The sequence below is a fragment of the Astatotilapia calliptera genome, chromosome 4 (assembly GCF_964374335.1).
Source record: "Astatotilapia calliptera chromosome 4, fAstCal68.1, whole genome shotgun sequence".
Taxonomy (NCBI): Eukaryota; Metazoa; Chordata; class Actinopteri; order Cichliformes; family Cichlidae; genus Astatotilapia; species Astatotilapia calliptera.
The window spans coordinates 17445762-17517850 of NC_137425.1; the positions used below are offsets into that span (position 1 = coordinate 17445762).

At 39.6% G+C, this 72089-nt stretch overlaps 1 protein-coding gene and 1 long non-coding RNA gene across 2 annotated transcripts; one reads left to right on the top strand and one right to left on the bottom strand.

Moving 5' to 3' along the window:
• The first annotated feature begins 11957 nt into the window (after nt 1-11957).
• LOC145428559 (uncharacterized) lies at nt 11958-13198 on the top strand. Its single transcript, XR_013908852.1, has 2 exons — nt 11958-12097; nt 12934-13198. It is a non-coding gene; the product is annotated as an uncharacterized LOC145428559 (long non-coding RNA).
• A 43-nt stretch (nt 13199-13241) lies between these two features.
• On the bottom strand, nt 13242-15000 carry LOC145428558 (uncharacterized). Its single transcript, XM_080300910.1, has 2 exons — nt 14695-15000; nt 13242-13808 (listed from the first exon to the last, which is right to left on the bottom strand). The coding sequence occupies exons 1-2, from the start codon at nt 14952-14954 to the stop codon at nt 13538-13540; spliced, it is 531 nt and encodes a 176-aa protein (XP_080157036.1). The 5' UTR covers nt 14955-15000; the 3' UTR covers nt 13242-13537.
• Between the last annotated feature and the right edge of the window lie 57089 nt (nt 15001-72089).

Consider the following 72089-nt stretch of genomic DNA (forward strand, 5'->3'; position numbering starts at 1 on the left):
TGCCAAAGTTCTACAAGTTGTGCTTTCATCGCTTGTGTCCAGATCACACGCTGCACTGCCGTGCTGCTCCGTTTTTCACTTTCATTTCTGTGTTTGCGCATGCGCAGTGTGAGAGGCTGCAGTGACACCCTCACGACGGCCGACAGGATTTCAAACAGGTTTGATTTTCTTTCGACCAAATGATTGATAATCGGGAGCTGGTTGTGAGGTGTTAATCGCGTCTCGTTACCCCACGTATACTACAAAAATCACGGCACACGATGAAGGCGAAACTCGGGCCGATCCCCAAAACGGTCACACAACTGAAAAATCGGCTCAAAATGGGCCAAAAATCGCACAGTGTATGCCCAGCATTAGGGTAAAATGGCTACAGGGGTTAGCATTATGTTTCAAATGCTTAAGCTAAAATAATTTAGCTAACTTTGTGCCTTACAGCAACCATCCTGACATTTCAATCTGTAACCTGCCATGATCTGCATGTTAGTGACTTAACCTCCGAAGACCCTAACTCTTTCATGGAATGCTTTTTTAATTTCTCTCTGCTATTTGGGCTGATTGGAACCTGATGAATGTAAAAACAAAGAATTACGTAATTTTTGTTTCTTTTGTTTTACCTGATTTTTGTTTCTGAGAAAAATGAGATCCATATATGAAGTCATTCGCTTGAAATTTCAATAGGACAGCGACAGTATAATGTCCTCGTAAGTGGATATCAGGTCCTTGTAGAGCAAAAATTTTGTATTTTTGTCTAGACAACCGAAAATGTGATGTGCACATATGTGGATGCCAGGTCCTAGGAGGTTAAATCAACTTTTTTAATAAAGGAGTTCTTTAAGTATGTAGGATAATCACCTTGCTTTGATATTGTGACTCATGTAATTTTGTTGTACTGGTATCAATGACTAAAAGTGTTTTACAACTCGCCAAATTATGTTGTCTAGTGAAGAATTATATAACAGTTTAAAAGAAAGTGAGGATGTGAAAACTTCTCTGTTAATCTTCAAGAAGCAGGTTTGCAGAGTTTAATTTAGAAATCTTGGATTAAGGATTTATAAAGCTAAAAAAGTATCATAAGACCTCAAAGGCCTCAAAGGCAAGGGGCGAATTAAATTAGCTGGAAACTAAAACAAAAGAATGCATAGTTTGCAAATGTAAAATCTGTTTTCATGAATCTATAAATGATCCATGTTTGTGCATATTTATGAATCTTCACTCCTGTAAGTCTGGTGATTCTTCCTAAAGCTGAAATAGAGTTCACCAATCACAAGATAACTGTGAGTCTAAGATGACTTTTAGGTCAGAACAAAGTGTCAGAACGACTAAGTAACTCTCCATCTTCATGCATCCTGGGAGCAATGCTTGGCCTTAAACAAGAATTCCACTGGCTTGATGCCACTGTGTGTTTTAGTCTGCCATTGTAAATACATTACAGTGAAGAGAAGTTGGCAGCTGCCTTCATCAGTACTTTATTTTTTTTCCAAATGCTAAATAGGTGCAGCAGCAGCAGCTCAGCATGCATATTGAAGACCTTCCTGCAGTTCCACCAGTACATATACACATACATCTGCACAAAATGACTGAGAATGAATGCTAACGGAGAAAGTAATATTTAAATTGTTAACTTGCTGTGAGCATACTATATGAAAGTGCTAATCCCCAGAGGTTACTTTTTATCTCACGTTTCTTCTTCTCTATTCGCTTCCCTTAATCTTCACTCCTCCCTATCTTTCTATTACCTAAATGAAGTACAGACACAAATGGATTTCTTATACAACTCTTTGATGGCAAATGCACTTTGACTTTGAATACAAATGCTACCTTTCATGAATGCCTCTGCCAGGGATTATAATAAGGCATTCTTCACATTCAACCAGCTAAAGGTCTTATGAATTTATTGAGCTGAATGGGATAGCAGATTATAACAAATGAGAAGAATACATATATGTTTCATAAAATGGAGAATCTTTAATACAAAAGTGACAGGTCTTCCAATATTTTCTGCCGCTTATTTCTGGATTAACATGTTAAATATGTATCCTCTCTCCCAAACGACTGACAATGGATTCTCTCTTTGAGGATTTTTTTTCCATCTTCTTTGACATGTACATAAATGTCAGTATCTAGCTTTTTCACATTAATGGGTACACACAGGAACACAATAAGTTCCTCATATTAAAAAGGAAATAACATCTTCCTGCTTCCAGAAATGGATTACACATCAAACACATGCTGCTCTGCTGTGGTTGTATGTCAAAACCTGACAATCCCAGAGAGCAGGGGTCGTGTCTCTCTTAAACTGAGCATGGCTTGGGGACCAAGGTAGATGGCCAGATACGTCCCATTACAAGCAAGCTCAAACTATGATTCATATAATGCTGAGATTATTTTGTTAGAACACATTACACTGAAAAAGTACTCTGGTGTTCTGACCTATGCCGAGGTTTCAATTTCTTTTTTTTCCCATATGAATACTAGTGGAAGTTTGAAGCCTTGGAAATGAGATCTCTGTTGGAGTCCAAAAATCCACTCTGTTTTAGCAAGAAAAATGACTGTGGGAATCTGCCAGTGGGAACCTATGTGTGTGTCTGTGTGTGTTCCTGTCTAGCTATCTTTGTGAGGACCGAAATCTGCATTCTACTATACTTGTGAGAACCAACAGTCACTTGTGAGGACACACACACCGGTCCTCACAAGTTTGAAGGCCCTTTTGAGGCTCAACGTGTGGTTTTAATGTCAGGGTTACAATTAGGTTATGGTTAGGTATTAGGGTAAGGGTTAGGGTTAGGCATTCATTTTTAATGGTTAGGGTTAGGGAAGGTGTAGGGAAGTGGTTCCCAAACTTTTTTCACTAGGCCCCCCTTTGTTTTACAAGAAAAATGTTCATGCGGTTTATTTCACACCTCAAACATTTAGTAAACAATTAATCAAATACAAGTAATCTGCAATAAATTACAGGTAGTAATAAAATACACTATTAACTCTTTTACGCTACGTCCACACCTACACGGGTATTTTTGAAAACGCAGCTGTTTCTATGCGTTTGGGCCTTTCGTCGTTGCGTTTAGAATCACCGAAAATTGAGATTTTTTAAACATCCTTTTTTGCGTTTACCTGTGGACGAGGAATACAGAGTTCGTCACGCAACGTCAAAGGTATGTGCCTTTTTTCACGTCACGCTGTGTGCCGCGTTATTGCTTACATGAGATGAATTGCAGAATGGCAGATAGAGACGAAATACTGTTACTGTTAATACTGTTAATCTGACTATCTGCAGTTTTTACATGCTTACATATACATATGCAGTTACTGTCCCTCCATTAGAAAGGCAGAGGCGTCATCACGGTGTAATTAGGTTAGGTGTGGTTGTTTTTTTTCCTGTGTAATAATATTCACCATTGCTATCAAATCAAAAAAAATGCCTCTCTGTGCAAAATGGGTTCAAAAACATAAACAGCTGTAGGATACTGTTTGTCCGTGATTTAGACAGGGGGAACAAATCGTGGCAGGATCAGCCTGATATTATTTGTATCCCACTGTAACTTTACTGTATAAAGAGCTAACATCTCCAAAATGTCAGGAGTAGTTAGTCATTACAAGAAGTGTTTGTGAAGTATAAATCAAGAATGTAGGATACTGTTTGTCCATAACTTGGAGAGCCCAGCACTGCTCCCGATGAAGGGAAAACCAATTCTGCAGGTGAGACCTACTTTGGCACTTGTGCACGTGAAGCCAAAGGTAAGATATGCTTCACAATATTTTCTAGTCTTTGGTGGAAGGAAGTTGGTTTGGAAACATATTCAGAGATGCTTCATCTCCTGCTTTGCGTTTGTGTGGGAGCCCCGTCAAAAACCTGTCCATTGTGCTATCAATGTCCAAGCATTCTTCTTCTTTTTTTTTCCTTTTCATATCACGCCCTCCTGCAATGGCTCTGCCCCCCCCCCTAGGGGGCGGGCCCCACACTTTGGGAAGCTCTGGGATAGGGTAAGGGTCTAGGGAAAGCATTATGTCAATGAAACTCTTCATTAAGATAGCTGAACGGGTTTGTGTGTGTGTGTGTGTGTGTGTGTGTGTGTGTGTGTGTGTGTGTGTGTGTGTCTTCTTGTCATGATCCTGGGTCTTTTGACCCAGCATTTTAAGTTTGAGTTTATTTTGTTCATTAGGTTATCTAAGTTATTTGTTTATTAGATTCCCCTTATGTATCCAACCCCTGTTAAGTCTCCCTCATGTGCTTCATGTCTGTGTTTCATATCTTATCCCCTGTGGCGTTGTTATGTTCATGTTGTGTCTACTGTGCCTTTCTGTTCATGTTTCAGGTCCCTATGTTCTGTCTCCCCAGTCTGTTAAGTTTACATGTCTTGAGTTCCGTCAGTGTGTTTCCTGTTTTACTTTCACAGTCTGTCCTATGTTAATGTTTCTAGTTTTGCTTCCCTTGTCTCGTCCTGCCTAATTACTCCCAGCTGTGCTCTCCTCCTGTGGCTCATTCCCCCTCGTTATCGCTCAGTGTATTTAAGCCCCATGTTTCTCTTTGTCAGTGTTGCGTCCTCCCTCTTAGCTGTGTGATTTTTTCCTGTGGCTCCTTGTGCTTTAGTTTTCCCAGTTTAGTTTTGTATTGTTTTTTGTGTCCCACTCCACGCCAGCAATAAATCAGTGTTTTTTGAGTTTACTTTTTGTCTCTGCGAGTTTGCATTTGGGTCCTATTCTTGCCTGCACACAGCCGTATTGTGACACTTCTGAAGAATCACCTGAAATAAGACTGCCACAACTGACATCTACATTTTAGTGTGACTGAAGTAACTTTACATTGGTTTAAGAATTGTCTCGCCCTTTCAGCCTGCAGTAACGCTAAATTGTGTGATCAAAGTTAAAAGAAAAACTTTGAGTAAGTAAAATGCAAAGCCTATAAACAAGACCATGAAATGTTAATACAGTTCAAAAGTGCATCAGCCCAATATGTCGACCAAAAGTGAAGAGGGGGATTACCAGGTAAGGTTACGAGATATGCCTTTATTAATGGAACCCTTATAAAGATACAGTATAACTAAGTCTACGTACACTTACACTCAACAAAAATATAAACGCAACACCTTTGTTACTGCTCCCATTCCCCATGGGATGGACGTAGAGATCTAAAATTCATTCCAGATACACAATATAACCATCCCTCCCAAACAGTGGTCACAAATCAGTCCAAATGTGTGGTAGTGGGCACATCTGCTATATTGAGATAATCCATCCCACCTCACAGGTGTGCCACATCAGGATGCTGATCTGACATCATGAGTAGTGCACAGGTGTACCTCAGACTGCCCACAACAAAAGGCCACCCTGGAATGTGCAGTTTTCTGTGCTATTGGGGGTCTGGGGACCCAGAACCGGTCAGTATCTGGTGTGACCACCATTTGCCTCATGCAGTGCAACACATCGTTGCATGGAGTCTATCAGATTGTCAATTGTGGCCTGTGGAATGTTGGTCCACTCCACTTCAATGGCTGTGCGAGGTTGTTGGATATTCGTGGGAACTGGTACACGCTGTCGTATACGCCGGTCAAGCACATCCCGAACATGCTCAATGGGTGACATGTCCGGAGAGTATGCTGGCCATGCAAGAACTGGGACATTCTCAGCTGCCATCTGCCCTGAACAATGTGAACCATGATTCATCCTTGAAGCGCACACCTCTCCAACGTGCCAGACGCCATCGAATGTGAGCATTTGCCCACACAAGTCTGTTACGGCGACGAGCTGGAGTCAGGTCAAGACCCCGATGAGGACGGCGGGCATTCAGTTGAGCGTCCCTGAGACGGTTTCTGACAGTTTGTGCAGAAATTGTTTGGTTGTGCAAACCAATTGTTCCAGCAGCTGTCTGGGTGGCTGGTCTCAGACAATCTTGGAGGTGAACCTGCTGGATGTGGAGGTCCTGGGCTGGTGTGGTTACACGAGGTCTGCGGTTGTGAGGCTGGTTGGATGTGCTGCCATATTCTCTGAAACGCCTGTGGAGACGGCTTATGGTTGAGAAATGAACATTCAATGCACGGGCGACAGATCTGGTTGACATTCCTGCTGTCAGCATGCCAATTGCACGCTCCCTCATTGCTTATGGCATCTGTGGCATTTTGCTGTGAGACAAAACTGCACATTCCAGGGTGGCCTTTTGTTGTGGGCAGTCTGAGGTACACCTGTGCACTACTCATGATGTCAGATCAGCATCCTGATGTGGCACACCTGTGAGGTGGGATGGATTATCTCAATATAGCAGATGTGCCCACTACCACACATTTGGACTGATTTGTGACCACTGTTTGGGAGGGATGGTTATATTGTGTATCTGGAATGAATTTTAGATCTCTACGTCCATCCCATGGGGAATGGGAGCAGTAACAAAGGTGTTGCGTTTATATTTTTGTTGAGTGTAGTTATACTGACTTGTCTTGAAAAATGGTGTCTTCATTAGTAGCTTGTCTTGATTCCAGACAATTTGTTCAGCAACAACCTTCTCAATTAATCAAATCAAGACTAGGGGCTGATGCTGAACGTGCTTTATTATCTTGATAATTAATCTGTTGTCTTTCAGCAGCCAGCATTAACGGCCCTCCTGGTGAAAATTTACGCCTTTAATTAAAAGCCATTCATTGCTCAACAAGCCACCTATGACCTTCAAATCACTACCACAGTTAGAAAGCGCTATTACGGCAGCTTGATTTACACAGGGGCCAAAAACTTTGTATAAATTATCCTAAAATACTTTGGATAGTGGTGGAGAGGGACTGACAGAGAGGAAAGAGAGAAAAAGCAATAAAGGAAAGTGCAGACTTTGAAATTAATTTAATAAAAAAATGGTTTACAGGCACAAAGTGCCATCGGTACCTTAAGAGAATAGTTATTTTTCTTTCTTATTAATTTTATTTTTATTTATTTGCCAAATCATAAACAAGATAGGACCACTTCCTCTCTATTTTTAAAGAGAAAGCTGCAAGCAACTGGAGCATCAAGGCTTAGACTTTTTTTTCTTTCATAAATTGTGTTCCCCATAAAAACAAAATGGATCACAAAGCTGGGTATACTTTTAAAAGTGACTGCTTTGACTGTATGCCCGGTTTATCATGTGGGCATAGATTGATATAAACTTCTAGGCATCAGCTGCTTTCTTTTTAGCAAGTACATTTTGTTGTAAATCCATTTTCACCTATCAAAAGCATCCTGGTTAACAGTATAATGAATATGGATGTGCAGAAGCAACATCTAAAAGTGTTTAAATCTGTATTAAAAAAAAACATACACAATGTCACTCAGACTGCATCAATTATTTGTCTGCAATCTATGGTGCAAAAGTAGCAAAACATGTCAATTAACATGATGACTAATACACATGTTTTGAATAAAAGCAAGAATTCACTATGAAATTAATTTGTTCTTTCTGGCTAGATGGAGTAATGTTCTGTAGTTTCTGCCGGCCACAACTCAGAGCATAAAAATAGCACAACACCACTTAAAACTGAGACTTGTGATTTTTACACTTGTTTAAGGGTTCAGTTTGTTTCACTTCAGGAAAGTACTCTCCAACCCAACCCTTCTAGTTTATCTGCTAGTAGCTCAGGCACACAAGAGTAACGGTAGGATGGTAGCCTCCTTTCGAATAGGAACAACTGGTGGTTTCTTAGTGATTGAATTGAACATTTTTGCATTCAGCAGCCATTTGCAAGTAGCTGCGGTGATTTTTGATTAAAAATCTATTACATGGGTTGGCTGTTGTTAGGCAACCTGCCTATTTGTCATAGTCCAGTCTGAGTGTCAGGTTGTGGTAGAGTATTTTTTCAAGGTTCCTCCCTCCTGTGTGGAGTCCAGTTTCCCACTCTTGATTGGACATACCTGCATGTCATTACCTCCAGCTAAGAGACTGTGTGAGGACTAGCTTAAGCCCTCATTCTCTGCCAGATCGTCTGCTACCTTTGGTGGTAATTCAGCTCACAAGTTGCTGTCTTGTGGTTTGTTCTCTCCTTGTGTTAATTTTGTGATCTGTGTCTTCAGTTCATCACAGTCTTGGCTCAGTATCTGCAACATACCTGCTTACTCACCTGATTCTCTACGCTGACCTCCTTTACTCCAGGTTTTTGTTTTTTGAAACTCATCTGCACACTTTCACTCTTGGGACTCTGGAAAGAACAAATTCGGGCTGCTCAGCTTCACACGCTCCCGCTCCTCTGGACACTTACTTATTGTCTCCTCCGGGAATATCCGCTCCTAGTTACCAAGTAAGATACACAACTTTTCTCATACCCCTGATTCCTCCTCCATACTTACCAATACAGAATCAGTGGATTAACCCAGCTCTCCTCTTTTGCAGTGGATCCATTCCTTGTGGTATTCGCACCTTGCGATTACCTGTTGCCTTTCCTCTGAGTAATCTGCTGCCTATTGTGCCTGCTTCTGAGTCCAAGGGCCATCTCAGCCCCTGACACTTTGAGGTTCTGGCTGGTGTCATGGTCCTGGGTCTTTTGACCCAGCGTTTTAAGTTTGAGTTTATTTTGTTCATTAGGTTATCTAAGTTCATTTGGTTATTAGACTCTTTGTGTTTTCTTCCCCTGTATTTAAGCTTCCCCTCACCCTTCGTGTTTCATGCTGCGTGTCTTATGTTATCAAGTTTGTATTATTATGCCTAAGTGTTTCTAGTTATTATTTTCCCCTCGTGTTTCCAACCATGTTAAATCTCCCCTGCTCTTCATGCGTTTCATGTCTGTGTCTTACGTTGTCAAGTTCGGGTTGTCATGTCTATCTCTCATTATGTTTCCTGTTTTATTGTGAAGAGGTCTGGTGTTCTGTGTTCATCATGTTCAGTTTTACTCTCCCACTGTGACGTCATTATGTTCATGTGTGCCAGCTGTTTCCTCATGTGTCTCCACTTCCCCTAATCACCTCCTGTGTATTTAAGTCCTCTGTTTTCAGTGTGTGATTGTCAGGTCGTCTGTTGTCCACGCCATGTTTCCTATGCCATGCTTCCAAGTTTCTTGTCTAGGTTTTTCTTATTGTTTGTTTAGATTTCCCAGTTTAGGTTTGTGTTAATTTTGCTTCAGTTTGCCTTGCCCTTTGTTTGTACCTTTTTTACCAGCCATATTAAATGGCTCGCTTTTTGTTAACATTAAAGTTTTGTTCCCTGTTCCTTGGAGTCTGCATTTTGGGTCCTTTTTCAATTCATACAGTCTGCCCTCGCCAGACTGTGACAGAACGACCTGACCAGAATGGACCCAGCAGACATCTTTGAGGATTTTTGGGAGTTCAGCACTCGTGTGACCATTCTCCATGGACAGTGGAAAATCTATTCTGCGTGCAGACAGAGTGAGAAGGAGTCAGTTAGAGTTCAGCTGTACCGGATTCTGTCTGCATACCCGGCTTACATGGAGGGATTGTCGGAGGATTTGCACTGCTTCATCCGCACCGTGTTGCCAAAGCAGCCCCCCAGCATGCAGACTGAATTACTCCAGCCCCTCTGTGACGCAGCCCTCCCTATGCCAGCTATAGGAGCTAAAGTTGGCGTGTTGAGTCTCCCGCCTGTCTCCATGTCCATGTCGCCACTGCAGCAGACAAGTGCTGCGTTTTCCTCACCTCAACCGGTGGCTTCTTCCAGCGCTACATTCATCTCAGCCGTAGCGGCGCCGGCCTCCACGACCACGGCTTCCAGGAGGAGGCGGCGTCCAGGTCGTCACCACGGCTCACAGCAACATGAGGTGGGTGATTGTATTCTGAATCCACGCGTTTTTTCTAAGGACAATATTGGAACAAACACTGCCTTAAAGGTTCATGGGCATGTTTATGAAATGACTAAGACTGAAAAATCACCAGCCAAGTCTTCCACGGAATATCTTATCCCTCTGCACAATTACCTAGCATCCCAGTGTATTGATCATGCTATGAACTTTGCTTCCAAGAAGCCAAATTATAAGACTGTTTGCACTGGAAGTGCTAGCCATGAGGCTCAGCTAAGCTACTGTGGGACCGAGATCCAGGCCAGGTTGGAGCCAGGGGCTAAGTTGGAGTTTGTGCAGCCTTTTCCTGTGTCTGCTGGAGGGCCCGAGGAGCCCGTCCAGCCTCACGCTTCGTCAGCTGGCGGGCCCGAGGAGCCCGTCCAGCCTCACGCTTCGTCAGCTGGCGGGCCCGAGGAGCCCGTCCAGCCTCACGCTTCGTCAGCTGGCGGGCCCGAGGAGCCCGTCCAGCCTCATGCTTCGTCAGCTGGAGGGCCTGAGGAGCCCGTCTGGCCACCTTCTGCTTCACCACCTGTGGCTGCAGCGCCACCTCCTGCGGCTCCCGTGCCGCCGCCTGCAGGACCACCACCTGCTGCGCTACTGCTTGCTGCTTCTACGCCTCAGCCTGAGGACGACGCCTCACCTGGTTCTGCCACACCTCAGTCTGAGAACTCATACAAACTCATTTCACCCACTATAGACTGTGTGTTGCTGCAACTTAAAAAGCAACCTGCCTCGTCAGCTGGAGGGCCCGAGGAGCCCGTCCAGCCTCATGCCTCGTCAGCTGGAGGGTCCGAGGGGACCGTTCAGCCGCCACCTGCGGCCGCCTCGTCATCACCTGGTCCAGCTTCGTCAGAGTCTTCAGCCTCGTCTGGTCCAGCTTCGTCAGAGTCTTCAGCCTTGCCTGGTCCGGCCTCTGCTGCGTCTGGCCCTGCCTCGCCTGGTCCTGTTGTGCCAGCTGGAGGTTCAGCCAAGCGCGCCCAGCATCCTTCCACGCCATCGCCTGCAGCGCCGCCACCTGCGGCTTCCACGCCGTCGCCTGCAGCGCCATTATCTGTGCCTGCCACACCTCAGCCTTGTCTCCTTCCACCTGCCAAGCCACGTCCAGGTCCAGCACGGCTGTTTCCGGAGCCTGTCAGGACAGCCTGTCGACGGAAACCAACCAAACCATCCAAGGATTATCGTCCACGCCGTCGACCACCCGCCAAGCCGCCTGACAGGTCTCGTCCACGTCACCGCCGGCCACGAGCCAAGCCACCCGACAGGTCTCGTCCATGTTGCCGCCGGCCACGAGCCAAGCCACCCGAGTGTGGCCAGCCATGCTTGCTTCGCCACTGCCACCTTCCACATGGCCGGCCCCCTGAACCCTTGAACTATGGACTACTGTGCCATCGGCCTCCAGGTCGGCCACCTGAACTACTCCGCCATGAACTCCTTTTCTGCCGAGATCATGGTCGCCCTCCTGAAACAGGGTCTCGGACTCTTAAGCCCTTGTGTTTGGACTGAGTGCTTCAGATTCTTTGTTTTTGTGGTTTTGTTTCTGGCCCTCCGTCCTGGACCCCCGCTGCCCGCCCTGGGTGGGTTGTTTTGGTTTTGTTTCATGTTTGTTTTCTTGTTGCTGCATTTCTTTGTTCATGGTTTTGGGCGTCTGGAATCCGCCCTTGAAGGGGGGGCTCTGTCATGGTCCTGGGTCTTTTGACCCAGCGTTTTAAGTTTGAGTTTATTTTGTTCATTAGGTTATCTAAGTTCATTTGGTTATTAGACTCCTTGTGTTTTCTTCCCCTGTATTTAAGCTTCCCCTCACCCTTCGTGTTTCATGCTGCGTGTCTTATGTTATCAAGTTTGTATTATTATGCCTAACGGTGTGTTCACACCGAACGCGATGGACGCGAATAGAGCGTCAGGTTTACATGTAAAGTCAATGGAAAGGCGCGATGACACGCGATTGCGGGTCCCGCGAAAATTCGGAAGCAGATTTGCGTCGCGAAAACGCCAAAACGCGTGAAACGCGCGTCAGTGTAGCGCGTCTGGCGCGTTTGACTCGCGAATAAAACCACGCGCGTGAGTTTTTGTGTTGCATTTTGTGCATACGCGCGTTTCGCGTCTACCGCTCGAGTTGGAAAAATCTGAACTCCAGCGTCAAATCGCGCCGCGACAACCAATCAGGAGCCTGGTGACGTGGCTGTTACCTAGGTCAAAGGGGCAGATCCAGCCAAAGCCTTTCATACTTCAATGGAGGGGAAGGCTAATCAATGCGGTAGCAAACAACTCGGAGCTGTACAACACCAGCTGCTTTCAGTACCGAGACAGGAATAAAAAGGACCGAGCTTGGAGGAAGATATGTGAAGAGATCGGGCAACCTGGTAAGTTCATTCATTTCTCTTTTGAAAGTTTTCACTGACTCGGGGAAGCCGCACAAAAGCTAGCAAGCCACCGCTATTTTCCCACTGACGTACAAATACCGTTCTGCTTTTATGCATGTTGTCATTTAGGAATATATTTTATTGTTTATTAATAAACAGCACACAGTGGTCCCGCTGTTCATCCGTCACTGCTTTGCTTTTTCGCTGATTTTTTATTGCACAGTACAGCATTGCATTCTGCAGCCTGATTGACAAATCTCCTGCGCTTGCCAAATTTATCACGTTTGGTTTTGATAACCATCGCGTCCAATAGAAAAAACAGCACAAAAACACCCATAACTATGAGCCTCATTCGGAAATAGACACCTGCACCGTGAGGGAAAAAGGCGCACGAAAGTGGCGGGCAGATGAAGACAAACCGCGGCATAATAATACTTTTACGTTTTGCAATCTACAAAGGTTTGCACTTTGAGAATCAATTGTGAGAACTGTGACCAGGGGCTAGTTATTCTGAGAACCCCTGCAATAAATGAGGGACCACTGTCTACTCTACGATTATTATATCCAACCTGTTAACATTTAATACTGTATTGATAGAACCAACTGATTCTGCAGCAGAGCATCCCCAGTCCCTGAGCTCCTGCTGCTGCACCCACAGATATGTACAGCAAGCACTGATACCTTTTTAGTCGGTGGGATTCCCTTGTGATCACCTTTACTAAATATCTACAACCAATCTGATTATATCCTGTTATTGTTTTTTTTTTTTTTTCAATGTTGAAATTAAAATCTAGTAGCAGCCTTCTCATTTCTTTGTGTTTTGTGCTGTTTTACAGGCCCACAGAGGAGGACGGCTCCGAGGCAGATGAGGGACGGGTCCCAGGACGGTCCATCGGCGGTGGAGCTGGCCATCCTGGAGTCCCTGAAGAGGCCACACCAGTCTCCAATGGAGCATTTCCTCCTCAGCCTTGTTCCTGCTCTGGAGAGCAGCTGGTCCTTTTTATTCCTGTCTCTCTGTAAATTCTTATATTTTATATATTTATGTTTAATGTTTTTCTGTTTGAGACTTTTAATATTATTTCAAATAAATGTTTATAATGACTAATGTCTCAGTTCTACTACACAGCAAATGTTGGCACACAACTTGACACATGTAGAATTTATTTCATATTATACTAATGACAAAATATACTGATACAGTGGGATGCAGAAGTTTGGGCAACCTTGTTAATAGACATTATTTTCCTGTATAAATCGTTGGTTGTTACAATAAAAAATGTCAGTTAAATATCATACAGGAGACACACACAGTGATATTTGAGAAGTGAAAAGAAGTTTACTGGATTTACAGAAAGTGTGCAATAATTGTTTAAACAAAATCAAGCAGGTGCATCAATTTGGGCACCACAAAAAAGAAATGAAATGAATATTTAGTGTATATCAATGTGTGTGTCTCCTATATGATATATGGGGTGCCTTTGTCTGGATGTGCTTCCCATCCAGAGCTGCACAGCACAGAGGAAAGTTCCAGCGCTCCTGGAATCCCTCTGTGATGGACCGCCAGTCTCCAGGTGAAGGCACAGCCATGAAGTCGTCCACTAGACAGTCCCAGATGGACGTCGCTGCCTGGGGGGTGATCTGGCTCACCGTGGACACACCGACTCTGAAACTGAACGCGATGGTCCTGAAGGAGTCCCCGGTGACAAGGAACCTGGACAAAATTGTTCAAAATCAGTATTATGTGTACTGCAGTTACAAAATACATTATTCAAATTCCAAAATACTTTTGTGATGTCAGATTTAAATCACAAAACTTAAATCTTACATAAAACATTTTGTAATTATAAGGATAATTACAAAATGTATATTAGATAATATCTAAAACAGTTGTGTTTTGTTTTAACTTTAACATATCATAATTTGATTGGTAGCAACTTTTGCCACTACAGTGAGCCAATCACTCATAATTCCTAAACATGTCAATCAGGTAGGAATGAAGTAAGACATTAATAGAAATAAAGAGTTGTGTGTTGACATGTAGCCCTTTCCTTGCTTAAATCATTAATATTTTTGAAAAATTAATCTGTGATAAGACAGCTTATCAAGATAGAACCATGTAACTAGAGATGAACCAAACTGTTCACAGTTTTATCTAACTCTGTTTTAATAAAGGCTGTGACCCCTGCTATAGAGTCTGACAGCTGCAGGGATTATATACAAATATTCAACTATCCCAGAATTAAACCAGGTCTAAATAAAAAGGAGTGAGTATCACTACAAAGGTTAACTCAGTGGTCCTAATGCTACAGTTTGATATCAGCAAACACCGAGCGCATACATTGATGTGACACCACAGCCATGCTATCATGCAAACACTGATAACAGCATAAATCGAATTAAATCGGGACTTGATGAGAGCTTCTGAGTATCACTAGAAATATTATAAAGAGTCGTCTCTGTACCACAGTTTGCTTTCAGTAAACACAGACAGCATTCACTGTTAGCATAGCACATCCATGTTAGCAGTGTATAACTGGATGGATTAGCATATTAGCACATATCAATAAAGGACTACCGTATTAAATAGTTTTACTAACCTCAGGCAGACGGACAGGCGCTCTGCAGGTGGGATTGAGCGTCTGTAGTTGGTGTCTAGGCGGGCAATGCTGGGACCGACGAGGGAAAGCAGGTCCTCAAACTGGCCGACGGTGATAGCGCTGGAATCGGCCGTCATCCAGGCGCAGCTCCTGGAGCAAGTGGTGAAACTCACCAAACTGCTCACGCCTCTGGAGGACCTGATGGACCCAGGTACGGCGAGGACGTCTTTTACGCTGCTGCTCTGCTCTCCACAGTACATAGAGAAGGGAGACTCTCTCTTCAAGCGCTAGCTCAATAGCTGCCATCTTGCAAAGATACCGGTCTGGCACAACTCCCTCCCACATTCCTCCCACGCGATGGATTTTTCTTGGACACGCGTTGAGACGCGAATGTACACACGTCAAATTAGAGGCGTTTGGGGCGTTTTATTCGCGTCCATCGCGTTCGGTGTGAACACACCGTAAGTGTTTCTAGTTATTATTTTCCCCTCGTGTTTCCAACCATGTTAAATCTCCCCTGCTCTTCATGCGTTTCATGTCTGTGTCTTACGTTGTCAAGTTCGGGTTGTCATGTCTATGTCTCATTATGTTTCCTGTTTTATTGTGAAGAGGTCTGGTGTTCTGTGTTCATCATGTTCAGTTTTACTCTCCCACTGTGACGTCATTATGTTCATGTGTGCCAGCTGTTTCCTCATGTGTCTCCACTTCCCCTAATCACCTCCTGTGTATTTAAGTCCTCTGTTTTCAGTGTGTGATTGTCAGGTCGTCTGTTGTCCACGCCATGTTTCCTATGCCATGCTTCCAAGTTTCTTGTCTAGGTTTTTCTTATTGTTTGTTTAGATTTCCCAGTTTAGGTTTGTGTTAATTTTGCTTCAGTTTGCCTTGCCCTTTGTTTGTACCTTTTTTACCAGCCATATTAAACGGCTCGCTTTTTGTTAACATTAAAGTTTTGTTCCCTGTTCCTTGGAGTCTGCATTTTGGGTCCTTTTTCAATTCATACAGTCTGCCCTCGCCAGACTGTGACAGCTGGACTGAATTTCTGTGTGTCATGGATCGGCTGTGTGGCAGGCGGGAGGAGGACCCAATCGCAAGATTCACAAACACGGGGATGAACTCAAAAGCAGCTTTATTGCTGACAGGCAGAACATAGGAAATACAGAACTCAACTAAACTGGGAATCAATAAACTAACACTCGTAGGGAGACACAGGGAATCCACACAACAATGAGGGAGAACGCGACGCCGAACAGAGGGAGACGCAGACAGAAATACACAGAGGGTTAACGAGGAAAGTGGGAACACACGGGGAACACAGCTGACACAGATAACCATAACGAGACAGGGCGGGGTGAACATAACACTGACGGGAGACGGGCAGAGTCAAACAGGAAGTACAGAGGTTCAGACAGGAGGAGAGAGAGCACGGGGAAAACACAGACATAACGGGCTGGGGAAACATGGAACAACCACAAAGGGAGACGAGGGCTCATAAATACACAGAGGGCACACAGGGGGGAGAGAGAGAGCACGGGGAGAACTTAGACATAACGGGCAGGGGAAACATGGAATAAAACATAAGGAGAGACGAGGGCTCACAGATACACAGAGGGGCACACAGGGGGTAAAAGCCACGAAGGGAAAACACAACAGGGCAACTCAGGAAACATGGCCTAAATAGGGAACAAAATACAAACATACAAGAAAACTAAGAACACTGGGCCAACATGGCCCAGGACCATGACACTGTGTTTGACCATAGAAAAACTTGTAATTGTATGTGATGTACAAAAGTAGCTTTGGGGACGGCACCTTCAAAGCAACCAATATTGTTACCAAATGTAACAAGCTTACAAGTTCATTGTACTTCCACAAGGTCACAGTGATTTTTATTGAGCCACATCCGCAGGATTAAGATGGAGCAGGATGGATGTTGTGTGCTCTGGTGCTCAAGCAGTCTGTTAAGCACTTCCCTAACAGAGTGGACATGATCTACTTTTGATTGAGAGTATATCAGGATGTCATTCATAGAAGCAAACACCTACTGGCCGACCATGTCATGAAGGACATTGTTAATAAGTTGTTGGAATACAGCAGGACTATTGCACAGGCCAAATGGCATCACCAGGTATTCCAAGTGACCGTTAGGAGTGATAAAGGCTGTCTTAAACTCGTCCCCCTCTTTGATGCACACCAAATTGTAAGCGGTGCACAGGTCCAGTTTGGTAAAGATGCTGGCCTGAGAGAGAGATATCTACAGAGGTGACAGGAATCATACGGTACACTAAAGTCAAAAGGATATCAAGTTGAGAAGCAAAGTTCTCAGCTGTCCCTGTATCTAGGAGAGCCTTAACAATTATCAGTTTGTGTTTCAGCTGAAACACTACCTTAAGCTGGAAACAAGAGGGGTCGATGGAATGGGTGTGTCCAGTCAGGATTCCCCCGATGTCCACCTGGGCTCGCCATTTCCCAGAAGCAGGGGACACTGGGGGTAGTGATGTTTTGCTGACCCACAGTAGGTACAGATGTTAAGGACCTGGGTCTGGGGATCCAGGGTTCTTGAATAATTTATGGACATGTGTACATCTGTTGCTGCTGTCCCTCATTTCCATGTTGGTGTGTATGAGTAGGTGTGTGTGTGGGTGTGGCAGAGCACTGGGTTTCAGGCATCATCAGGCCTGCTGGGTGTGTCCTGCCTGGAGGCGGGCCACACCAGAAGAGGATGATCACACACACCTTTGGGTCTTCATTCCCAAATTCCCCATGGTCTGCCTTGCTGACCGTGGCAACAGAGGCCTTCACGTCAGTGTCGTTCTCGTTCTTCTTTGGATAACTTCCTCAGTTGCTTTGGTTCCTTGATTGAGAAACTGCTGGAATTAGCAACTACCCCGCCAGAGAAGGGAGGAGATGGAGGAGCTATAGACCTTTGGGAACGAAAGCGTTTAAAGGTACAAGGAGCAGGATGAGGTTGTGACATGGCTCACTGATCAATCTTTAGGGCAACGTACACAGTCTCATCCAGTGTCTTAAGAGCCTCACGTACAGTCAACATATCGTTAGCTTCATAGCATAAGTGCCTAAGTCATTGACTTAGTCCAATGACTTAGGCACTTATGCTATGAAGCTAACGATATGGAATTAGCCAATACCTCTATAAAAATTGACCGGCCTACAGCGTCTCCCCAGTTCAGTTTAGGTGCCAAAGTGCAGAATTCAGAGACAAAATTGTGACTTCATTTCCACTTCGCTGCTAGCCTTCTTTAACTACTCCACAAATTGGGCATAGTCAATGCAGGCAGGTGACTTCACATTATAGAGAGCTGCTACCCACTCCTGGGAACAACCAGATAAAAGCGAGGTTAGCATTGCAAACTTAGTGCAGGAGGTGGAGTACTTAGAAGGGTGACATTTGAACATCAAATCCAGAGTGGCAAACTCTGACAGCTGATGATCAGAGGGTATCTGAGCTCCAGACATGAAAGGAATGATATCTGAGCAGAGAACGCGTAGGTGGAGCTTCCTTTTAAAGCCAATCCCTGTGGCCACCTGACCACTACCTGACACTAGTGATGGGTTCATGACATGAAGCTAAGCATTGAGTTTTGTTATTAAATGTATATTTATCTACTAACAACTGAGGAGTTTTAATCTTAGTAAAACAAATAAGCAATAAAGGTTTAGTATGTATTTACCACTGTACAAATCTATTTTATACACTACCACATTCAAATCAGTCAATCAGCGATTCCAGTTACTAATTATGCCATAAAATCTTGTGAAAAAAGTGTTTAACTGGCACACATCTTGGGTAGGAGATGAAACCTACTAAGCTGACAGAATATCTTCAATTTTGAAATGTGGGAACGCCAAAGCACTGTAAATGCATGCTGTGGGAAACTGTAAATTTTATGTAGCTGGGAAAAGAAGGAGAACCAGAGATCAAGATAAGAGATGGCGATAAGGACAGAAAGCCAGTGAAATACACACACACACACACACACACACACGAACACACACTGCTGTGTGCTATTTAAAAGTGATCGTAATACTTCTTCTGACTTATTGCCATGACACATCTTCACTTTTCTCTATCCTTTTTGGTCTGTATTAGTTAGCTATTTATTCAGCCTGTTAGCAGAGGGAATACATTTTTATTTCAAAGAGCTTTACTGCTAGAGATCAGCTGGCTAGAAGTTCTACCCAGGGGTACTGACTACTCATCGAAGCATAAAACACCAGTCTTACTACTTGATTCAGGGATTCAAAGAAAATAAAGAAGGCTCTGCTGGTTATCCCTTTTGGCTGAGTTGTGGAAGCACATCAGTGGAGGGCAGATAATAGAATGAGATGCCATTAGCTGCTGAGAGAAGTTATCTAACTGCTTTAATAAGAAAGAAGAGATGAGTAAGAGTGTTCTAGCATTTAAATGATCACCTCTTGATGTGTTCTGAAATATCACCTGCATAGAAATGAGTAAAAGCTTATAGGTTGGATATTCAGTTGTTGGACCTTTTTAATAAAAGAAAAGAAACAAAAGTTGGAAACTAGGAAATGTAATTTACCAGGTTGAGTTGCACGTTAGCAAAAGCTGGATCTGGGCAAACTATGAGGTTAGCAGCATTAGATGGCTGTTTACATATGGATTTGTTGATAAACCTCTTGTTTTTGACAGGAAATTGATCGGAGAGAGTGTGTATGTATAGCAATATATGCGATCATAGGACAGCCATAATACAAGTATATGATTTTACTGAAATGATGCATTGCTGTCAATTAAACAGAATATAAAATATTTAATGTGAGCACAACCTTACACATCTTCAGCAGTAATCTTAGTCCATATAAAAAAATGGGGGACATTTTGCAAAAGAATAAATACTTTTACTTTTTATAACATACAATTTACCAGTAACACGCAGTTTTTTTTGTAGTGAGGTGTTTTCATAGTGTTTTATTATTAAAGGATTGCTTTAATTTTATTTTTATTTTAGAGAGTTCGTCAGTCTATTCTTCAGGATTGCAGAAAGATGAAAATGCCCATGCAGAATGCATCAACATGCACTAGCAAAATAGTCATGAAATGATACGTTTTAATCCTGCCTAGTTTGTTTTGTTGAACAGTTGAGTGGACTGAAGTGTATTTTTCCTGCTTGCTTTTCTGCAAAAGTCACTGCATGGCAATGCCATAAACTGTACACTGGAGTTGGAGGTAACCACTATGATGCCATCCACTATGATGCCATCCACTAATGTGGACACACCTTTGGAGCGCAAATTCGATTCCCTCGCAGTATCCAGTAAGGGTCCTGGCTAGGCCCCCCCCATGCCAAACGCCAAGCCCTGGAATGGCGCGGCTACGTCTGTAGCTCAGACATGACACATTTCACTGCATGTTGTATACTGTATGATTGTGTATGTGACCAATAAAGCTCGTTTCTTCTTCTTTCTATGTTGTCGTTCCAGATCGAGCGTTTTGACCATGGTCTCAGTGAATTGCATACAATTGCATGTACTTTGGTTACATGAGGTTGAAATAGAAATCAATGTCAAGGGCAAATCTTGTATTTGGCAGAATATAGTACGGCATGTGGTTGATCAAGCTTGTGAACCGTGATGCTGTTTTAAACAAGCAAGCAATTATATTTTCTTCAACAGATTTTGACTTTCCAAATGGCAGGTTATTTAAAAGAATATTTGAAGGAAGAGTGGTTATGTTTAAATGCATGTAAAATGGTCTCTTTTACATCTAACTAACCTGGACCCAGTGTGCTTACAGTTTTTTCTGATTGCTTAAGCACATTTTTTGTAACTATTGGCTAATTTTGCAAAACTCTTCACACAAATAAGAAAACCTGTCACCTAATAATCAAAACATTGTAGTTCTCTTGCAAAAGCAAACACAGCTAGACTAACTCTTCACACCTTCGTAAAAATGGTGTTTCCGTATCAAACAGTACACACAAGCCATCATCTACTAAGCACACAATGCGCCAACTGCACACTGATGGTATGAATACAAAACACATCTGGCTTTTGCTTTCTCTGTGCACAAGGTAGGCTATGTCAGTTTGAGCTCATACTTCTGTCATAGATCCATAAGCATAGAGGGATCCAAACTTCAAGTACTGGTGTTTATTCAAACACATCAAAACAAACACAAGTGTTTATTTCCAAGTATAGGATTATTTGCAATCGCCATAATGACTATATGGGTTACTTGGTCTGCAGTGAACATGCTTCCTCTGCCCCCAGCATCTGGTCATCTAGCAATTCTGTAAAGTAACAATTTCAGTATTTTTACATCAATGGTATTGGTGTGTTTCTCATTGGCATATGGCAGTGCTACAAATCTTTGTGCGAAGTGACTGTACTAACCGATTCTCATTTCAAGATGTCCCTATGGTACTTGCTACAGTGTAGCGGCTCGAGTTAGGCTGGACCCGTTGGCCAGCTACCCTCAGGGTCATTCCACGGTTGATGACATGGTCCACTATTGTAGCTCTGATGTCATCAGCAATTCTATTTCTTACTCTTCCTACCCTTCCTCTCCCCCCTCCTCATCTTCCTCTCCCTCCTCCTCGTCTTCCTCTTGCTCCTCCTTGTCCTTGTCGTCCTCTTCATCCTACTTCTTCACCTCCACGTCCTCTTCCTCGGCCTCCTCTACTTCTCACTCTTTCTGCTCCCTCCATTGTACTCCGCACACACAGCTTACCTGTATTATAGTGCTTAGGCTGATTGCAAAGTGAACGAATTATCTAAAAAAGTTTTCACATGTGAAAGTGTGCCAGACAGTTGGCAAGTTAGTGTTAATGATAGCCATACATGTGTATACTTTTGCTAGGAGTGTGTTGGAAATTTGGTAATTGAGTGTTGTGCAGTGAATTGTGCCTACAGTTTTGCAAAGTGTGTGTTACAAAATTGCAAACTGAGTGCAAAGCAGTTTATGTGCTTTTAGTTTTGCAAACTCAGTGAGTGGTTTTGCTATAAGTCTGAATAGTTTTAGAGATTGTGCTACAGGAATCACAGTTAGGGTTTAAGCATTCAGAAAAAACTGTAGTAACATTTTGTTTAGTGTTTTTGAAGTGTGTTTGAGTTAAAGGGATTAGGTACAAGAGCACAAAACAGACAATTCTCTAAAACCATTTGTAGAGTGTTTGTAATATGTGGCTATTATATCAGTAAGGTTTTTCTTTTTTCTTTTGGAAAGTATTTGTTTTTTATTGAACTGTGGATAGATTGTTATAGACATACTTTGACAAGGAGGATGGTATGTTTTAGATATATATGTCTTTAGTCTTTTTATTATGTTGATGGCTATTAAAATGATACATATCAGACTCAGCTGTGTCAGTGTATGAATAGACTGTAAATATTACTGAAAGCATTAGTAAATGCCTGCCTTGTCTACCTAAGTGCTGCTGTGAGCGAGCCAAACATCGTGAAACACTGGGTGGCATATGGAATAAAACGCCAACCAACCTTTTCTGTTTTAAACAGAATGAGAACAGTCAGAATATGTAGGTGTAGCCAAGCTCAGGTGGCAGCGTATTGTGACTTTTTAACACTGGTTGGCCTGTATTTAATTTGACCTTTTCTTTTATTGTAATAATGTATGTATAATGTAATAATGTATAATGACTGAGCACTTGATTGTGCACTGAGTGTCCATGATTGTAAAATCCAGCTTAGTGAATACTGATTGCTTTGTTTGATTCTTTTAGTTGCTGGATTTGGCCAGTAGCAGCATGGCCTTTCTGTTGGCTGCCCCCTTTCACATTGCCCTTATTTTAAGGCACGTGGGTATGAAGTTGTAGTGTTTTTCATCCCTCTTTATTAAGAGCCTCTTTTTGTTTATTTTTTGAGTTTTAGGACACCATTTAGCCAGCGCTACGTGGTTTGCTTTAACTGTGTTTTTATAATTTTTAACCTTTTATTGTATTACTGTATACTTATATCACTTCAACCATTTCTTTTGCTGAGGTGTTTTTTTCAAACTTGTGGAGTTTTTTATTTAATTTGTTCAAATATTGAGTCTTTAAATTTCCAAATGGTTAGATTCCCCAGGATGTCATTGTTGCAACCTTTAAATAGTACTCCCCTGACTATACAGCCAATATAAAAATACATGCCTAAGTACCTGTAAAATCATACAAGTACAAAAAACCCCACACTCCTTGCCCTTAAACAAAATGCAAATCTTATTTTTGATAAAGAAAATACAGTCCACACCTCAGATTGTGGGAGGCAGATATCTTTGGGTTACAAGGGGTTTGTGTGACTTGCAGAGACAACACCGCAGACCTGGGTCATGTTGTCCCCAGTGGAGAGATAGGGTGGGTGAGAAACATTAGCCAGTAACTAAATCCATTCCTAAGGTGCTGGATGGCAGAAAGAAGAACAAGTCTGTACAGCGTAATGAGACACCTCCACAGAGAACTGACGCACAGACAGGCAGGTTGAAATGCATCTTCAAGATTGACGTACACACAAAGATATTAAGCCACCAAAAACTGACATTACTGAATTTCATCTGAGTACAGAATGTATCAAGATACACAGACACACTGCACAAACATTTACACACAAGTACACACATCAAATATTTTATTTCACCACGTTTCACCTCATTATAATGTCATGCTAAATTAATCCATTTAAATTTGTAATCCTGAGTAGTAATTTAGGCTTAGCATAGCTTATCTCAAGAATTGTTTTAGTTTGTATGACTTTTACCATCTTAGTTTAGTCTTGGCTATAATTTTTGATCCATAATTTAAAAAAACCAAAAATATAACTTTTACCACAAATCAGGTAATCAAGTTGTGACAGAAATGCAGACATTTAGCTTTATTATTTATTTATAAAACGTATTATTTTATTTATATATTTTAATCATCTTCTGCATTAGCTTAATTTGTAAATGAAATAACAAGACAACATGCCTGTGAAGCTGCTTATAACTCAATTGTCCAGGTACCTTTGAGCCACTGAAATCGGGGGGCTGTGTATAAAAAAAGGGCTTTAATAAATATAAATAAAACATTTTTGTGAAACCTCTTGAGTTAGAACTGAAAGTCGACACTTCAGGTGATTTATTTCAGTTGTGATATTATATATATAACAAATGTGCCTTTTGTCCAACAAATTATTTGTGTACAAGATAAGTTTTATCTGATCTAGACGCATTAAGTGAACAATTGCACTTTTTGCTGTGGTTGGCCCAAGTACACAGTGTTTTGGTCACAGCATATGCAGCATCTTCACTGGTTTACAGTTTCACCCACAGGGGCACATGTCTACCCCTCTCTGAGCCTGGTTGTGCTGGAGTTTTTCCCTACCATTGTCGCCAAGTCTTTGCTCATATGGCATCGTCTGATTGTTGGGGTTGTCTCTATATAATCGTAGGGTCTTTACCTTACAAAATAAAGTGCCTTGAGACAACTTTTATCATGATTTGGCACTATATAAATAAAACTGAGTTCAACTTACCTTGTAAATATCAAAAACTATTCTCCTGTCAAAGTCTAAATCATGTAACCATCTTTTTGGTACTTTCCTTCATTGCATTCATAAGACTTGTCAAATTTCAGCCTGTCACTACATGCTTCCACCTTGAGGGGCAATCATTAAAGCTGTCTATATATACTACTGTTGTAGACTGTTCGTTAAAAGTCATATAAGACAAGAGAAGAGTCCACATACTGAAGGAAAATGATGACGTTAGTGCTCCCATTTCATTTGACAACCAGTCCGGTCACAGTAAGTGACGCAAATGATAATGGAACAAATCACACAAAGCAGAGAGTGGAACTGGATTGTATAAAGTTTGACACTGGCATGTGTTAGTCTAAAGGTGTATGCTTTACAGTTGCAGAAATATATTTTTAAGAAGCAGCAAAAATAAAATTTCTGAATGTAAAAGCAGAGAACCCTCCCATGGAACTATATTTAGGTCAAAAGTCACATGTGAGAAAAAAAACATCAGGAGAAAATTATTTCATTTCACAAGTGCAGGTATTCCTTGCCTCTCATGCAATTAAATCCTCTGTGCGTAAATTCAGCAACCCACGCACGAAGAACTCAGCAGCACTTTCCACAAAGAACCTGTCACACATACGAGAGTGTCTGCTTTGCAAGTGCTGCAGCAGATTCATGCTCTCATGGTTAACTCTGCTCTCGGCGCTGAATCCTGCTCATTCAAATCAACAGTTTTGACAGTTTGGAGGGTGGAGCCCAAACAAAGAGGGGTCCTAATGTGACTGTTCACTTATAAAGTAGTGATGCCACAGCCTCTGTAATAGACACAGAATTAGGTTACTGCATTAAATGGATTTACACCATGTTAGCAACTTAGCTGCTATTCTAAACCGTATATGTTTACAATTTGGAAAACGAAGTTAACTATCAACTGTCATTGTTTGCTGTATAGCAGTAGAAACCCTGAAGATTGTCATTGGAGTACTTAACACAATTACTTAATGCTGAAGGAATCTTAAAACTGTAAGATTCTGAAACGGGTTCTAAAGCCTCTGCACTGTTGTACAGTTAATCTGTTGTACAGTCTTTTCTGTAGTAGATTTTAATTATCTGAGACTTTTTTTCTCTTATTTTCTTGGAGTTTCTTAATTTTCCTGCTTACCTTGTGTGATAAAGCATAATTATGTGAGAACATGCCTAGTTGTCGGCTTGCATTCACCCAGGAAAAAGAAGGCTATGAAAAATCCCTTACCCTCTTCTTAACAGTTTGAGCCTTGTAGCAATACTGTCAGTTCTCAGTTGAATAAATCAAAAACGTTAAATAAAATGCTATGGTTTTGTAAGCATTTGATTTGAAGTAAAAGTAGCTGAAGACATAAATTACCTGGCACAGAGTGCAGTGAGCTTTAACCAAACTAATGCTAAACTAATATCTCCTCACCATGCTCTCACCAGCACTGTTTTGTCTTTGACTGAAAGCTATCTAAATGGACTAAACTGAGTGAGCATGAGCAAGCCTCACCAATTTTACTTTGAGCCTGAAAGTGATTTGTAAATGGGTACAATTAAAAGGCAGCCTTTGATATGAATAGAATAATAAAGATTATATTAGTTCAGGGCAACTGAAATGCTCAGTGAACTCTAAAAACAGATCCCAATTATAACACACTAAAGTAAAAGTAAGTCTTGACCTTACATCTCAGTGTTCCATCCCGTGCAGTTTCAGCATATTACACACGTACAGATGAGTTAAAACAGAGATAGCAACTGCAAGTAAAAAAGTAAATTTTTCTCTGATTCATCATCTCAGCAGATGCATTTTCTGTTGCAGTATAGTGTGAAGAATAACTCCTTTAGCATGTTAACAATGAAACATTGTAAGCCTTTCCAGGGGAAATTCAGATCTTGGAGAGAGTACCATCACCTAACTACATTGTCAGGTTTGGGTAAACTGGCAAGTTTAGCTGGTGCAGGTTGCACCAGCATTTTTAGATTAGTGTGAATGAGTTGTTGTTGATTGATATTTTTAATCCCCTTGTAGATATTGTTGATTAACCAGTTCTAGACACAGTTCTCACAGTTCCCAAGCCTTTTTAATTAGGCTGTGTGTGTGTGTGTGTGTGTGTGTGTGTGTGTGTGAGAGAGAGAGAGTGTGTGTGTGTGTGTGTAAATATTTTATTCATATATTTTAATTTACTTTTTTTTAACTCAAGTATTTTTCTGAGCTCATGAACACCTGGATTTTAGAGGTGAGTCGTCCTCACTGGACAGCCCATCTACAAAAGTATGATTTTACAGGATGTGACCTTTAAAATCTGCATTGATAAACAATAACACGTTCTTTTATTCGAAGTATTTAGGTGCTTTCCTAATGTGGTATTGCTACTTTTTTCCCAATAGAGAACCTCTTTAGCAACCACCTTTATTGCCTTTTTCATGTATAAATAATGTTTACAAAATTGCAAAACTCAGAGTCAGAGACACAATAGAGGCATGAAATGGGATTCCAAAGACTACCTGCCTTATACATATATCACAACTAACAAGAGCTTTATGTCATCCATGGTCTGTATGTCTTAATACAAGCAAAAAGCATTATTTTTGGTCTTGGCGCAGTGAAACAATAATAATTTATCATCCCATACACAGGAACAGCCATCTTAAATGATCCTTCCTAGTGGATGCCTAATGAAGACAAAAGCTCTTTTTGAGAATAGTTTCCTGTCTGTAAGGAATTATGCCCATGTGTTACAGAGTGTGTGAAAGAAGCAGGGAGGTGACGCAGGGATGATCCAGGGCTCAGAGCGGAGGAACAGAGACTAGTAGTGAGGAGAATGAATAGTGACTGGCGCTCAGCCCAGTGGCAGCTTAATGACTTGCGGTCAGTTGACTCTGTCTCAATTAATCAGACTGCTCTTTCCCGCTCTCCTCTTTTTTTTTCTCATCTTCCCTTGGCTCTAATTTCTTCCTTTGTCTCAGAGCTGAGAGAAGATGTTTTGTTCCCACTCTGTCTATCTCTTTTGTTTTCTGCTTCTCTATCTCTGCCTGTGGATTTCCATCTCCAGACTATCGCCTTCTCTTTCTCTCTGCTCCCTGACAGCTTCCTCAACAGGACAGTTTTCATTTCTTCTTCAGCTCTGCATTAGTAAGAGAGTGAAAGAATGAGGCCATTTTACTATCATCTTCTATCTTCCTCTAAGTACGGCAGAAACCAAGCCTGCTGCAAGACTCCGAGAATTAGGTTTTGAAGAAAACTCAAGCCCGCTTTAGCTGCAACAGAGACAGTGAACACAGGCTTTGACACATGTAGATAATGGAATAAAATTCAGACCTGACAACACAACTAGCCTGGACATGTTTGCTTCTGGATCACAAAGTACAAGAAGAGGCAGCACTGTGTTTCTGTGTGTGCAAGTGGCCGCTCAGCTCTCCCATGTCAGTTGTTATCTACTTTCCTGGAGTTCCCAGGGGGGGTCTTGCTGGCTTCCCAGGGTGGTCCTGACCGGGTTGACATTTGGAGGACTGGTCTGTGATGGCCTGTAGGGGTGTTCCATGCAGCAACAGTCACAGCTGCACTCAGCTTTGCTCCTCCGTTCCTTCTTTTTTGGCCCTTTGTCTCTCCAGATTTACTCTCTAGTTGTCACACCTTTCTCTCCCTGTCACTTTATGTTTTTTTTTTCTTTTTGTACTCTGCACTCAGCTTACTCCATCTCTCTCTCATTTTCACTTTGTGTCCCTCTTGCCCAGCTTTGTCATTCTCTCGCTCTTTTTGTTATCTTTCTTTTTCTCACATACAAGCACCCTGCCTCTCTGTCCTCTGTCCCTCTTTGCCTCACACAAATCCATTTTTGTATTCTTCAGTGTTTCATCTCCACTCTCCCTCCCCTCTTGCTGTCAGTGGGGTCACTGTGCTGGGGAAGGCACTCTAAGGAGCCTGCCTGCCACAAATCTTACACGTTGGGAAGAGGTGTGGCAAAGGACCTGTGAACTAACTAGGCTAATTCCCCAATGCTTCACTGTGCAGTCAAGCAGACAGAGAGCGCAACCAAAGGTCAAACACTCCAGGTGGATGTGATGCAGCCATTGGGCACGAAAACATCAATATTGTAGAAGCATTGATTTACTTTTCATGCCCATTTGCTGATTGGAATTTTGTTTTCTACTAAGGAAATGTGAAGAACAACCAAGTGAGTTGTAGCGCCATTCAAAGTCAGTGTCTTTCTAAGATTTGAGCTGTACAGTTTCTAATAGGAATTCTCCTTAGCATTCATTAGCCTTTGGTCAGAGCTGTGCAAGTCTGACATGCCTACAACTTTTCTCAGAAAGAAAGGGAATCTCTAGCAGTTTCTTGACACCAGACAATTTAACTGACAAATAACTCTCACTCATGTGTGTTGATTCTGAAGAACTGTCTCGTGCAATTGGATTGTTGAAACCCTGCAGACCTTGGTCTGTAGCATCAGTCTTTAACTCTGTTTGAGCGTGTATGTTAGTTTTAAAATAGATTCAGGCATTGTCCACAGTTGCATGAGACTTAATGTCTTCATTTTAAAACTGTAAATTGCAAAAGGGTCCTTTTATATGTACACTATAAAAAAATGTTTTTAATTCTTTTAAGTTAAAATGCAATTTTGAACTTACACACATATTATTATACTGACAAAACTAGCATTTTGCCAAGCTATCAGGAATGTTTTGTTAGAGAAATTAAACTCCCATAAAACTTTGCTGCAATCAGAAGAAAAGAGACATGATGTAAATAATGTTGTCATTATTATAGGTTCAATTGAGTTACAGGCTTTAAAACATGATAAATAGAGTACTTATAATAAGAAAAGCATTTCTTTCTCTAACAATGCTTAGTACTAAATTCAGCTTCTATTCATGCAGACTTATGATCAATAATGCCTTTCCTTTCGATGTGCATCCCAAATTCTCTTTGTATTCACTTTGGTGTGAAACATTTTCAACAGCTGTAGGTTTGAGTTAACTGGAGAGCCTCTTCAGTTAACTCCAACTGAAAAATAAATGGAAGGAATGCACATTTGTCTCGCTGACTGTCCTTTTGAAGAATTTTTGCATTCAACTTAATTTTCTCCAGTTCTGTTACCTTCATTTACGTAATCCCCATTTCATGACTTTAGCTGATTAATTAAAATATGGATGGCCTGCAAACAGTTACATATGTTAAAGAAAAAGAAAAACGTAGGGGAAAAAAGTATATTTTCAGTACTGTAAAAATTCCTTTAAAAAATTAAATATTTGAAAACTATTTTTATATATAACTGTATAAAAGTATCTATAATACCTTCAATGGCCAAATGTTTTAGGTATGTGTCTTAAACTGTTCATTAAAACAAATATCTAATCAGCCAACCACATGACAGCAGCTCCGTGCATTTAGTCACATAGAGGTAATAAAGATAACCTGCTGAAGTTCAAAGTGAGCATCAGAATCGGGGAGAAGGGTGATAACAATTATAGCACAATCAAAGTCAGTTATTTCCACATGAGTTGGTCTGAGTATTTCAGAAACTGCTGGTCTTTTTGGATTTTTCCACACAAAGACCAGCAGTCTGACCAGCAGTCTGTAGGGTTTACAGACAATGGTCCAAAAAGAAAGTGAGTGAGCAGCATTTCTCTAGGAAAAAAAATACTTTGAGGTCAGAGGAGAATGGCAAGCAGCAGAAGACCACACCAGGTGCTTCTCCTGTCAGATGAGAACAGGAAACTAAGGCTACAGTTCACAAGGGTCCACAAAAATTGAAGTAAAGAAAGATAACATGGACCGCTTTACTCAGCTTGTGCTCTTGATGTTTCTAGGACCATTATCAGTGGCTTGCTATGTAGTGCAAAATGATCTGTACCGTTCTGATAAGTGAAATTTTACTATTATCCTGCTTGGTACTCATTAGCTTATTTATATGTCTGTGCATTGTATTTTCAAAATGTAAAGTTGTAACTTCCCAACTAAGCTAGCTAGCATTAGCAGGATACGGCCTTTTGTGGTTTTATTTTGAAGAGATGTAAAGTCTTTTACTCGTGTAGAAAGGGAGAGGTATTCAGATAGTTTGATAAAATGAAATCACACACACTGCCCTTTAAAAAAAATGAATGTACTTCAACAAGTTCAACCAAAGTTAAGCAACAAACACAAACTGTGGTCTAAAAACCAAACACACCACCGCTGACCCAAAACTTCCATTCCCTACAAAACCTTGAAGTGAAATTGACAGAGCTTATCTGTCACCTGAAAGAAAAGCTCCCACCTCTCATTGCCAGTACCAGAGTCGGGATAAGGAGGAAACAAATAAGAACAAAATGAACACACAGGCAAACAGAGCCAACAAAAAGAACTCTAACGTGAGTCTTGTGTGCACCTTAACAAAGTAAAGAAAGCCTTCACAAATAGCTCTTCATCCTTTTTCTTTCTCGGTCTTTAGGCTTCCCAGTGGTGGTCCAATCTTTAATTACTGACTCTATTTGATTTTAATCAGCAGTGTGAAAAGACAGATATCACATCCCCTTCTAAACCTTCCCACAAAGACCTAGCAAAGTGAAAAGTTATATTTCTCCCAATTAGGATCGAATGGCTTGGTGCTGAAGTTCTCAGAGTGTGTTTTCCAATTTGCTGTGTCAATTAGATTTTCTCCTAGGTAAGTAATCAGACTCTAGGAGAGGGTGTGAGATGGAAAGATGACAAAAGTAATTACAGCTTTTTGGGAGGTTTGCAGCTGCTACATGGTGCCTCTATACCACTTTTAATCATATTTATTGGGGTTTATGGGAAACCCTTGCCTTTGTGTTTCTCACAAAGAAAGCAGATTATATTCCAACAAAGATAACTAAAACACTCATGGAAAACACACATTTGACACTGCACACACATGTTCTCGAATGCGCATAGACAAAAAGAAAGAAAGCTGAAAACTGATGACAGCATTGTTTCTTTTCATTGATTTCACCACAGTGTTGCAGTCTGTAAGGCAGGACTATTGTGTTGGAATGTTTGGCTTTCTTTTATTAAATTTGGTTTTCCGCTCCAAGCACGCTGATAATAATTTGCAAGAATTAAAAAGTTTCAATGTGATATTCACTTTTAATCAGAGTGAAAATCACAACACTTACAGCAGCTAACGTTAGAACTGGGAATTTAATGGTTGATGGACAGAAATATCTGAAAATAGGAAAAAACAGGACACAATCCATTAAAATAAAAAACACTCAATTTTATTTCTGAAAGCTTGAATTGTGTGTCTTTGTTCTTGTTTGAGATAGAAAGAGACAAAGCGGGTGAGAGAATTAGGCAGAGAGGCAGAGATAGGCTCACTCTGATGCTTGGCTGTCCTGTTTGTCCTTGTCAACGCCTGACACTCCCCTAATCCCCACTCCCGGCCACCACCATCACAACCCCCATCTCAGCTGGCCCAGTTTGGCTCAGAGACAAAGCTGTCACCCAGTCAGAGATCTGGGACCTATCCAAACCTGGTCCAGATGTAAGCATCAGAATTCGCACAGGCTCCTTCAGTCCTGTGCATATGTTTACCTGCCTCCTGAGACAAATCCTCAGACAACATTGGCTCCTGAGCATTTGAGGTGCCTAATGCTTTTTTAAAGAAAAAGCCTGAGCAAGTATTTACTTATGACCTTATTCATTTCAGTTTTAAACTGGGAGCAGGTTTCACAGGAGAGGAGCCTGGTAGCTGAAGGCTATGCCTCCCATTCCTCTTGGATAGTTTAGGAAATGAGTACTGTAAGTTTATTAGTTTATTAGGAAAACATGGCACTATGAGGCTTTTAAGATATGATGGGGCCTGAGTGTTAATTTTAAATTCAAGTCTGGATCTAATAGAAAGCCAGTAAAGAGAAGCTACTGTGGGAAAACTATTTTTAGTCTCATTTAATACTCCTGTTGTTGTGTTTTGGTTCAAAACAGCTTCAATAACTTCAATAACTAGAACTAATAAATGCAGGAACTATTTTTTTTGTGATAGTACCGTGCATATGAAAGGATGCAGTCATGGAGTTTTATTGTATTTAATTACAAGCATCACAAAAGCTTGTGTACACTTAATGAGATTTAATATTGAAGCATTACTTAATGGTAAGGTTTCTTATGTGGATGGAGTCTAATAAACACATGCCTGGATGAAGTCATTATTGAGGTAAACTCAGATCAATAAGAGAAAAGCAGTCAAAATAAATTGTAAATAGTCTTAGATTTATGGATTAAAAAAAAAATAGTAAATGATCTTTCCGGACTAGCTGAAATGTATGTGAATCGGTGGATTTCCTTTTCGGCTTATGTGTTATTTTCTTTAAGGGTCATTTCTGCTGTAATGCTGTTTAGTCAGCTATTTTCAATTAAAATATTTATTTAAATAAATATTTAAATATTACTAAGAAATGTTCAGAATGGATAGAATAGGGGTCTACTACTATTAAGGGTTTATAGGTAATATGGGAGAATGGGATTGAGAACATTATTGGAATGGTGAGTTCACTTATTTGCATTTTGAGAGAAGCCAGTTGGGTCTAATAATGAATTTAGTGCACTGTTGTGACCGCCACGCACATCAAAATCCCTTTTATTATCAGAACTAAGTACCACATCACACAAAATCTCTTAGAATTCAAATAAAACTTTAAAAAATCAATGCCATTTATCATCCTCCTCAGCTTGTGCTTTGAGGATTCAACTCCTGCTTTCAGCTACTTCCTTTAGGGGTCACCACAGCAGGGGTCATCTGCCTCTATTTCACCCTTTCACTAGCATCCTCCTCTGCCACACCAACCATCTGCATGCCCTCCTTCTTACATCCATGAAACTTCTCTTTTCCTTGTTCCTGGCAGCTCCATGTTCAACATCTACTGTGCATTATATTCATTATTCCTCCTCCTGTACTTGGCTTTGAGGGTTCGGGTCAGTATAAATCAGGAGGTCACGCTTTTTCATTTTCTTTTGAAGACCACATGTACTCAAAACATCAGAGTTTTCATGGCACGATAAATAGTTAAAAAGCTGCTGATTTATTTTTCATTGACTCATTTTTGCCCCAGAACCTTCTCCAGTCTTGGTGTGGATGTTTCTGTATTACTTCTCTGACTGGGGTTTTCCTGTTTGAGGTTGCATGTTCTCTCTGTGCCCATGTCAGGTCAACTAGTGATACCAAACTGGCTGTGGATGTGAGATTTAAAAGAAATTGCTTAAAATGTTTAGAGTAAAGCACTGTATCAGTGTGTGGTCAAATGATAAAAATAAATTTTAATCAAAACTCCATTTAATAAAGAAGTTACCTCATACTTCCATTGCCTGTGTTCCTTGATTGTCCATTAAAATTTCTCTGAACATCAAGAGTGTGAGACATCAACAGCAGCTCTATGGGACTATAAAAGCAATATATTATATTTTCTCAGTGATACTCTGCACAAAGAGAGCTCCTCTACTTTGTCATGTCTATTGTTTACCAGCCCTTGCATTTTAAATGTAAAAAGTTCTGTGATGAGCAAGTTCTTCCAGAGCTGCATTGGCAGAAAGAAGTGGGCGGTGTGCCCTTTGAATTTAATTTATTCTAGACATTTAGCTCTTATCATAAAATTTATATGCCACTGTCAGATTTCTTAAAATATGCATTGTTCTGTTTTGTAAGAAACGTATACAAAGAGAAATCACACATTCATATCGTCTGGCACAGTAAATGTAATCCTGAAAACCAACAAAACATAAAGTGTGCTATAAATTTAACACCTATTTCAGGGAAACTAGAGGAAACATTGCTATCTGTGCACCTGCTGAGAGCTGACTTCTCATAAAAGTGGAAAATGTGAGGTCAAGCAGTTACTGTTCACAGTTGGTTTATTTACCATTAACAATACATAACTCATTAACAGTAACCAGAGGAGGCAGCTGGGTCCACATGCCTACAGCTGTTCTTGAGTTTCAAAGTCAAACACATAAAAGCTATGTAAAGGCCCAGCCAGGATGTTTTTAGCATATAAATCAAGGTCCAGTCTACTCACATAACTAAAATGTAAAATAGATTTTTATGCGTTTGTCCATTCATCGCAAGTGAAACATGATAGATCTCCTTTACTCGTCTTTTATCAGAGAGCATGTATAAATTTGATTTTTCTGAGTAGGCGGAGACTCTATGTGCTAAGAGAGTTTTCCCCTGAAGCATTGCGTGTCTGTAACAGTCACACCCAAAATACATGAAAACTGATTCAGCTGAACTAAATATTACATTTCCTATACTGTAACCAGAAGACGTTTATTACATTTTGTATCCTGATGTGTTTCTTTCCTCAATGAGAGGTGCAAAAAGTTTTTAGACGCAACCTTTCACTTCAGTGTTTGTGTGTGTTTTCAAAAAATGTTAAAGTGTGAGTGTTGTCCAATATCACAAGCTGTTTTCCTCTCCTAGTGCCATTAGCATTTCATACTCGCTGTGGATACCTTTTGATCCCAAATTGAATTGACTGTGATCATCCCACAGAACACAGGCCCTTTATTAGGCACACAAGCTGTGCAGATTGCAATCCTGTTTTTAAACAAGATTAAAAAAACAGAGACTGAACACAAAACTAAAATTTGTGCAACTATAAAGGAAGGTTGGTGCAAAACAATTTTGGCTTCACTAGAAGCTCATTTTTGTATTTTTTTCTCTTCTTTGCACAGCTTTATAATAATAAGGTAAACATGTATTTTCTCAGAGGAATACGGGGGATAATCAGATTCTGGAATCACCGACTCCCTGATCTCCTGTGTTTCTGTCGCAGTATGTGGTTGCATTAACGAGGACATAACAAGTTTGGATCTTGCAGCTGAGAAGAGCCATCTGAAATTACATCAAAACCACACATGCACATATATTCACTCCTAATGTCTAAAATTATTTCCTCAGAAGCTGGTTTATGAGAACACACACACTAAAACAGATGTACACCGAGGGGGTGTGCATGACTCATTCCGTGTTCATTAGCAAGGAAGAGAAAAATGCATCACCAGCGCTAGCTGAAGACCGGATGTGTAGCGTTAGATGCATGTTTACTTAATGATTACATTGTAACATTGCACCCCTTGTTGAAAGTTGAGGTGCTCCGTTTCCTTACAATCACACAAAGAAAGGGAGGTGTGGTGTGTTGCCTTCATTTTATACATTCTGAGATCTGTTATATGATTGTGGACTTGATACATACTGCTAAAAAAAATGAAAAGAACACTTTGAAAACACATCAGATCTCAATGGGGAGAAAAACATCACGCTGCATATCTGATATTGACTGGATAATGTGTTAGGAATGAAATGCTGCAACATCGCTTGATGGAAATGAATGTTATCAACCTGCAGAGGGAGAATTCAACGACACCTCAAAAATCAAAGTGAAAAACCTAGTCCATTTTGCTGAAATTTCATAGCAGCAGGTCAAAATGGTACTGGAGTTTGTAGAGCGCATGCGTGCATGCCTGACAACATGGGAGCATGCTTCTAATGAGACCGCAGATGGTGTCCTGAAATTCTTCCATATCCAGACCGTAGCATCACTGAGGTCCTGTACAGTGGTCTTCTATTGGATTTAGCTCAGGTCAGCGCAGAACCAGTAATAACATCGGTTTCTTCATATTCTCAGCACATGCAACAACCATTGTCATGCACCACGAGAAAATCAGGACCCACTCCACCAGCATAGTTTGTGACATTTCATCCTGATAACTAATGGCAGTCAAGGTGCTGTTGCCTTAAGAGGTCCTTCCATGGATATATCTGCCAAGACCATCACTGACCCACCACCCAGTCATAGGCAACCCCAGAAAGTTGCTTCCGTTTATCTGTGGATGCATTTAGTCAGTCATCGAAGTGACTCCTTCAGTCTCAGCAGACTGCAGGTTTACCCAACCCTAAAAACAGCGCATTTGCTTAATGACCAAAAGTAGCACCACTAACTAACAATAGGCTGCGAGGTCAGTTTCATGATCATTAATATGAATATGAAAATTGTCATGAACATTGATCAGTAGCCATAAGTGCATGTATATATCATGACAATCCTTCTGGCACTTAACGGAGTACTATATGACTTGATTTTTAACAGAGGACCAGATCCTTGGGGTAGATCAATTTTCAGTGCAGCTTGTTTTGGGGTTTGAAAGCCACAGAGACGCAGTGTTTAGAGAAAATTAGAGAAAATGACACATAAGGGATCACTAAGGTTTTTTGCTAACGCTGCAGTCTTTTCTTCTGGATCACCTGGAGCTTTCTTTAGGTGCCTTCCCAGCTTTGACAAATGTCCAGGTGGGATAACCACATTTACTCAGGGCCTTCTTGATATGTTCTTCTGCTTCCCTGGCCGCTGTGTCTGTGGGGATGGTGTTCGCTCTGTGTTGTAGTATCCTGATGACACCCAGTTTGTGCTCTAGTGGATGATGAGAGTCAAACCTTAAATACTGATCTGTATTCGTTGGCTCATGGTACACATCGTCTTTTAAATGTCCCTCGTGTCACTGTCAATTTTGTCACTTTTCATATCCTCCCTGGGAAACTTGATGTGTTTGTAAACCAGGGATAATATGATCAGTGAATTTTGGTACCTCCTGAGATTTGAGGCCATGTCCAGATGAACAAAACCAGCTTTCTGGGATTTCCTTACCCATGATCATAGAGAATGCCTCAACTCAAAATGTTACAGGCAGCATAACATTCTCCACAGCTTCTCCAGGTGTTTTCATATCTGTCACATTGCTCAGCATGAGACTGCTCTCGTCTGTAAAAAGTACAGGGCATCAGTGGTGGACCTGCCATTTCTGGTATTCTATAGCAAAAGCCAGCCAGGCTTCATGGTGCCGGTCAGTGAGCACAGGCACAGTGAGGTTTCTTTGTGTTTTAATGATCATCACCACATTAATAAATTCAGCAGTTAACAACCAACCAGACCACTTGTGTTTTAAGTGTTTCATATAGACATTTACTCTGGTTTAGCTTGTAATGAACTGCTGGCATCTGGGGTTTCAGCACATGGTTTTGCAGGTTTTCTCAATTTCTCAACAAAATTCTGAGCACAGAACTTAAAAGTCAGACATGTCAATAAGCCAATGAAACATGACCACATATAATTTCATTGTTAATATAGGTAATGTTGACCTGCACTCTATTAAAAAGAGAACTTGGCCTAAACATTCAGTATAACAGCTGCTGGGGCTTTTATACTGGACCAGAAACTAGATGTGTTGGAATAAAAAAAAAAAACGATGACCACATGACACACTGGATTTAAAGGTTTTGAGGTGTGTTTTTGTAGGAGAGATTTAAATTTAAGAGGTCTTGTGTCATAGCAGCATCTTTTTTATGATGCAGATAAGTCAGTGCCACTGCCGCTCACAGACTGTATATCCACAGCATCATCTTAATAATTAAACTTCAAAATAACTGTCAGAAATGCAGATGCATTCATCCCTGATGGGTATAAATATATTGAAAAATATTGGTATTTAAACCTTTTCAGTGGAATAGATGTGAGGTTAGATTCTGCAGGATAAATGCCTGTTGTTTATTTGGTGACATTTCAGTGTCTAGCTGAATATCAAGCCTTTTATTGAACAGCCCGCATAAAAACCGGTGTCATGAAACACTGAACACACACAGACAAAACAAACACACCATCAGCTAACCTAGAACACCTTATCAGCTTTTTGTTAATTAAAAGTAGAGCACTAAATTTTCCACGCTTTGTCCTCCCCAGGAGTAAAATACTTCCTGGAATAATGAGTCAGTACAAATCACTTAACATGCTACTTAGTGGTGTGTTAGTGTATATGTGTGTTTGTTAGCATGTGTTAATGTGAAAAATCGTGTATGTGTTATTGATTCACATTCGCTGTCTTTTGAACTTCTGCTTCCTGTTTTCAAGCAGATGAAAGAAATAGCTGTTGGCCAAGATGAATGAGATTATAGATCTCTATGTTTCTCTAAAAGCTGCACTGCAGTGTAAACCTGAGGGAAACATGACCACTTCATTTTCATAATTAAAGGCAGAAATTCACATATTTATCCTGTGGACTCTTTTGAGATAACAGTCAGAGGTGTTATTACGTATAGTTCAGTGCAATATTGTAAGGAAATTTAAGGCCTATGGCATTTCAATATTTATTTTTCTGATCCAATAACAGACGATTTTAAATATGTTTTCTTAACAGTTGTTTAACAGGAATGAATGAGACTGAAAATGATCCCAAATTAAATGGTTGTGGGGGTCAGAGTATTTATTTATTTATTAGCAATTGTGATGGAAAGATTGACAGATGAAGTCAGGCAGGAGTCTTTGGGGACGTTAATTGTTAATTAACAGCACTGTGAACTGTAGTGAAAGTAAGAAGTAGGTAGAAGAGAGCCTGGAGATATGGAGGTATGCTCTGGAGAGAAGAAGAATGAAAGTCAGAAGAAACAAGATAGAATACATGTGTGTAAATGAGAGGGAGACAAGTAGAGGCAGTTAAGGTGAACAAGTTTAAATATCTGGGATCAGCTATCCAAAGAAATGGACAGTAGTGGTGAGTGATACTGCAAATGTTATAATCCATCCAATACTGAATAAATAAAGTGCCTGTACTGCTGATACAAATATTGATGCTGATAATTTGAACTCACAAAGTCAATTTATGTAGTGGAGATCAGTATGTCGTGATTTATGAATCATTATCAATTTGCATATTCTGAACACATTAATGACTATAAAATAACTGTTTTTTACTTTAATAATGAGTTAACACACTAAAAGAAACTTTTTGGCTTAATGTACTTTAGAGATAAACATGACAGTCAACACTGACATTTTTCCTGGTACACGTTTGATGTATTTTTTCATTTCCAGAAACGAACATTTGTTTAACACAATTCAGTGAACTACTTAGAGAATAGAAACAATGTATCAATCCTATCAAGCTAGTATCAACCATTACCAGCACAATATGAAACAGAAAAGTACCGCAGTATAATCCATTTATTTCAACAAAGTAACTGTATTCTGAATACCACCTTTTTAAACGGTAACTGTAACGGAATACAGTTACTCATATTTTGTATTTTAAATACGTAACGTACATGTAATCCATTACTCCCCAACACTGGTGGTACTAAGAAAAAGACAGGAGGAAGAGCTGGGGGTGAGATAGCTGAAGATGTTATCATTTTCACTGTGAGTTACCAGAATGGACAATGTTAGTAATGAATAGAGGGACAGCTCAGATTGAGCGGTTTGGAGACAAATTTGGACAGGCGGATTGGATATGTGCAAAGGAGGAATAATGATATATTGACAAAGGAAGAAAAGAGAAAGACCACAGAGAAGATTCACAGAGGTAGTGAAGGAAGACATGCATGAGGGTGGTGTGACAGAAGAGGAAGATTTAAAACTGATACTTAAACTGATCTTAGTATAAATAGCCACATCAAATAGCCTACAGTTAGGCAATGAAATGTAATGTACCACTGTTTCACTGTGTTTAGTATATGCCAACTTTTGTGCTTGAATAATGTAAGCCGTGCCTAAAATGTAAAAAACACAAACTCTTTGATAGGTTACATATTGCTTTCAGTCTGTTGTGGTACAATGTTACACAATGGATTGTTAATTTTACTATTTTTGGAATGGCAGATGGTAGGCAACAAAAAGCAGCCAGGCTAGAGGCTACTGGAGAAGTTCTGGTTCTTACCAGGCGATTTAAGGTCCCATTGATTGGATGCGAGAATTTGTTAATCAGGGCAAGGCTGGCAACTGAAAACAACAGATGCATGTAAATTAATCTGGGATTAACTGTATTACTTCTCAGAACACATTCAGTCCAAAGACTGGTCCAAGCACCATAATTATGGAACAGCAGTGAGACAGAGAGTGTGAAATCTGCCCGTGAAGGTTAGGCCAATATATCAACACACACTGGGAGTCTGACAGGTCTCTGAGCACTTTTGTTGAGTTTATTTTCCCCCTTTCATCACATTTTTTTGGCACCTCAGTTGGCTAATGTCTGACCTGGCCTGCAGGAATTTGGGATTGATAGACTACAAGCTTGTCTGGTGTCAGAGTTCTCTGTGATAAGAGAAAATTATTGCAATATAGAGAAAACCACACATTCTCACGTTCTGAACAAGTGGCTTCTTGTATTTTATTTCTCTTTAAAATTAAATAGTCTCATCTCACTTGCAATTTTAAATGTACATGAGAGTGGTAGAAAATCTAAACTGACCGGTTTGCTCTATGAAGTTCAAAAACATTTCATAGGACAGTGGATGCATATGAGATCTTATTTCTGTCAGTGAGAAATTATATTGATGCTACTGTTTTTTTTTTTATTCTTTCTTTGCCCTTATCTACTCATATATGTTTATTATTCAGGTTTATAAAATTCATCCATGTACAGAACCAACTTTTTCCTAAAACTATGAATTTACCTGTCGTTATTGAGGTCCAGAGCTGCAAGACTATCACCCAAATTGAGTGTATGATTATAATGCACAGTTGTATGTTTTCATAGGAAACTCAGTGTGAAGATGAAGGTGAAGAGGACTAATATAATTTATGAAACAGGTATGAACTCACCATTCGACACAAATATGGTTGTTCCAATGCTATGAATAAGAAAGGAAACGTGATTTATGAGCATTTTCTTTTCACTATTATAAAAAATAGAATTCCAAGGTGTGACTGACCAAGATATGAATCATTACTGCTCTCATAAAAACTGGGAACTGTTATTTTAATGATTGCATAATGGCTGTGACACATCTAATGCTGAAAAAGGAACATGAAAAGCATCAAGACATCATTTGGAAATCATTTTTATATAAATTATATATGTCATAACATTTTAATGACAATGTGATGAATGCATCAGCAATATCTTCTTTTCTGATGCCAGTTTCTTGCTAATTGCTTCAGTTAAGGTTAAGTTTAATGCAGAAACATGATAAAGTTGTAAAGCAGTTGGAGAAGTTAGTAAAAGCGCTATACAAATACAGGTCATTTACCATATAAATCTATCGTTTATACACACTTTTCTGTTCAAGAGGTTATATCTGGAAAAGAAAAGTGAGTTTAATGCAATGACCTCCTTCAACATGTAGTGAGTAAGTAATGAATGGTAAGCTAATGAAGTTAGAGGTCGCAAAGCACTGCACCGTGTAATGAAAGAATACTGGATGACTATGAGAGAAAAGAAAAGCAAACTTTAATGATACAACAGATGATTTCAGTGAAAATTCCAAACCAACATTTAAGGTAGAATTACACAAGAATCACTCATGGGCAGAGTTGTGCTTTTGTGGCACGCACGCACGCACACACACACACACACACACACACACGATTTTGATTAACTGACATGAGATTTTGTGACATTTCACAATTTTCTCATGGGTACAAATTAAATCCATGAGTGCTCCAGATAGAGTCTTGCCATATGAGTCATGAAGAGAGTCAGCCTTTCTCTGCAGTCTTAAGATTATCACCAAAATGCCTGAAGATAAATTCAATTTGAGTAAAGAATTAGTTACTAAAAAAAAAAATCACACAAGTGAAGCAAACTTAATGTAAATTTAACCAACTTCTACTCAAACCATTTAGTCCAAATGTAACTTCACAGCACTATATTTCTCTGTTGGTATGCAGTCGGCAGTGCCTACTGGCAATATTTATGAGACAGAAAACAACAGATAACAGCTGGGGTTAATAATATTCCCATCATATGAGCTCTGGGTAGAGTTACTTGTCATTATGGATGTGGCTTAGACCTCACAGGGTTATTACAGGTATATTTTGATGTGATTTCCAACATTGCAAAAGGGTTTTTTGTTTTGGGGGGTTTTGTGTGATATTTTTGTGATTAAAACAACCAAAATGTTTCTGGGCTTCATGAATCTAACTTTCTGAACTTCTGAACAAGTCTTCCAGCTCAGCAATGAACAATAAAATTGTTCATGATCTCCACTGATTTTACAAAACAAAAAAAAAAAAGAGCAGAAGTTAAACAGTGCACTTTGTAAAAAGCTTCCTACGCGAATGACTGACATTTTAAAGCATATGGCACCTCTTTAAGTCTGCGGTAAAGAACAGCCGGTTGAGCACTTTCCTCTTGACTCCATCAGAAAGAAAAGAAAGCAACCACTGAATATTCATGACCATATTCATGACAGCATAAGGTTTCTGCTGGGATGTCGGAGGGGCAGGTCACGGCTTTGAACGCACTTAACTCGGCGAGGATTCTCTTAGATAGCAGCCCACAAGAGATTTCTGTAAGAGCCCAAATTCTCTGAGCCTCCATGTTGTGCCAGAAGTCAATGATCCGTTGACCCCGGCAGGTGGGAGGCTGCTGGGAGCCAAAGGCCAATCAAATCAATTCCACCTAGCCAAGACTGAGGTCAAAGGTCCTGTTTGTGTATGTGTGCATAGGTCAATGTCAGTATTCAGTCACACAAATTAAGGGCACTGAATCTTCATAAATCCCACACCAATAGCCCATTAGCTGCATTGTATTCACTTGTTACCATTCAGTCTCTCAGTAAAACCTTGTGAGGAATTTTTGTCCCGAAGAATCTGCTCCCTCACCCCCTCTTCTCTTTTCACTTTGTATGAGTCAAGACAACAGACTAATTGGTGCATTAAAACAGCCTGAAGCCTGAAATGAAGCAAGGCAGGGAGTACAGTCTCTGAGGCACACAAGGACTTGAAGAGAGAAAAGAGTTGAAGAGAAAAAGAAATAAGGAAGCGGAGATAATGAACAGAGACAAAAAAGACAGAAAATTGCATCCAAAACAAAATAAAACAAAAAAAGAGAGATGATAAGAAAACAAACAAGCAAACAAGCAGAATGAAAGACACAGCCAGATTTTAAGCTTGTACAGAGATTTGTGAGTGCATGTGTTAAATTTTTCTTCTTGCTGGAGACAAATTGCAGCACAGACTGAGTGTCTGAGCCAGGATCAGACACCAAAAGAAAAGATGGGGGAGGCCAGACCTGCATTTCCACCAGAACTGGCAGGAACCCCGCGTGTTTGAAATACCAGGCTCTCATATCCAGCTTGTTTGTCTACTTTTCTATTTTCATCTTCTTTTCATCAACACAGTATCTTGGCATATACATCCCATCCTTGTTGATCCTCAACTATAATTTTTGTTTTCCCCGTGACTTCATGTTGCTGTAAGTTACTCTGTGTTTTGTGGACAATGATAAATTATTTCAAAATTAAACAGAGCTGATGCATCTGCTGTTGTTTATAATTTGCGATGCCTCCACTGCACTGCACTCAAATCTTAATAGTCTCTGTGTGACCGAAAGATGGGAGCCTTTGCTGTCTGAAACCACTAAACCATTTTTAAAGTGTTTGTCAGCAAGTTTAGTGGAGTCAAATTAGATTAAAAAAAGGGCAAAGGGCGGTCAAAAATCATACTGTTCTGTCAGTCTGATCTATTAAGTGGTTTCCTACCCACTTTACTGTGCCATAAGGTAGTTTTTCTTAAGAAAAAAAGCAAATCTTCCCTTTGGTCATCTTAATTCAAATTCAAAGGACAGACAGATAATGGGGCAAAATGACTGAGCGGCAATCGTGGTTGATTATAGTCATCCTCCTTTGTAATAAAACTGATGTTCTGATGTTAGCATTTAGCTGAAAATGACAGCTGTGTCCTAGTACAGGCCTTTAGCATTCAAATGTGTACTTCATACTAATTCTCTAATGTGTTTGGTATGGATTTTTGGTTGCTTTACCCTTGCATGCTTTTATTTTGAAATGTAGTAACTTACGTCCAACCTACATCTCCTCTAATCAATGCAATGAATTACATCTCCCTTGTCTGGCACTTTAAAGAATGGAGACAGGAGGCCAAAACAGGGGGTCACAGGCACAGCAGAGCAAAGGGGACGGAGCTAAATGAACATCAAGGAAATGTGGGACTGGGAAACTGTGGGGTTGCTCTTTGGAACCAGGGCTAGACATGGAGGGGGAGCCAGACCCAGCAGTAACAGTTGATTTACAGTTTAAAAAAGACCCAAATGAAGCTAATAAAGATATATCTTTAGCAAATTCCTGGAATGGTTTCTATAGTATTTGTGTTAAGGCTGCGAGCCATGGGCACAATATATTGTTTGACTACCAATTGTGTTCTGTGCAGTTCTGGTTTTGATATTGTTTTTATTGCCTTGAGATTGTTTTGATTGATTTTTAGAGTTTTAATTTGGTAAAACTTATATTTCTCTTTATTTTAGGATTTAGGACTTTGGTAATTTTTTGTTTAATTGGTACTCTGGTTATTGCAAATTCATTGGTTAAAAATGAAGGGAAGTCCTATACACAATAGCTTGAAACATGTTTTATATTTATTTTAGATTCCTCAAAATAGCCACTCTTTGCTTTGATAACTGCTTTGCACACTCTTGGCATTCTCTCAGTGAATGTCATGAGGTAGTCACTGGCTGAGCATTTGTTGGCTTTTTTGCCTTCACTCTGCGGTGCATCTCATCCCAAAGAATCTTGATGGCATGTCACTGTAGGATGCTGTTGTAGACATGCTGGTTCAGTGTGACAGTGTCACCAGCAAAGGCCCCCCACACCATCCCACTTACTCCTCCATGCTTCATGGTAGAACCATACATGTAGAGATATTCCGTGTCTTTCTGCTGTGTCATTATACTGTGTCTTTGTGGAACGCAGAAAGACACGGTAGGTGGAACCAAAGATCTCAAATTTGGACTCATCAGACAAAAGCACAAATTTCCACTGGTCTAATGTCCATTTCTTATGTTTCTTGGCCCAAAAAAATCTCTTCTGCTTGTTGCTTTTCCATAGTAGTGGTTTCTTAGCAGCACAAAGGCCTGATTCCTGCAGTCTCCTCTGAACAGTTGATGTAGAGATGTGTCTGCTCCTCTAACTCTGTGCGGCATTTCTCTGGTCTCTAATCAGAGGTGCTGTTAACTTGCTAACTTTGTGAGGTTGGAGACTTGGATGAATTTACCCTCAGCAGCAGACGTGACTCTTGGTCTTTCTTTCCTGGGGCGGTTTCAGACAGTTTCGACGTGGTGCTTGATGGTTTTGCGACTGCACTTGGGCACACATTCAAGTTTCACCTATTTTCCGGACTGACTGACCTTCAGTTCTTAAAGTAATGATGGACTGTTGCTTCTCTTTACTTCGCTGATTGGTTCTTGCCATAATATGAGTTCTAACTAGTGACGTGTCGGTCGCGAACGAAATGGCTCTTAGAGCCAGATCTTTGAACGATGCAAGCCGTGTTTTTGTTTTTTTTCCCTTCTCTCACCCTCTCTCTTGCAGTTTTTTTTTCCCGCTTCACTCCGCATGCGAGCCATGTGCTTGTGCTGAGCAGAAGGGGGAGGGGCGGTAGTTACACCCACATTAGCGGGAGGGAAAGAGAGAGAAAGAGAGCCAGGGACAACAAAGAAGAGACAACATTGTCACATTAGAAAGGCATAGTAATCATCCACAACTGTTTTTAGTGGCAGATGATAAAGGATTCAGAAAGCTTATTCATGCAGTGAATCCTATGAATCTATCAAGCAGGAAAACACTTTCCCCAAAAAATCATCCCAGGCCTATATAACAGAGATTGTGTGTCTTTATTTTGTTTTGCATATTTTAATTTATATTTTGTGTTGTGGTTTGCAGTGTTTTGTGTTGTTTCAGAATTTGTACGTGTTTTTGGAGTTTGTACGTGCTTTGTCTCTAGGGGCCACCGTGAATATACTTTTATTTATTCACTCCACATAAAATGTAATAAATAAATCATATAATACAAAAACCAACTATTTACATTTCAACTTTTAACTGTTTAAATTTTCAGTTTTTTCCTTTTAAACAAATTTAAAGTGAAACAACACAAAACACTGCAAACCACAACACAATAAAATCTAACTTAAAATATGCAAAACAAAAAGAAGACACATTCTCTGTCATATAGGCCTGGGATGATTTTTTTGGGGAGAGTGTTTTCCTGCTTGGAATTGCACACATAGGATTCACAGCATGAATAAACTTTCTGAATCCTTTATCATCCACAACTGAAAATAGTTGTGGGTGATTACTATACCTTTCTAATGTGACGATGTTGTCTCTTGTTGTTGTCCCTGGCTCTCTTTCTCTCTCTGCTTTGTTTCTAGGGGCCACAGTATATATTTATGTATGAACATATATAAATAAAACCACTTTTTTTTTACATTAGTAATTCCTTTTGTACATAATTTTATATTGTTGTTGATAATAAATTACTTAACCTCCTAGGACCTGGCGTCCACATATGTGGACATCACATTTTGGGTTATTTAGACCAAAATACTCAATTTTGCTCTACAAGGGCCTGATATCCACTTACGAGGACATTGTACTGCTACTGTTCTATCAAAATTTCAAAAACTTTTGAAGCAGTTTGGGTCCTAACCTAGCCTGCCACATAGCCCACCATGACACACAATACACTGAAATGAAACTAAAACTAACTGAAACTATTTTGTGAACTTGTGAGAACAAACTAAAAACAAAAAGTACAATTGAATCAAAAATGTAAACTAATGAAAAATACAAAATTAAACTCTGTTTTAGCCACCTGAATTCAACAAGAGAAAAGCAGATATTATGTGAGTTGTGTGGCTGATTTTAAACCCTTGATGTGTGTTTTTCAAAAACACAAATCAGCAACAGATCATATGTAGATCAATATGTGACTGAAAAACTGAATGGGTACATTAAATCTAAGATTTAAATACGTTTCCATTTAATTTTTTTCTGCTTTCTGTAAAATTTCACTTTTCGTGCTTACCTTTGAAAATAATCTGTCATCTTCCTCTCCTTTCAGCAGCACAGGAAATTTGTGTGTTTGGTGATTTTGTTGAGCTGCTTGAAAAGTTCCATTTGATATCATCTGTTGCTTAAAGACAAACATCAAACCCGAAAAAACAAAACATAAAAAATCTACCCAGCTAGATACTTAAGTACCACAACTACAACTTTACATCTACACCATGAATGCATCTGTCATGATCTTGGGTCTTTTGACCCAGCGTTTTGTGTTTTCTATTATTGTGATTTTGGTTCTGTTCTTCCTCAGTTTAGTGTTTAGTCTTTTCTGCCCGTGTATTCCTGTGTCAAGTCCGCGTTTCTTAGTCTGTGTCCTTGCATGTGTAAGTTCCTTTTTTATTTTGTAGGTCTGTGTCTCTCGTCAGTGTTTCTAGTTTCATTCCCCTTGTCTTGTTATATCCAATTACTACCAGCTGTGCCTCCCTCCTGTGTCCCATTTCCTGATTGCTCTGTGTGTATTTAAGCCGTGTGTTTTCTTGTGTGTCTTCCTGGTTCGTCTGTATGTCTTCCTGTGCATTCTCCCCACGTTGTTCTCCCTGCATCTCTATTTCATGTTTCAGGTTTGTTTTTGCTTGGCTTTTCCCAGTTTAGGTTACTCTTAGGTTTTGGTTTTGTCCACCACTTTCCTGTTTGTTTCATCTTCATGTTAATAAAGCTCGCTCACTTCCGAAGCAGTCTGCATCTTGGTCCTTTAACAATTCGCACGGGGCTTGCCCCGGCAACCCGTGACAGCATCAGACATATGAGAAGGGAAAGGGCATGTGTTCAAGATGTAAGGGGGCCAGGTATGACATTATTTTCTTATTACTCAGCATTTACCTACATGGAGTCACCGGAAGCAACTGCAGGCTGCAGCATGTGAAAAATTAACCAATTCATTAGTAATATGCAGACACCCGCATATCTGATTTAATTACTCATTAACTGAAGCTGTTGGTATGATGTTCCAGATCATGGTTACACTTACATAAACTCCACAGAAAGACCAAAGCTGACTGGGTGACTTGAATCATGAACCTTCTTCCTTTCAGGTGACAGAACTTTAACAATAATCATATTAAAAGTAATATTATATTAACATTGCCATTAAAACAACTGTAATATTAAGAATAACATTCTCACAGCAAGAACGTTAGTTGGAATTCTTAATTCATATACAGTGTAGTACAGACCTTCACCTCAGTCCCTCTAGAATTTCCCATGTGAGGACAGTCTGGCAGCTGGCATCTCGGCAACTGTCTTGCATCGTCTGGCATTCACCCTGCCTGCAACAGCTGGAAGGGAGCAGACTGACAGTCACAGACAGCAAAGATCAAAGAGAAGTAAAGATGGAGGGACAGAGCCCATCTGTCAACCTAAGCAGTCACATCCTGTTCAGTGCTGTACAATGACATCTGGCCACAGCCTTCTGCTGCAGCTTGGCATAAACTCAACAAATGTTTTAAACCTGATTATTAGCAATTACCAATGCGAGGTCTAACAGTAATTCAAGACAAGAGCGCCAAAAGAAAAATCCCTTTATTCTTAAAGTGACTGTAAAGAAAGATAACTTGGGACATTACTTGCTCAAATGTGCTTTGCACTGAATAAAGGTGCAAGTCTGATAAAAGAATGTGCACAAGCACTGCAAAAGTTAGAACCCAATCTGATACCTGTAGCTTTATTTGAATTTCTAACTAAATTATATAGATTCCTAAACTGTAAACTCTCTCTCTCTTTCTCAAAAGTAATTTATGGTATGGAGCGTGTGTGTGTTTGTGTGTGTTTCAGCAAATCCTCATTTACAGGATATCATCTAACCTTCACCTTTTCAGGGAAAACATTGACATTTATTTACTGGCAACTTATTTTTTTTGTACAGACTACTAAACAAGAAAACATACTCAAAAAGTTTTTGTCAAATATTTGCAGGTTTATGGAAGCGACACCCTAGTCTGTGGATTAATTTTTGAGCATATCTTTGCACTTCCCTACATGCAACACACGCTGCTATAGTAGCCATCAACCATGCCTGCTGAGATGTAGCTGCCTCCATCTACCTGGCCTTTCGGTTGCATCTGTGTTACATGGATGTATGACAGCCCTGAAGCAGTCCACTGCCACCAACTCGAATAACTTGACGTCTTCATGTATTTATGACTCTATTAAAAATCTGCACAAGGACAACAGGGTGGTGTTCTAGGACATTTCCATCGTCCTTCTTGTGCTCCCATCTTACTCCCTCGGTCTCTTCACAGCCTCCCCGTCATTAACTGAGATTTATGTAACCACCCGCTGATGGGAAGTAGATAAATGTGTGGTTAATGTAAAAATTAGTTGGACAATTTGTGGTCAACATGGAAATTTTCTGTCTTTTTTCATTTTTAGATGGCACTTATCACTGACATTTGCTGGATGAATTATTGCAGGCTGGAGTCTGTCTTCCTTTAACCTGACATTTTAATGAACTGTCTTATGATAGCAATGAAAGGGGAATGTTTGAGGATTCATTACATCCCAAGAACAATTATATATTTGTAAGCATTTCTGAGTAGGTTAACAACACAGAGCATATGTTAAGCTGCAGTATTCTTCACAAAGCCGTTTTCCTCGCTGTCGACTATTCTCTAAAAAAACAAAACAACAGCAACACCGTCATGTGAAACGCTCAGCCTACGCTCAGAGAAGTTGCTGAGTTGATGACCTTTTCACACCAGAGCTAAAGTATGTGAACAAAATAGTTTTCATGAGGTCAAAGCGGTTACAAATTCATGCCTCTCACATGTACACAAATACATCAGTGCAGCTTTTTGTTGCACACTGAGTTCAAATGTGCCATTTCACCTTCAGTCATGCTTAGGAAGCTGCTGAAAACAGATGTTTCAGTGTTGTAAATCTAAAGCTTTTGTTTTTTTCAGATTTCCTGCTTGAATTTATTTTAATGTCTACATCCAGCTTTCTCATTTGATACAGATAGCGCCTGCTTGAGTTGACACAAAGTACTGTCCAAAAGTCTTTATCAACCCCTCATTTCTTTATATTTTTCTTCCAAGGAGCCAAACTTTCTTGTAATTTTTAAAAAATGGACTACAGGAATACTTCTCTAAGCTTTCTGGAGGTCTTTCAAAGTTTGTCTTTACACATCAGATACTTTTTCACTCATTTTCTGTCCTGTCCTTGTACCTCACCATTTTAAGAAGAATGAAATCTTTTAGTTTATTAATCCATTTAACACTGACCTACAAATCATTCAAGCATAAAAAAAGCACTAAACTCGATATAAACCAGTCTTCTGTCTACACATAACTGACAGCTTAGAAAATAAATACTTTCAATTGTATTTTTGTTACTAGCAGCCTGTCACAAAAACATATCATTTGTTCTGATTATTTTAGTTGAATCTTTAAAATACCAAAGATAACACAGTTTGACAGACGTAAAACAGTATTTTTCACAAACAAAAGTATTGCTTTCAAAAGAACTATTAGAAAATATCTCAGTAATGTGTGCAGTGGCTTGTTAACAAAATCTATGGAAACTGGACAAATGGAGGCCAAAAGAAGAAGTGGCAGGCCTAAAATCTATCAACAGCAGATAAACGGTGGCTGAAAATCATGTCCTTAAAAAATATCCTCACACAGGACCTGAGAGTGTCACAGTCCTGGGTCTTTAACACGTTGTGCTGAATGTTTGGACTTTCAAGTTCTGTTTTTAATAAAATATTTTCTGTTTCATTACTGGTTTTGTTGCTTACATTTTTCATATTGTTCTTTAATATTTTCAGGCTTGAGTGTTTACTGTTACTGTTACAGTTACTGTTTGTGTTATCTTGATTTATTTTTTTAGTGTTTTCCATCTTATCCTGCCGTGTCTGTTTCCCTGTGTCCGTTCTTGTGGCTGTCATTTACTTATGGTTTTCACTTCTTGTTTTATTTGATCAGTCTTACAGTGTCTTGTGTTTTGTTTACTTCCCTGCTGTCTCATTGTTTTAGATTATTACCTCCACCAAGGAGGTGTCGTCATTTTTATCTGTAAATTCAATAGCTTGAGGAGTTTTGAATGAATTCTCATAAAACTTTGTAGGGGTGTAGAGCGGGGTTATGTTTACAATCCATTAAAATTTGGCTTACATCCACCAAGGTCTTCAAGGTCAACCTAACGATTTATTGGTCAAAAATTGACGAAAAGCTTTACAACTTGGAAACTTTGATTCTTACAAGTGTGGTATGTATTGTGTACAAAGGACCTAAAGGTCAAACTGATAACGATTTTGTATAGAGCTATTTGAAACTTACTGAGATTGTTTTTATTGCCAACATAAGGGCATATAGGGATATTAGATTTCAGATTAGACCTTTGGACCTTTGGCCTCTTCTTCGAGGTCATATAAGGTCGAGCTTTCATAAAATGTCTTTCATATTTAAAATGGTGCTTAAAATCTGCTGTCTTTCTTTGTTTTGGCAACATTTAGGAAATGATACTGGTATATGGGGATTTTAAAAATCATATTATAATTTGGATCCAAATATTATGTCACATTTGGTCTCTAATCCCATTTTTGGATTTCACATCTGCTTTTCTTTCAAGTTGACTCCAAAATATATCTCGAGAGAAAGAGAGTGAGCAGAATTGGTGGAGGTTTGTGCTCTTTGAAAAATTCTTGTTGTCACCTGGAACTCGTTACACTCCTGTGTCCACTTCTTCTAATGACCTTTTGTGTGTTTAAGTCCTGCTTTCCTTTATCCTATGATGTTGTGTCTGCTAACCTCCTCTCTGTTTATCCAGACAGTTTTAGATCATGTTTACTTTGTTTATGGACTTTTAAGTCAAAATTGAAGCTCACTTTTGGTTTCCCAGTCTCTGCATGTCTGCATTTGGGTCCTAAACTTTGCATCCATGACTACTTTGCCAAAATCTCATCCAAAATAGTCTCAGTATAAGGGTGGCTGTCAACAAGCTATTTTTAAGGAAGGGAAGAGGGGAGAAAAGGTTGCGCTGTGCCAAATTACGTAAGGACAGGAAATCAGTGGCAACAGGGCTTATGGAGTCATAAATTCAAATAGTTTACAGCACTCCTTAATAGATCATGTAGGATCTATTATGGATCGTGTCAAAACGCATGGAATTAAGCAGAAAAGTGGTGCCAGAATGAAATTCACCGTGAACCATCTGGGAAAACATCTGACTGACTTCATTTTTCAACATGACAATGATCCCAAACACAATGCCATGACAGTAAAAACATACCTAACCTTGAAAACACACACACACACACACACACACACACACACACACACACACACACACACACACACACACAATGAAGAGCTTTGAATGTCCTTCAACAAACCTGGAAACTATTCCTGAAGGCCACCTAATAAAATGACAAGAAATCTTGCTTATGAAAGTTCAGCCTCTACTGAAGAATAAAGGTGGTTATACTAAACATTGATTAAGCTCATTAGAGCTTTACAAACTCAGTTTTTTGTTCGGTTTTTTTGCTTTATATCCCGTTTCAATAAATCACTGGCCTCATTTCCTGTTTTTTCTAGTAAATTAAAAATAAATGACTGGGTGGCCCAAGACTTTTGCAGAGTTCTGTAGAAATTTTTTACAATCACAGAAAACACTGTCACAATTCAACCAATCAGAGCCAGCCATTATGTTTAAAAATGGAAGATATGCTGTAATATGTTTTGAGCCCACATATAAAAACAATAACTGAAAAAAGTAAAACTTAACGAAGTATGCTTAAGTAGAACATTCTGTATATATTAAATAATGTTTCAACAAACTTCTCAAGACCCCTCTGAGCACCTCAGCAAGTACAATCATTATGAAAGTCAGGAATATCAATGGAGGTTATAGCAGCCTATTCACTAGTGTACTCATTATGTTTGTCTAAACATACTGGAGAGAAACATCTTGGAGCAAATTAGCATCTAAATTGATGCAACTTTGTCATTATGTAAAGAACCTCAAAATCTAAAGATTTATTCATCCGTGCTGTCAAAAGGAGAGTAACAAACTGCAAAGAAAAAGCTATTATTTATAAGAGCACAGTAGATTGTCAGCAATACTGCTGTGAAATGGCTGTGCTGACATAAGTTTTGTGTATTCTTATGTGCACTGGATGGGGAAAGACTCGAGGTTTTGTGCACAAACAAACTTAGAGGCTTAAAAGAGCAGTTGCAGTAGCTGTAATGTCTAAGGTTTAATCTGAATAGTTCGTGTTTTTACCTGTTTGAAAAATATCTGCATATAGCCAACATCACACTTATTTAATAATGCCACAAGGGACATATTTTCTAATAGCTTGGGCAACTAAAGTCCCTTTGGTTATTTGTCACTTGTACTCTTTAATAACTTGCATCAAAATCATGTTGTTCCAAAGGACTAAAAAGAGATTGAAGTCACCCCAGTCTAAGTATAAACACAACAGAGCCACCAACAGAGGCGTTCACAGCTGGACAAGTTAAGTAAGATATATTTAAGAAAGCACTGAGCGTAAGGTGATCCAATAACTGTTTAATAGGCAGCTACCACCACAGGTTCACAGACATCAAACTAATAAAAAATCCCCATAAGAAAACACATTTCACAAATACATGGTAGAGGCATGACTTAGAATGCACAAACACATACACACACAATATTCTCTGAAGGCCATCCACCAAAGCCATTAAAAAGCAGTGATAATGACTACACTAGCCATGCTTGCTTTGGGAAACCAGGCCTGAGGGGCCCCAGGGACCTACTGAAGAGCTGCTTCAAAGCTGCGCCAAAATAAGTTACAGAGTATTATGTATGAGAGGTTGCAGCAATGAACAGAATATTATACTAAGTGTGAAAAAAAGTTAGGACATACAAGGAGTGGTTCCACTGCCTCATATAGTTGGCATCTTTGCACAGGGGTGTGTGCAAATGACATGGATGATATGTTGAAAAGAAAATTCAATGAAGAACACGGGCCACGGACCTGTGTTATTTAGACCCAGAGTGAATACCTGTCTAATCAATCAATGAGAAACCCTTTGGCACGTGCTTTCATCCAGATACACACAGACACAGTGCAGAGAGAGTCCTCTCTGCTCTTCCCCCATATTCTCCATTTACAAATTAAGACAATTATTACTTCCCTTGTGCTTAAACTTGCATTGATTTGGCTTACATCCCATTTTACCTCCAACCTATATGCCTTATGGACACGCTTTAATGTGGACAAATGCACAAATATATCTGAACCAAATAAGTGCAAAATGCTAATTAAAGCCACTGAGACCATATAGAGCACGCTGGCAAAACAGATGTAGCAGCCAGCCTGAGATGAACGCAGATACATACACACACACAGCCTGATCATCGCTTTGAGGCACACAATCTTTTACAGCAGCGTATGTTAAGTCGTTTTTACCGGTAAACACACAGGCATGCACTTAAAATAAACAAAGCTGTATATGCACAAGTACTTTGACACACGTGAGCACAGCTTTGTATAATTGGCTGGCTTCTCTGGGACACGGCCTTGGGTGGGGCTCAGATGATGGGGAAAAATGTTGATGTGTCTAAAACACCTCAAGAAATGATCTATTTTCTCTCTACTTTATATTCCTTTTGTGTCACTCCCTTTTTATGCTCTTTTTCTCTCAATGTTCTTGTGATAAATGAGTCTCTTGGACCGTGCGTGTTGCAGATATTAAATCATATGCACCCCTTTTCCAACACAGCATCTAAACAACCTTCTCTCAGACCGAGAGCGAATATGGCTTCCAAGGGCAAACACAAACTCTTTTCTCTTTATGTCAAATGTTGTGTATTGTTGAACTTGACTTCTTCACATTAACCAGCAGTTTCACCGGGCTATCAGCACAGTATCCTTGTAAACGTGTGCCTTGGACCTTAGGAAAATGTGAAGTGGAGAGTGTAGTGTGATTAGGTCTGAGTCAAAATACCTCTGGCTGCACTGCAACTGACTTCTGCCAGTAAAAGAGTAGGAGGTATAGAAAGAAGTGAAGCAGATAGATTATCATAGTTAACGTTGTATTTAGCACTATCACTTACATTAACACAGAATCCTGGGAAGCTCAAAGTTCCCTGGGAAGAGTTTATTGCTGACAGCAATGATTGGATTTTGTGCCGCTTGAAGCTCATTGGTTTCTGGTGTATGTGAGGGCAGTATAACAGAAAAGCTAATTTATGTAAATTATCTTTTATTAGGCTTAATTGCTTTTTTAGAAAAGGCAGCAGGTCAAGAACATGACTGATTTCAGTTTTTAGAAGTAAAGGTAAGGAGGTACTTATCACTCCATGAAAGGCTCTGTGGGCAAAAAGCCCAAAAGCATGAGAATATTTTTTCTACATGTAGGATTTTTTGTGCTATATAATATTAATTTTTTTAAAAAAAGCCCTGTATAAAAGAACCAAGCCAAAATCTCACGTGGAAAACAATGCATGGGGTCAGGAAGACCTTTGTCTGTAAACACAGCTCTGTGTTGCATCCACAGCTGTGAGCTTGATATCAAACTGCTCCCTTCTCATGGTCTTATATCAGATGCACTGAGGATAACGGTCCTGTGGTCTGAAAAGTAAAATTGGAACTTCTTTATAGAATAACTGCTGAACATCCTTTAGAATAAAGAGGAGAGGGTCCAACAGTCTAAAATTCAGCATCACTGATGTTACTGAGATGCACAGTGCATGGGTATCTTGCACATCTCTGCTGGCGCCATTAGTGTTCAACAAGATACAATATATAGAAAAAAAGAATTGAGCCACGATTCTTAATCTTCTAATGTAATTGTTTTCAATCCCAGTCCCAGTGCCATAGGTGTATAAATGACAGTGGTAGTTTACAGTACCTACAGGTACTGTAAAAAGATGCCACACTTTCAAATTTTGAATTCAATTCACTTTTATTTATATAGCACCAATTTACAACAGCAGTCACCTCAAGACGGAAGAGAAAGACAGGACAACAAGTTAGTTGGTGAACTTTCATCCTCCTAAATATTCCACGATCAACTGTGAGTAGTATTATGGCAACGTTATAGAGCGAGGACGTCTGTAATTGCTGAGGCACGCGATGCGTAAAAAATTGCCAACGTTGACAATGCCAAACTAATCCTTCATCACCCATTGAAAATTTTTTAGCTTTATGAAAGAAATACAAATATAAAGTGGGCCTTCAGCAGATAAGCAGCTTAAATTTCACTTTCAAAACTATAGCCAAACACTTAGAGTGTTGTTAAAGGGAAAATGATGCAACACCGTGATAAACATGCCCCTTTAAAATTTTCTTTGAAAAGTGATATTGACATCAAATTTAAAATGAGCATCATGGGTTTCAGAATTGTATATGCGGTTGTTGTCCTATTTTCAATTATTGCGTTGTGTTTTTTTATTTTATTTTATTTTTGCCACCGTCAACTCTTTTGGAAACAGTTTCTTTTAAAGTTATGAAATAGAGCAGAGAATGTTAGAGGGAAAAACTGTCTTATTGAACCTGTCTCTGTAATGATAACACACCAGTATGAGCGTATTTAGACACTCATTACTCAGCCATATTGAGCCATTTAAATGGAAGTATGGTCTTTATATGAGCTTCATCTCACTCTAATTACTGTCACATTATGCTTAAATATTTGGTAGGAAGATAAACTGCACACTTTATTCCACACTTATCTGTGAATTACCTGTGTGTCCTGATAACTGACCTTGTTTCAAATAGAAAATTTAAAAAAATCAGTACTGTTTTACAGTTTTGAGTCACTGTTCTTTAGATATATTTTGCTAGGAAAATGGGAAATGCAGTAATGCAAACAAAGTTTGTGCAATTCTAATGAAAATGTTGAAAATCAATACTGTGTATGACAACTTTTATTCTTCATTCTTTGTTCAGAGATTGAACTTTCTTAGCAAAGCTTTCATCTAATTTCTTTAAGTTTTCTTTAGGAATCGTTCTCCTGGCTTCGTAAAGGATGTTCAAAGCTCTTCTTTGGATCTTGGCTATCTTTTGTTCTGTTCTCTGTCAAGGTGATCCCACACTGCTTCAATAACACTGAGGTCTGAGCTCTGGGGAGGTCATTTCATCACTGGCAGTCTTTGTGTGCTGTTCTATCCAGGTGTCCTTTTCTTGCACTGGCAGTGTGTTTGGGATCATTGTCATGCTGAAAAATGAAGCCGTTACCATTTCTTAAGGACATAACTTTCAGATACTATTCATGTGCACTGGATTGTTTGGTTTTTTTTCACCATACTTGTCCACTTTCCTCAAATCTGATTTAGGGACATACTGCACAACATGACAAGGTATGCTAGGTTTCTGTCAAAGCACTCTTTGGCTTTACCTTGTTGCAAAAATACTATTTTATACCTGCCAACTTATGTTATCTTTGACATTTTTCATAGATTCTGTGAAAGAAATGGGATAATGTGTTTTTGTGACATGCTGCTAGTTAGAAAGTGCCTAAAGATACAAATTAAAGTTGGTTCAGACACAGATTGTCTGTTGCATAGACACAGCACTGGTTCATCCCTTTAGAATGTGTCTGTTTTATACTTGAATTGGTCAGTGTAAGTGGCTTACAAAAAGCAAACAAAACAATCTTCTGAAAATGGTCAAGTACGAGGATTAAACTGAAAATGAGTGAAAATGCAGCCAGTGTTTAAAGGCAAACTTTGACCTTCAGGAAGCTCCATTTTTTAAACACCATTTTAAAAACTATGGTGTTTGGTGTATGGTGTTTAAAAACTAATAGATGCATACAACATTTCTATGTTCATATTTATATTTTTCTGTCAATCTGGGTTAAATGTGTGTCAAAGATACTGAACATTTGATTATAAAAAGGCCTGTATTCACTTCATTCATAACAGGAAAACGTTTTAGTGATTAATGTTTTCATTTCATTAAACATACATGGAAGGTTTTATAATCTGGACAAGTTAAACAGTGCTCTCCATCACCACAGTAACTATGCCAAATAAGGGAAAATCTTTTGCAGGTTTTCTTCAGAGTAAGCCGTACAGGATCAATGGCTCAATACCTTGCAAAAGGTGGTTTCTCCTTTAGTCTTTTAAAGCTGTTTGAGACTAGGGAGATAAAATGAATGGAATTTATTTATTGTATTATTTATGTTTTTATGATAAAGTAAATTGTGTAAATCAGTGGAGTGGAAGCGTCATAACCACCATTTGAAAATCAATATCATAGTAGGTGTGTCCATTAATAACAATCACCAGATATGCCTGATTAATATTTTTACCCGAGGAATCTGACAAATCTATGCCTTAGCATGGCAAAGTACTAAACAATCTGACTCACTCATAGACAACTATGAATAAACTGTAGCAACATCACTATTTCATTCATATGCTTTTACTTTTATCCATCAAAAAGATTGTACGTGTTTTAACTCAAATTATTAATTACTGGAAAACACTTTCAGAAGTATTATCAAAATGATCTGCACAATGCTTTTTGACACACAGATACAATTCTTTGAACTTTAGCATTAGCTGTACCTTCTTTGGAAACACATGCAGGAAACCATCAGAGGGAGGAGAGGAAGAACGACAAAACACCCTCAGTCGGTCCTTCTCCCTTTACTCCTGGGGCTGTGCCATTGATCCACCTGTAAGCAGCGCTTCTAGTGGTTTGAGAGAGAGCACAAGGGGAGCAGGCACACAGACTAACTGAAGACCCAAATGAAAATTGAGAGGCAATTTAGGCAGCCAATAGCTGAATGGAGTTCTTTATAAAACACTCTGAAGTCTCTGCTCGTGTGTGTTAGTCAGAGAAGAAAGACTATGGAAGAAAGAAAGAATTAGAGGGAAGAGACAAACATCAATTTGACACATTAGAAACTTGGTCATCTCACCCTTGGCATAGAAAGAACCCACTTTCTTTTTTCTCATTGGCTTTTACTATGCTTCCACCATTCTACTTCATCTCCACATCTCATCTTACTGTTCTCTTAGATCTGAGTGTTTTTGTGTTGCACTACTTTTTTTTTCCCAATGGCAAGACCTGTGCCTGCAGTGGACTTCCCAGTGGCGCAAAGCCCCCATTAATGTTAGAAGGTTGTATGAGGCTTCAGTATGGTGTAACAAGTACAGTACAGTGGCATAATGCTCTTATCATCAATCAGAGAGGCAGTTTAGCTCTTTGGTTGTCATGCCACCATTTTCATTAGCTATTGTGTGTGTGTAGCTGTGCCATATTCAGTTCTTCCCTTCAGGGCAGCTATTGAAGGTACAGCGGTGTCATAAAACATAGTTCTCCTGTCCTTGGTCTATGACACATTACCCAGTGATGAGTGACATGACACAGGAAACGTGAACAACTACATATCATATACTGTATAGTGATGTCAAACATATATGAGAAGACTGACACCACCACACAACTTTGTAATAAACCATGTGACCTGGCTGCCAACTTTCTATCTTCTATACCAGCAGTCCAGTACCAGCATTTTCTAACTGATGGGCTCGAATAAGGTCACTCTTTAAAATTTTGACCTTTTCCTCAAAATATGATTAAAGGTTATTTTGATTAAATTGATTAAAGCAAAATGCCTATAGGTTTGGAGAGTTAAGCAACAAAATTAGTAACACAAATGTCTCATTTTGGCCTGTAGGGAAATGTGGAAAATACTATAGAACTTTATTTCTACAAATTTGTAATGTTCAGCATGTTATTAGTTAGATTAATTGATTATGACAAAAATAGTCACAGTCCCTAAAGAAATCAATTTTCAGCTTTGGTTAGCAGTTTAAAAGTGTCAAATGTAATTATTTCATAGCGGCAAGTATGCAGTCATTTGAAAAACTAAGTACACCCCGTGATTTAGCAGCATGTCGAATCACCTTTCACAGCAATAACCAGTAATTCTGGTCCACTCTTCTTCAATCTTACTTTAGATCATTGAGATTTGTGGACATTCATTCATCCACAGCTCTCTTATGGGCCCACCACAGCAGTTCCATCATGATGAGGTCTGGTCTGGAGAACGAGCAATGGTGTTGGGGCATTGCAACACCATTATTATTTTTCATTTAGTAGATTTGGGATAATTGCCTTGTTGCATGACTCAGTTTTGGCTTTAGCTGATGGACAGATGGACTCAAGTTATTCTCTAGAAATCTTTGGTATGCAGAGGGATTCAAGCAAAACAAGCTTGGCTGTTTTGCTTGGTCCTATGGCTGCAAAACAAGCCCAAATCATCAACCCGGCCACTGTGCAATGTTTGGGCTTATATGCTGCGTTTGGTTTTTGCTAATGTGATGCTGTGCATTTTGGCCAAATATCTCCCCATTTGGTCCAAAATACATTATTTCAGAAGCCCCGTGGTTTGCAAACAGCCATGTGGTGTTCGGGGGTTTTTTGAGACAAGAGGCTTTTTCCTGGCAACCCTTCAAACCATACTTGTTAAGTCTTTTTCTAATTGAACTGCATGAACTTTAACATCTAATGTGCTGAATGAGGTCTGTATAGTCTGAATTTTCCACTCTTGGTATTGTGCTAATACATCTGAGTCCTCCAAATAAGCAAATTCCCCAAACTTCCACTTTTATAGAGGTGATCAGACTTGTTAATAATCAATTAATCAATTTCGTCTGATTAGGCACACTCACCTGTTACCTACCCTCTTAATTCTAATGAAGCAGAAAGGATGCACTTAGTTTTTTTACAGGACTGCATAGAGCCCTGTGAAAACTATATTTTTCACAAGAAAGTCTGCATCTCTAAACATTCTACTTTCTCTACCCTCAAAAAGAATACTTTCCAATGGTAATAATATTTTATTTATATCGTTGCTCTGTATGCAACAGAGCTCCTCTCCTCAGCAGGATGTCCTAAGTAGAACTATGCTCTGTAAGACAGAAAAGTTGCTCTCTTCAGACATGCATCCCTGCCTACTGGCTATTATAGCTCCACTAGCTAAATCATTAGAGTAATTTACTTACTAAGTGCTTGTTACTCTGGAAGAGTCAAACTCCCCCACCATTCCCCTCTGGCATTGGACCAGCACGCTCAGATTTCGACCCAGTCAATATAAATGGTCATTTTCTTGCAGCACCAAGCTCTGAAGTTCTCTGCACTCAGTTGTACTGTTTGCAATACTCCCAGCACCTGCACTGTAGCCAGCACACATGAAAGACTTTATATTAACAAAGGAAGCGAGATTGCATATTCATATTTTACAGTATTTTGTTTTCAGTGATTTTTTTCAGTAACACTATCTACTGTTATTAAAAGTGAGGAAATGGAAAATATATATATATTTTTACTTATTTTATTCTATAACTACTGACAGTCTATTTATTGGGCTCGTTAGTGGTATGCTAATTGTGTTCCATTCAAGGTAAGACTCATTCTCAGTGAACCTTGCAGTTATTACCCACATAAAGTAAAACTCCACCAGTAAATTACAAGCATTAACTTCAGCACAGATGCCTGCAGTGGAATGCATGGCAAATGTCTCAAACACCTTCTTTTTATCTTGTGTTTTATAAATATCTAAACTTCTAAATATTGACTCACTGCTCTTAACACATGAGCCTCAGTGCCTCAAGCACGGGGTCAGACAGGAGGGAATTTCTGACAAACATCAAATCAAAATGATGCATGCACATTTCATAGTGAGAGCTGATGTCTTTATTTATCAACTGAGCAATAATAGTACTAATACCGATATTGATAAAAATCCAAAAACTATCCATCCCTTTGCGTGACACAGCTGACATTTGGTTATGAAATGGCCTTTCAGTCTGTTTTCCTTTCAACTCCTGCAATATATTGAGCCATTCAACGTCAATCATTATTTTTATCCAACATGGAGGTATATATGTGGTCACTCAGGTACTATTAGTAATAACTTTCCATTAAACTTTTCCTTAAAATAGTAGTAGTAAAGAAAATGGTAATCTTACTATGCAGAATTTTGCATCATTTATATATCAGATTAACAAATTCGAATGAACAAGATTACTACTAAAAAGACAACCGTCATATTAATGGAAAGGCACAAAGAAACCACGAAACAGGAACTGAGAGCAGCAGTACTTTCAAATTCTAAACCACATGTTCCTTCACAGTCGTCTTTGTTCACCACCACAGTAGCATTTCCACACACCGATAAGACTTGACAAGTGTCAAGTACCACTTCCTCTCTGTCGCTGTCACATAAGGAGCATGAATGTGAATGACAAAAATCTGAAATTATGATGCCAACAATGTTGCATATAAAGTTGATATAATCAAAAAGGAACAGTAGATTTCTGTAATTACAAACCATTATTATCAGTTTTACAACAGTATTTTTAATTTAACATATTAAATATGGATTAAATCTAAAAGATTTTTCACATAAAATTGCATAATAAAACCCAACAAATAACAATACTTCTCTGCAATTTTAAGACCGATTAATTGTAATATAGTGATGTTTAACCATATTATTAGCTAGCATCCTTTTCTGTCACACCGACCCTCTGTATGCCCTGCTTCATTACATCTATGAACATTCTTTCAAGTCTTCCTCTTTTCCTCCTTCTTGGCAGCATTATTGTCAACATCCTTTGGATAATATATCCACTTTCCTTGCACATGTCCAAACAATCTCACTCTTGGCTCACTAACTTTGTGTCTCAACTGCTCAACCTGAGTTGTCCCTCTGAAATACATATTTCTAATTTTGTCAATCGGTTTAACTCCTAATGGAAATCTTCGACTTCGCCACCTCCAGTTAAGCCTCCTGTCTTTTTGTCAGTACTACTGTCTCCATACCATACAATCATAGCAGGTCTCACTACCATCTTGTAAACCTTCCTTTCATTCTTGCTGGTATCCTTCTATCACAAATCACCCCGACACTATTCACCAGTCACTCCTCTCTGCCTGCACCCTAATCTTAACCTCTCTTGTGCACAATCTGTTGCTTTGAAAGGTTGACCCCAGGTATATAAACGCATCTACCTTCACTACCTCTGATCCCTGCAGCTCACTGTTACACTGTCTCCCTCTCATTCCCACACATAATCTGTCTTGCTTCTATTTACTTGACTTTCTCTTTTCGCCAGAGCATACCTCGGCATTTCCAAACTCTCTTCCACCTGCTCCCTGCTCTCACTACAGATCACAGTATATCTTCTGCAAACATCACAGTCCATGAAGACGCCTTCCTGTCCATTTGTTAACCTGTCCTTCTTGTCCGTAATCAAGAAAGGGACCAGAGTCGTTCCATGATGTAATCTCACCCCCGCCTTGACCCCATCTGCCACTCCTACCACACACCTCACTATTGTTTTTACACATGTAAATACTGTTTATTAAACTAGAACATACAAAAATATAGAAAAAATGTAAGATTTAATGTAGATTTAGGGCTACAGTATTTGAATATAATTTAATATATGCGTTTCAGATCTTCAGAACATTTTAATTACTGAAAATATCTGTATTTTTACAAGATGGTACAATTTTTTTCAGTATATTCAGCTGAAAAGGTAGCTCATCCTGATTAGATTTGGCCCACCCCCTCAAACACACACACACACACACACACACACACACACACACACACACATGCACACAGATCACACATTTATGACATTTGCCAGTAAATCATTTAGTCAATTAATCAAATGTCAGCTGGGAAAAGCAAATGGCAGGTGCTGGCTGATAAGAGTGATTGCTTTTGGCACAAAATTAACAGATGGATACCCAGTCATACCTGGAGAACTTAACTAAGGACTGTCATTTTAGAGGAACATAGTGTAAGCACTTGAAAAACAGCATAAGTGTATTTGGCCTTGGATACTGACAACAAAGACATTGCAGTGGGCTGCGCTGTGTGTCACGTTCACCTTACATGTTTTTTTCACTGTCACAGAAATTCAAAAATATCTGGGCTTTTTGTCTAAATTTCTCTTTTTTATGTTTTTTATAACAATTTATAACTCTTTAAACAATACACCATTGATTGGAGTCTAAAATACAGAGAAAGATGTCTACATGCATCACAGTTGCTGTTTGGCAATTTGTTTTTTCTTTTTTCCATCCACTCTCTCTCTTCCCCTCTTTCCACTCTCCTCTCAGAACTAAGATTTGGTCCACAGCAGTGTGCCCATTGGCAGCATGGGGTTTTCATCCATATTCAGAAAAGCTCTTCTCTTGGGTTGAAGCAGTGTGCCAGGAGAGAGAGAGGAGAGTGATGCCATGCCTCAGGGGACTGCTGTGAGTGGCTCCATAGTCAGACTGGGCAATCTCTATATGGCTTTATTAGAAACAATGGCTTACTGCCACTGGGACATAAAGAGGGGTGACAGATGAAAGGAAAAAAACAGCATAAAATGTCTTAGTAAGTTGTGGATCAGCAGCAGCGTCAATGTACATGCGTTGGGGGCTGGCCCACTATTGTCTCCACCAGGTACTCCATCATTTGGTGCTTTGGCAATGGAGGTAGAGAGTATCACCTAAGATTCCTCATAGGTGCTCAGATTAAATTATATATCATTTCTTATGTAAATGGGCACATCTGTAGTTAGAAAGCAAATGTTTCCTCATACGATAAACATGCTCACTCAGAACATCCATTAAAACCATGCCAGCATATTCACCAGATTTCGACAGATAAGGATTAAGGGTTCATATTTTTCCTTTTTAACTGTTATATCACTGTATAGAGAAAATACTAACATAGCTCCATGGTTAAAGTGTTAAGTACACGTGTATCTGTGTGCATAGAACTGTGAAATACATTATTTTCAACAGCCAGTTTGGGAAGCAACAAAAGAAATCTGGACGAGATCCGTGTGCACCCTCTAGTGTGCAAAAGACACACAAAACACCTCTGTAAATTTGAAAAAGATGAATGGCAACTGGATAACAGATGGCACCCTCAGCATTATGCACTGTTAGTAGCAGTACTAATTGCACCAATCTAAAAGATTAAGCTTTTTTTTTGTTTTGGATAACTCACACTTATTCAGTGAAACTAGACCAATTATTTTAGAATTATTGGCTTTAGGAAACTGTCAAAAAGCCTTGCTTCTCTTGGGTTACAACAGAAGAGCCACAGCACTACAAATTTACAAGATTTATAAAGTAACTTATGACTAAATGGAAAAGTCATTTGGTATATTTACCAGAATATTACTGGGGCGCTGAAAGAGAAATGATGCTAAGAAGTAATATAAATCAATACGGCAAATTTTTTAATATGTATATATACAGAGGATATATCTCAATGATCTCTAAACAACAAAATAATGGGATGGGATGATAATAACCCTCCCTGCAACACATCTTCCATTATGATTCAGTACAATGCTGACATATGATGCGTGGGTGTCACTAGTCACTCATGAAAGCTTGTAAATGACTGTTCTACAGCAGCTATCTTTGTTTTTGGCCCTCTTCTGTTGCTTTTCTTTCTCTCGATTTCGCACACCTGTGCAAACCCAATGAAACACTCGTGCATGCACACACATCTTTTATAATTAGCTCACCCCCCACCCCGTCCACCCCTCTTTTTTTGCAGCGTTGATGGGCTCACCTTGACAGACCCATTAGCACAAAAACACTGAATCTGAATTGTGCAGAGAAATTATTTCCTCCAGCTATAACACCGCCTGCCCTTTTTACGCCTACCTTCAATAATGACACATTCTGGCCATATCAACCATATTTTCCAGCATTCTCACTTTTCTGTTTCCAATTTATTTTGCCCCGTCTCGCAGGCGAGAGTTGGAGGAGTAAAAAAAGGACTGATATAAAGCCTGTTGGGTTGTGTTTTTCAAAAGGTGCAAAAAAATCCTCTATAAAAGAAGATGTGTAAAAAAAGATTGAGAACCATGAAACCATTCGAGTTATATTACACAGCATACAAACGCATACAGGTACAAATGAAGACAGCGCCAACTTATAAAGGCTTCACGAGTAATGTAGTTTCTTTTAAAAATGCAGATGACCCCCCTCTCCCTTTTTTCCTCAAGGCTGCTTTATATTCATTTTAATTTATATGTCGGCTTTTATTGTCGAAAAACATAGCCAGTTGTTGTTGATTGATAACAGTTTTGAAGGAATGCCTCTAGGGAGCTTAAATACCTTGCCTTGCACAACAATGAGCCTATGGAAAAAAGTGTTTGTGTACGATGCTGATTCATGATCCCTGTCTTTTTAAAAAAAAATCATCTCAGTTTTTAATTCATTCATACCTTTTTTATTTTCTTCTAAACAACTGAGGATGCACAGATGTATTCTTCGCAGAAGTGTTTTTACGCATAATGCATGAAGAGGCAAGCACACTGTTGGATGAACCATGGAGGGAGAAGGACTTTACAAATAAGTGTCCCTTTTGCATTCACAAGTTGTTTTAGGTTTTCAAAACTTTAACTTTCTTTCCTTCACAGTTTGTGTGTGCATGTACAAAAAGGTATGATTTTTCTTTTTTGTCATAGTGTGCTATGTTGGAAGTTTCAATAAAAATAGACCTAAATGTAAAGCACCCACTTTATTAGGTACACCTACTTAGTGTCAGATAATTAATTCTTTGTGATAACATTCTTCATAGATTTTGGTCCATATTGACATGATAGGATCACACAGTTGACGCAGATTTCTTGACTCCACATTTTCCACCACATCCCAAAGATACTCTGCTGGTCTGAGATCTGGTGATTTTGGAGGCCATTTGAGTACAGTAAACTCATTTTCATGCAGAAGAAACCAGTTTGAGAACTTTGTGACATGCTGTGCCATTGGAAGTTTAGCACACTGCATTTATAAAGGAATGGACATTGTCAGCAACAATACTCAGGTAGGCTGTGGTGTTTGGGCAATGCTCAATTAGCACTAAGGGGCTCAAAGTTTTCAAAGAAAATATCCCACCCATCAATGATTTTTTATGTTGTTTGCACCAAGTTTAGATCATACCATCTAAATGTTGCAGCACAAATCGAGACTCACCAGTCCAGGTGAAGTTGTTCCAGTCTTCTATTGTCTCATTTTTGTTAGCCCGTGTGAACTGTAGTATCAGTTTAATGTTCTTAACTCACAAGAGTAGCACCTGGTTTGGTTTTTGCTTATCCGCTTCAACGTCTGATGTGTTTTAAATTCAGAAATGCTTTTATGCATATCTTGACTGCAACAAGTGGTTATTTGAGTTATTCTTCACATCTGCTTCAAGCAGTTTGGCTATTCTTCTGTGACCTCTGACATCAACAAGAAGTTTTCGCCCAAAGAAATGCTGCACACTTGATATTCTATCTTTTCTGGACCATTCTCTGTAAAGCCTAGAACTAGTTATGTGGGAAAATTCCCATAGATCATCAGTTTCTGAAATTCTCAGACCAGCCTGTCTGGCACCAACAGCCATGCCAGGTGTGAAATAACTTAAATCACTTTTATTTCACGTTTTGATGCTGAGCTCAGCAGGCCATTGTGACCACGTCTAATGCTTAAATGTACTGAGTTGCAGCCATATGGTTCGCTGATCAGATATCTGCATTAATGAGCAGTATCCATCTCAAGAAAAGACAAAACATAGAAGAGTGCTGATATATTCATTAATGAAGCTATGATCTTTGAAAAGCTCGACAGAACTTGTGCTTAGCAGATTAGAGTAACCTTTAACATACAGTACACACACACACACACACACACACACACACACACACACACACACACACACACACACACACACACACACACAGAGAGAGAGAGAAGCACAAACAAGTAAATTTCATTGCCACATTGTGCATACCCAGCTTGGTGAGGGATAATTAATTTAGCGACATATGAAATAATAAATTGCTCACTTGCCACCTGCCTCAGTTCAATCACTTCCAATATTCCTAGTAATAAGAAATTATGCAGATCAGATGACCTTTTCCACAAATCCCTGCTTCAGGAGTCTCAGCAACCACCTGTGGGCATGGTACAGAAATACATCAATAAACACATAAATGAGCAGTATGGGGGAAATCAAACACAGTATTTTGCATTTCTTCTGGCACAGTAAGGGTCCTTGATTGATACGCATTATCATCAAGCTTATGCATTAGTTCAGTAAGAAAGATCTGGAATTGCTCATCTGCCTGCAATCCTGGGCTATTCTTTATTCTTCTGCTTTCCAGTGCTTTCCCATGCTGTCAAACGCAGTACTGACATCTTTAATCCACTCCAATCATTTTCTTGCCTGCCTTCTGTGAGCCAATCTGTCCGACGTGCTTTAAATCTCAGTGCTCTTCTCAGTGAACTATTGTTATAAAGAAAAAAAAGACTGCATGTACTGCAATGCATTGTGTGTTTCAAGCTTTTATGTCCAGGGTGCAAATTCCTGTAAATCATTAGACACACATTTACTTTTAACACGTTCACAGTGGTTCACACAAGCACATGCAATCGCATTCAACCACACACACACACGATCCCCTGAAAAGCTGCCTAGACAGGCCTCTTCAGTTTAAGTAATGAGGTGTTTTGTAGTGCTTGATCCAATTATAAAACTTGGAATGCCATAAAGTAGAAAGAAAGAGGGACTGCAAAGAGCTGTAGCTTGTTGCCTTACAATCTACTTTTGCATGGGTCACCTAGAATGATTGTAGATACAAACCGTTTTTATTTTGTGCAGTCATGTAGCTTCTGTCCGCTCTGAATGCACAATTTGACTACCACCAACTTAAGCCTTCCGGTTATGGAGTGCTCAAGGTCTGTGGCCTCTGCATTCACAGCCTATTAGCACAGGCAGGCTACATCACCCAGCTTACCCATGCATGAGATAGGCCCTCTGTAATACAAATTGTCTGCACCACTTACTGCAGCTCCACCACAGAGCAACATGACAGCCATTAATTGGCACAGCCCTCGGTGTGGGACAAGCTTAGAGAGAGAGAGCGCTCTACTTCCCAGTCAGGGAAGGGGGGTGGGAGCGGGTATGAGAAGACAGGAGTCAAAAGGGTGGGGAGATGGGAAGAAAGGAGGAAAGAAACAGTAATTGAGAAGATAGGATAAAGGGGCGAGGGTGGCGAGTGGATGGAGGAGAGGAAAGGATTACTGTCACCTTTTTAAAAATGGGACAGCAGAAAGGTGTTAAAAGATAATTTCCCACCAAATTCTATTAACAGTTTTCACAGAGAAAGTTAGTAGTTAGGAAACTCTTCTAAAACTAGTTGATCAAGTACGTAAAGCATAAGAGAGAGGGTGGGTTTACAGCCAAATTAACAGGAGGCTTAGACTGGCTTGAATAAATTAATCCCAGGGCACTAATTGTCTTATTTAAAATGTTTTAAAGAAGTCACTGCCATCCAATGCAATGTCTTGCAATTAACTAAGATAGATAGATAGAGGTTTCTCTCTTTACTTTTGGTGATACAAGTCAAACTAAAAAAATACAGGCCTGTAACGATCAACAAGCAGGAACATGAGGAATCAAACATACAACATCAGAAGAAGGGTAAGAGTTCAAAAAGGCAGACTTTACACGAGGTAAAGTGGCTTCAGAACACAGCTGTGGAACAACAGTGCAAACAAAAGCAGAGGGAGAAAGGAGAGTCAAAAAGCAGAAAAACAGGCAGCCTCAGGCACATGGGAGGACTTACACAAGCCTGCTGGAACGCCTGACTCATGGCACAAAGACAATCTGACACAGAGGCCACAGAAGGAGGGCAGTTAATACTGGAAGATGTGAAGTGAAAAGAGAGATGACAATATAAATTAATATAGGAAGTAATAATATGATAATCATTGAGTGAATGGGTTAAATGCAGAGAGGATTTTCCCCATGGGGATCAATAAAATATACGTTATTATTATTATTATTATTATTATTATTACTAAAAAAAGAACACAATATAATTTAACGCACACAATCAGACATGACAAGATAAGGTTCTTTGTCTATTTTTTGTATGTGTGTCCCCAGTTTAAAAACAAACAAACAAACAAACAAACAAACAAAAATTAGATTAGATTTTGGTGAAATTATCTTTCATCATCAGGCATTAAAGGGATGCTCATACTGAGGGGAAACTAGAGTTTCCTGTATGGACTGTACACAGAAACACGCAAGTTAGGCTCACTGTCAAGCCTAAATGTTTAGCAAATGTGAATGTGGGTGACTGGCAGCCAGTTCAGTATGTACCTCATAGTTCATGTTTGACTCAGTCTTGTCAAACCCACCAGACTCCATTGACAAAAACATTAATTTTACCATGTAGAACACAAGAGATGACAATCTATTGCTTCCTCAATCTCTGCGTCGGCGAATGACTTTGGTGTTTTTAACTTACATGTTCGCAGATTTGTGAAAACGCTCAACAAAAAAAGCAGACAAGAGAAAGAATACAATCGTTAATCATCAGTCTTTGACCAGGAGAACTTCATTAGCAAAGGGACTGCCGTGAGTCTGCAGGTCTCTGTTGTGATGTAGATTCATACACCTCCTGACAAGCTCCTGGATGTAAGCTGTATAGGAATACACTGGAACGGCTATTGGTGGTTACTACTCCAGTTGAGGGCAAATTTAAATCAAACAATCAATATGATTGTAATGCTTACTTTCAGCTTTAATTCACATACATTCACACATATTTTTCAGACATATTTTTAAATATTACAATTTCTTTTCATACTTGGATAAATAAATTTTTCAGTCAATGACTGCCTGAAGTCTAGACTCATGGGCATCACCAAAAGCTGTGTTTTCACCCTGGAGATGCTCTACCAGGCTTTTTCTGCAGCCACCTGCAGTTGCTGCTTGTTTGTGGGTCTCAGATTTCTCTTCAGTGACAGAAAAGCTGCTCCTTTTGGGTTGAGATCAGTTGACTTACTTGACCATTGAAGAATATCTCTATATATTTCTTTCCCCTGAGAAGCTGAGATTTGCTTTTGCAGTATGCTTTGGGTCATTATCCTTTTGCACTGTGAAGCGCTGTGCAATCAGTTTTGCAGCATTTGGCTGAATCTGAGCAGAGAGAAGAGCCCTGTACACTTCAGAATTCATCCTGTTACTTCTATCTGCAGTCTTTTAAGTGTCAGGTAACTTCAAATGCAGTGTTTCTATCAGCTGAGCAAACACACAAACTGTTTGTGTGCAGTTTCTCGCACAGTGTGTTGCTAGCTAAAGGTCCAGCTGCTGTATTTCACAGGGAGAGAAAAGAAAGAGAGCTAACTGGACTCAGAGATGGAGAAAGATAAGAAAGACAGGACAGGAGAGGAAGAACAGAGGTTAGATTCAAAGGTAAGGACTGCTCAGTGGTGTTTGATAAATTGGAAATGTAAAGCTTACATGTAAGTCCTCATGTTTTTAAATTAGATATTGGGTCTGTACATGTGACATTCTGTTTTTTCATATTTTGAAACATACTGCAAATCAAACTGAGGTATATTAACTGTGTTATTTAAAGGTGGAATGGTAAATGGCCTGTATTTGTATAGCGCTTTACTTAGTCCCTAAGGACCCCAAAGCGCTTTACACTACATTCAGTCATCCACCCATTCACACACACATTCACACACTGGTGATGGCAAGCTACATTGTAGCCACAGTTGCCCTGGGGCGCACTGACAGAGGACCGCTGGACACTGGTGCCACCGGGCCCTCATGTATGAAAACACTCTGCAGGTTAGTGCAGGATAAACAGGTTAGTTTCCTCTACTGTGGTGGATTTAAAGGTTCCTTTGCCTGATAAACCTCATTTTAGCCTCTTTCCTGCTGATTTTCCTGTTCAGAGGCAAAGTCACACTCTACAATGTAGGTGACCAAAAATAAAGCCATTTTTTAAATGTTCCTTCTTTTTCTCTGCTCATGTTCTACTTGATTGATTAACGCTGATTACTTTTATTAGAATTACAATTTAGACTGAAATAAAGTTTGTATTCCTATATACTAATATTATTTTATTATTAATACATTAATATAACACAAGGTTTAGTTAGCTTTGCACAAACAAAGCTGGAAGAAATGCCCTCCGAAGAGCTACTTTTTACTTTCTTGTTTTGAGTACGTTTGAGAGCAAGTACTTTTACTCAAGTAAAGACGTTAAACCATTTTTTTTAACACTACTATGTGTACTTTTACTTAA

Excerpts from the sequence above, each read along its gene's own strand:
- LOC145428558 (XM_080300910.1), bottom strand. The coding sequence starts at position 14,954 with ATGTACTGTGGAGAGCAGAGCAGCAGCGTAAAAGACGTCCTCGCCGTA. Across the intron at positions 13,809-14,694 it reads CGCCTGTCCGTCTGCCTGAG|GTTCCTTGTCACCGGGGACT; the intron begins GTTAGTAAAACT and ends AATTTTGTCCAG.